This window comes from Talpa europaea, assembly GCF_964194135.1.
Source record: "Talpa europaea genome assembly, chromosome: 10".
Taxonomy (NCBI): Eukaryota; Metazoa; Chordata; class Mammalia; order Eulipotyphla; family Talpidae; genus Talpa; species Talpa europaea.
In genome coordinates, this window is record NC_140077.1 from 63632750 (window position 1) to 63702824 (window position 70075).

The 70075-nt window shown below is 46.4% G+C and overlaps 6 protein-coding genes across 7 annotated transcripts in view; all 6 read right to left on the reverse strand.

Annotated features, from left to right (window-relative positions):
- Positions 1 to 1556: 1556 nt before the first annotated feature.
- DDT (D-dopachrome tautomerase) lies at positions 1557 to 4333 on the reverse strand. Its single transcript, XM_084245689.1, has 3 exons — positions 4085 to 4333; positions 3395 to 3570; positions 1557 to 1771 (listed from the first exon to the last, which is right to left on the reverse strand). Exons 1-3 carry the CDS (start codon positions 4190 to 4192, stop codon positions 1699 to 1701), a joined length of 357 nt encoding a protein of 118 aa, XP_084101815.1. The 5' UTR covers positions 4193 to 4333; the 3' UTR covers positions 1557 to 1698.
- A 2218-nt stretch (positions 4334 to 6551) lies between these two features.
- LOC311179265 (glutathione S-transferase theta-3-like) lies at positions 6552 to 12687 on the reverse strand (the record flags this gene model as incomplete). 2 transcript variants are annotated; one of them, XM_084246381.1, is made up of 5 exons in its annotated part: positions 6552 to 6805; positions 7046 to 7222; positions 8697 to 8847; positions 11422 to 11509; positions 12576 to 12687. In XM_084246381.1, the coding sequence occupies 5 exons, from the start codon at positions 12685 to 12687 to the stop codon at positions 6611 to 6613; spliced, it is 723 nt and encodes a 240-aa protein (XP_084102507.1). In that variant the 3' UTR covers positions 6552 to 6610. The 2 variants fall into 2 exon arrangements, with proteins under 2 accessions (XP_084102507.1, XP_084102508.1); XM_084246382.1 differs by lacking the exons at positions 7046 to 7222; positions 8697 to 8847 and having other exon boundaries at positions 6661 to 6805.
- A 3859-nt stretch (positions 12688 to 16546) lies between these two features.
- LOC311178112 (glutathione S-transferase theta-1-like) lies at positions 16547 to 26753 on the reverse strand (the record flags this gene model as incomplete). The annotated part of the gene is given in 8 exon segments (XM_084244487.1): positions 16547 to 16632; positions 16635 to 16704; positions 16708 to 16740; positions 16950 to 17126; positions 21555 to 21705; positions 23914 to 24001; positions 26379 to 26523; positions 26610 to 26753. Coding segments are annotated over 8 exon segments (894 nt in total).
- Positions 26754 to 43269: 16516 nt separating this feature from the next.
- Positions 43270 to 49025, reverse strand: LOC311179268 (glutathione S-transferase theta-4; the record flags this gene model as incomplete). Its single annotated transcript, XM_084246385.1, has 5 exons — positions 43270 to 43467; positions 44634 to 44810; positions 45334 to 45484; positions 47780 to 47867; positions 48914 to 49025. 5 exons carry the CDS (start codon positions 49023 to 49025, stop codon positions 43270 to 43272), a joined length of 726 nt encoding a protein of 241 aa, XP_084102511.1.
- Positions 49026 to 49879: 854 nt separating this feature from the next.
- LOC311179267 (glutathione S-transferase theta-1-like) lies at positions 49880 to 51916 on the reverse strand (the record flags this gene model as incomplete). The annotated part of the gene is made up of 5 exons (XM_084246384.1): positions 49880 to 50080; positions 50171 to 50347; positions 50623 to 50773; positions 51646 to 51733; positions 51805 to 51916. The coding sequence occupies 5 exons, from the start codon at positions 51914 to 51916 to the stop codon at positions 49880 to 49882; spliced, it is 729 nt and encodes a 242-aa protein (XP_084102510.1).
- A 17431-nt stretch (positions 51917 to 69347) lies between these two features.
- The window catches only part of LOC311179266 (glutathione S-transferase theta-2B-like), a gene marked incomplete at both ends in the record, with an annotated part of 3124 nt that continues 2396 nt past the window's right edge, over positions 69348 to 70075 (reverse strand). The window contains 2 exons of the mRNA XM_084246383.1: positions 69348 to 69557; positions 69873 to 70046. Coding sequence (XP_084102509.1) covers positions 69348 to 69557; positions 69873 to 70046 — 384 coding nt within the window. The remainder of the gene's footprint in view (positions 69558 to 69872; positions 70047 to 70075) is intronic.

The following is a 70075-nucleotide window of genomic DNA, read 5'->3' on the forward strand; positions in this document are numbered from 1 at the left end:
TCACTGGCACACTAAAAACAACAATAATCAATCACTCAACTGTGCAAGGAAACACAGTGCCCACTATGGTGTCTAAAGGTCACAAAATATAAACTGAGCATCTAACATCTGGAAGGTAATTGTCAAGGATACTATCTTTAGGCTTCCCCCCCAGCCTATACTCTGAATGCATGATATTTCATTTAGATGGGGGTGGGGGAGGGAGAGTAGGCAGGGATTCCAATTATTCAGTTTCTGGTAGCAGACATTGCAATTCCAGGTTTGCCATTCTGGGAATGGGTTTTACAAAGTGCACAGCTACAGAGAATTCTCAGCAAGACTGAGGAGAAGACAGAATGTGGGAATGCCAATGCCATGAAGGGAAGTACAGCCAGCCCAGCTTCCCTGCCAGGCACAGCAGTGTTTGGGATCCCTAACTATCCAGGCCACTCCAAGCTGAGGGGAACATCTGGTCAGTTAAAATCTGCATGAAGTTCTCAAGCTGTACCAGATGCCAGCCCCTCCACAGCAGCCTGAACATCCACATTGTGATATTGTGATTTATAGGAAATATGTAACAGGTCACTCAGATAACCAGAACATGTTTCTCATACATGTTTGGTCTTTATCCCCAGTTCCAGGCCCATAATAAAACCCTTTGAATTTTTTAAGTGTCTAGATAGGAAGGTGTCTCTTGATATGTTAATGGGGTAACTTGGAAACACCACACCACACACACACACACACCCTGTCCCCCCGCCCCAGCAAGGATGGGGTGCTGGTTGTCAGAGAAACCCAAAGTGAATAGATTTCCAGAGAGGGCAGGAGGCTGAGTTCAACTGCCATTGGCAACTAATTTAATGAATCATGCCTATATAATAAAGCCTCCATAAAAATCCAAAGGAGGGCCTCAGAGAGTTTCTGGGTTGGTGGAGGTGGGGAGACCTGGGGATAGGGGCACACATGGAGTATGGAAGCCCTCACCCTTTCCCCATCCCTTACCCCTATGCATATCTCTTCCAACTGATTGTTCTGAGTTAGAGCCTTTTGTAATAAATCGGTGATCTAGTGAGAAACAGGTTTCCTGCATTCTGTGTGAGTCTAACAAATGATCAATAATCAAACCTGAATAGCAGGTCGTGGAAACCTCTGACTTATAACCAGTAGCCGAGAGCACTCTTGGGAGACGAGGCCCTTAACCTGTGGAATCTGATGCTATCTCTGTTAGTGTCAAAATTGAATTGAACACTTCTTTGAATTCTCACCTCAGTTGGTGTCTAAAAATTGTTTGTTGATGTGGGCAAGTCTCCACATACTCACATTTTGGAAATTGGGTCCAAGAATCCTACAAAGGTATAGAGAGCAAGGCCCTCCAAGCTGAGACTTCCACCTCAGATTTGACTAGCCTAAATACATTAAACAGCAGCAGGAAACATCCCACTCCCCTAAAACCCCCACATTATAAATAAACCCCATTGTGCAAGGTGGACTAGAATCTGGGGAGGCATAAAAAGAGGTGAAGCAGTCATGTTTGAAAGACAAAGTTCTCTTCCTTTATTTCTCATAAGGAAGGGGAAGAAGAGGAATGTGAGGTCACAGGTATGACTGCATGAGGGGGTGCCAGAAACTGGTTTCCACCAGGCAGGCCCTTACTCTGCCGGCAGGTCTCTCTGGAAGGGATGGCCAGTTCACAGATACCCTGGATGGCTGCTTTGCCCATCATAAAAATGTCATGACTGTCCCCTTCTTGCCAATCTGCCAGGGTTCCACAGGGTAAAAGCGGACAATTATCCTTCGGGAGATAGAGAAAAAGATGTCATCAGTTCCTTAACTAACAACTCATTTCCAAGACAACCCATTTCAGCCAGGTTCTCCCATCATGGATGGGCTCCCAGGACATCCTGCCTTATCTACTAGGCATTGTACAAGCCTGCTTGATCCCATTAATAATCTCCCTTAATCTCAGACAGGGTAAGGGGTATGGCAGGGGCAGGATGGTGGTGGTCCTGGACATTCAACACAGCATTCTCTGTGGTCATTGTTTACTTTGTCTATGAGCTCACAGGGGCAACCTTCCCTCTTCCAAACAAGCACAGTGCCCCAGGCATCTTTGTTTTATCAAAGCCTGGCTCAAACCAGTCACAGGGTGACCCCCAAATAATGTTGTGGAATGAATGACTGTCACCTCTCACAGACATGAGGGGAATTCCTGGAGAAGAGGACCAACATACTGGGAATAACCTCTGGGGTGAAGAGGAGGGGATGTGTATTTCAGTTTTACCATGTGTAAATAGGCCAAAAGAGGCATCTAGCTCAGCTCATGGGGACAGCATGCCTGCATGAGGGTGTGCAGACAAGGGGAAAGAACATGCAAGAATCAAATGGGATCATGCATGCAAGGTACCTATAGTGTAATCTGGCATATAGTAAACATTCACAAAAAAGTTACTTTCTGTTATTAGAATTATTATGTCTCCCTAGTGACAAGTCTAAGGCAACCATAAGCCATGCCCATTCCTCACAAGACTTCCTGGGCCATCCATGGTTCCATTCTAGAAGGTTCTTTCAAGCTTTGGATGACCTTAATTTCTCATAGGCTAGGACTTGGTTCAGGGATATTTTTCATGCAGAAAGAAACTTTAACCCTGCCACAGAATCCCAGGTTCTGGGTCTATAGAGACTTCTTAGGGGTCATTTTATACATGTCCCCCTAGTCAAAAAAGAGAAGACTACAAATCATTGATGTGCATTTCTAGGTTTGTCTGGACTCCATCAGCTGTGCTGTACCTAGAGCCCAGGTCTCCAGAGAGCCAGATCAATGTTCTTTCCACTATTCCATGACCATCCCAGGAGCTTCACCAGGGACCTGGGTTGGGTCACAGGCCCAAAGGTCACACAGCCTCAGGACTTAACTCAGAATTCCTCCTAACAATCTTGAAAAGTTCTAGAAAATTATTCTTTATAATATTTTACATTTATCTTTGCTTTATATCATATTTATTTATTTATCTTATACTTATATTTGTTATTATTTTTGATGTGGAGAAGCCTGACATAAGGTGATAAATGCTAGACTGCCAGTTACCAAGACACAAAGCACACCAATCTATATGACCCTTCCAGGTCCCCCAGGGAATGGTAAAAGGAGAGCCAACTGGATTCACAGAAACAATGAGGTAGTGAGCCATGTCTTCCCCAAGAGTGACAGGGACCACTGCAAGGGAGGAAGTCATTCATTTCGGTCACCACTCTGAAGGTGGACTCACCATCAGGGGGAGGGGTCAACAGGGCCCTCCTTGGACAGGGTGAGGAATGTATTGTTTCCCCTTCTCAATCTTGAGAAGGGACTGAGGTGGAAGCACTCTCTGAAGGGGCGGTGCAGTCCCAAGTGGGTGGTCTCCCTGCCCATACACACCTGTCCTGGCCCAGATTGAGCTCCTTGGTGAGGAACTCGAAGAAACGGGCGCTGTGGTTGCGGTTCTCCTCCGCGGTGCCCACCACACCTATAGAGGAGACGAGCAGCTGCGCGCAGGGGTCAGCAGAGCCATTCACCGACATGATCAGGCCTGGCCGCACCGTCGCGTTCACGCGCTGTGGGGGACACAAAAGTTTCGCCGAAGGCGCGCAGACCTCTCCTGCCGCCCGCTGCTCCCCTCAGCAGTGTACTTCGGTCCTTCTGCCTGCTCTGCTCCCCGCTCTGGCTCTGGTGAATTCTCTCACCCTCCCGCGCTTCTGACTGTGTCCAGTGCTTGTATAAATAAATAAATAAATCTTTAAATAAAAAAAAAAAGTTTCGCCTGAAGCGGGAGCAGGCAGTCCTCACGCCGAGGACCCGAGAGGGCGAGCGGGGAGCGGCGCGGGCCCCGCAGGGTCAGAGCCAGGGGCATGGGCACGGGCCCTTGGAGGTCATGCCGGGGTCATGGCTGGGAATTGACGCGGAGCAGACGTGGGTGTAAGGGGACGGGGCCGCGAGATCGCCGAGAGCGACAGGTCAGAGCTTGGTGGACGAGTGTGCGGGGGCCCCGGGAAGAAAAGTCAGGTCATGGGGAAACCCGGGCGTGGACAGGGCCCTCCCCCAACCCCGCGCCCCCTGGCCCAGGCTCACGTCCTCGGGTTTGCCCAGTATGGCAGCGGCGGCCCCGCAGAGCCGCTTCTCCAGCCCCGCCTGCAAGCGGCTGGCGGGCAAGTTCGTCTCCAGCTCTACAAACGGCATGTCGGCGGGAAACGCAGGCAGGGGCCGTGGCAGAGAAAGAACGCCCGGGGGAGGATGGGTGTCCCCTAGTGTGGGGGATAGGAAGCTGCGGCGGCGGCCTGGAAACCGGGCTCCTCATTGGCTGGACAAGCACGCAGAGCCCCCCGATTGGCTGTTTAGGCTACACCCCCTCGAGTTCACGGCCCTGATTTCCGGAAGTCCCTTCGCGGGGCCGGCTCCTGGTAACCCCACCCCAAACAAGACTGGACTCCCGGTAGTCCCGCCCAGCACGCCCAGGTCCCGCCCAGCACGCCCAGGTCCCGCCCCGCTCCAAACTGGCTAGGGTTCTTCTACGTTTTTTTTTTCCCCCCAAAGATTTATTTATTCATGCATACAAGAGCTGGGGTGCAGGCTAGAGGGGCGGGGGTGAGAGGATCCAACTGAGACAGAAATACACTGCTGACAGGAACAGCAGGTGAGACCGGAGAGGCCCGCTGCACCACCTGGGCTAGCTCCCCCGGGGGGTTGGGGAGTGGGGGGGTTGAAGGGGGGGGGGGAATCTAACCCGTGCTGCAGTGGCTGCTGACAGCCTCATAGTGCTGAGCCGCAACCCCTTGAGCCACCAGAGAAGCCCCTTCTTCTGCATCTTTGTGGCGCTGAAATCAGTTGGTTTCCTTTCAGAGTACTGAACACTCCCAAAATAGATACACCTACAGGGACTCCCCCAGGCGCGACCCTTATAACATTACATCCTCAAGAGGCTTAAAATATTTTTTGGGACCTGGGCATCATTTCAAAGTCAGGTGACTTCATCTTCAATATGCAAATCTCAGCTTCTCATCAGCATTAGACCTGGTGACAAGCTGTTGGCGCTGGTGGGGTTATGCAAAAAACACTGGGTTCACTGCATCCCTTCCTGGTCCCCACAGACCTGTCACTTGTGCTGATGGCAATCTTGCCTTAGAGTGAGGGGTTTTGCACCAGAGGGTAGAAGTCAGGTTCTAGCAGAATTCCCAGCAATATTTATGGTACCCCTGTATTTCTATAGGCAAAAAAAAAGTGTTATTTAAAATGTGGAAATCTGTTGGTGTGGCTAATCATGGTACATATTCTCATCAGTGTTGTGAGGTTGTTTGAATTGTAAATGAAAATAGAATTGAAGTTGTGTGGGTATATATGAACAATTCCAATTACACCTACAAAATTTTATGAGTGTATATATATATATATTTTTTAAAGATTTATTTATTTATTTATACAAGCACTGGGTACAGTCAGAAGCGACAGAGGATGAGAGAATTCACCAGAGCCAGAGCGGAGAGCAGAGCAGGCAGACTGACAGAGGTACACTGCTGAGGGGAGCAGCGGGCAGCAGGAGAGGTCTGCACATGTGGGACCCTCGCCCAGCATCCGGGGATCAAACCAGCGCTGCAGAGGCTGCAGGCAGCTTTACAACCCAGCGCTCAACCGCTGCGCCACCAGGGAGGCACTATGAGTATACATATTTACGGGAAGGCTAGTGGGCTGAGAGGCTCTATTGATGTCTCTGTTCATTAGCACTTTATGGCATGACTACAATTTCAGAGGTAGGTTGTCACAGAGCTGAAGGGAAAGGGCAGGGTCAGGTGGAAAGCCCGGGACCCAGAGCGTGGCATGGAGAACACAATGTGGTGGGTATGAACAGGCATAGAGAGGAAGGTCTCTCAGCAGTACCTGGAGGACCGGAAAATAACCTGGGATTTCCATCCCTGCAAAGGGATTCAAGTGGGAGGTAGAATTACACCCCAGAAAGAGGAGAGACAGCTAGGAGACTAAGGCCATTACTAATTCAGACATCTCTTCACGAGATCAGTAACAAGTGCTCAGTCCAGGGGATGTGGAACCAGTTCCCTGACAGGACAGAGAAAAAGAATTGCTGGGACTAGAGGGGTCATCTGACTGGGTCTAGGGCGGGGGCTATGGGGGAAGTCTCCCTGGAAAAGTATCACAGTAACAAATGCCAAAAGAGGTTCTGGAGGTAGCAGAAATGGAATGAGTCAAGGCTAGGAGGCCAAGGTGGAAGGTGGGGAAGGGAGCTAAAACATGATGGGCTACTCTGTAGAACCACAAGAGGGCAGCCTGGAGCCGTGGGAACAAGGCCTCGAATGCAAAGCTCACAGATTTGTACTTTTACCCCAGGACAGAGAGGAACCAAGGAAAGTTTCAGAGAAGGAAGAGGGTTAAATGTTTAGAAAGCTCTTTCCAGAGGCTACCTGGAAGTAGGAGTGGAAGGGACAACAGGGAGTGAGAGGAAAGAGGAAAGAACTGATACATGGAGGGAATGGTGGACCAGAAACTATGCAGGGGTTCTTACTCACAGTCAGATAGGGGAGGCCCCAGCTTTTTATTCTGAAAATGGTCTTTATTGTCATCAGTGATTCTACAGGCCCAGCCCCTCACTCAATGGAAAAAAAGCTGCACCAAGGGCCTCAGCCTCTCCTTCATGGCAGTGTCTGCTGGAGGCAGGTCTTTGGCCTTCATGATGGTTTCGTGGGCCTCCTGGAAGAGGTCCTCCCCCACTGCAGTCTCTACACGCTGGCGCCAAGCATCCAGCTTGGGTCTGCTTTTGAAGACTTGACAGCCAGCGCTGACGGGCTATGGGGAGAGGGAGCCAGGTGGAAGGGTTGGGCATAAACACAAGGCATCAAGACTTGGCTTAGCGATCCCCCTGGGTGGATTTTCCCCTTCAAAGACTCATTTTATAAATGAAGACTCTCATGAAGGGAAGTGACTCATTGAGGGTCCCATAGGTAGAGAGATCAAAATGAGCTAATACTTTGGCTCCCTCCCAGGACACTCCATTGCCTCGTGGGCCACCCATCCCATAGCACTTACATGCATCAGCTCTGTGATGGCAACCAAGTCAGCCACTGTGATATGGGACCCTGTAAGGAAGGCCTGGTCCTTCAGGAACTTGTCCTCAAGCAGTTGCAGGCACCTGTCCAACTCAGCCAGAGTAGATGCCAATATCTCAGGGGGCACTGTTTCGCCCAAGAACACAGGAATCAACATCTGGTAGGTGAGCAGGCAGAAAGAGGGCTCAGGATCTGTCTCAAACCCAGCTTGGTTCCTGCTCCCATTCAGTGTGTCACTAGTCCTCGAATTTCTCATCACCCACCCCCTTCCCACTAATGGTCACTATCAGCTCAGGCCTCATCTATGCACCTTTCATCTTTCCCTGGGTCCCCACACAGAACAATCAGGGAGATTTTTCTACAATCCCAGTCTGCCCGTATCTTCTCCCTGTATAAAGCCTTCCATGGTACCCCACTGCTCTCATCGTAAAGGCCTTAACACAAAGCCCATCCTCTCCCCATTCCCACATCCTACTACCCAGACATCTCAAATGATAACGTACATGCCTATTCCTCTGGGGCCTGATTAAAGTGGCATTTCCAAGAAGCGCCCAGGTGATGCTAATCCCCAGGTGTGTGGACCACACTTGGAGCAACAAAGGTCTACACTTGCTCTACTTGACTTCTCTTCATTCTGTCCTTAAATGCACCAGGCTCCAGCTCCAACTACCTCAAGGAAGTACTATCAAGGAAGATACTTTTAAGGTTACAGAAACCTACCAAATGGTCCTCCAGAATGGTGGTACCCCACCTGCAACAGGCATAAACATGCTCATCTCAGGTTCCCTAATACCTAGTCATCCACTGTATGGTAGGCACTGTGTACATGCTGTACAAATAATAACTCAGAGAAGTCATTCCAAAAACCTCTGCATGTTTCATAAGCAAAAATAGTGCGTGCTGTTTTCATATGCATTGACTTGATTTTTACTGAAGTTAAATGTGTTTTCATCCATTTACTGACTATTTCTCTCTGTTCTTCAATTAAATCTCTAGCTAGTTTTATTTGCCTGTTTTTCTCCTTTATCTTTGTCTGATGGGTTTATAAGAGCATCTTAAACATTAAAAACATTTCTTCTTTCTCACATATCTTTGCCAAAATCTTCCCATGTTTTTTGCTTATTTTAATGCTTTTTTCCTTACTCAAAACTTCATTGTACATACAAATGTTATTAGGCTTTTCCTTAAGTTCTTCCACTGTTCTTGGGCTTAGAAATCCTTGCATACTCAGAAATCAGATCAATATTTAATGAAATGCCTCCTCACTTCTTCCAGTTTGAATTTTTTCACTTAACACCATGTGGAAAGGGTGTGTATAGAAAGGTGAAGACTTTGTTTTGTTTCTCCCCCACAAAAGCAATATTCCTAGGAAGCTTGGAGAATTCAAGTGCACAGGATTAATTTCCAGCAGCTCAGGAATCAAGGCATTTCAGAGAAATCACTAACTGTACACCTCGGTTATTCCTTTGGGACACAAGTTGATTAGACTAGAGAGTAGCTGGCATTCTAGAATTTGGTGGCTGAAGGTCTCAGATCTGAAGGAAAGTTTTAAAACAGAAAGTACTATCTATCCCCTGAGTATCCTAGGAGGGGTTCCACCCCTTGTGCCACATGATCCAGGCTCAGCTTACCTTCTGCCACATGGCCCGCGTACAGCAGTTCCGAAGGCCTGTGTGCTGCCATGCCAGGTACTCATCTACACGGGCACGGGCCTGTAGGTCTTGGGGGTACCAGTGGTCAGGGGTCTTATACTTCCGACTCAGATAAAGCAGGATGGCCACACTGGGGAACATGCCAGAGCCAAAACATATTCTAGTCATGTTGCAGCCACTCCAGAGGGCCAGCCCTTCTCTCCCACCCCGTCCCTGCCGCACCCCCCAAGCCCCCACCACTGCTTGCATGTCTTTTCTTAGCTCCTGTCAGTGAAGCATGGTGCAGAGTAGGAATGTGAATCTCAGAGAAGTTAGGTGGATGCCCAGGGTCACACAGTTCTATTTGGGCTATTCGACCATGTACACTAAGGGCATGCACACACACACATATATTATACATATAAGGGGAGCCTGTGTGGGCCTTGAAGGACAAGAGCAACTCTGATATCACTCTCCAATATATCCTTGCTCCTGGCATGGACACACCATGTTCTCCTGGCCTGGGGCAGGCCCTCCCAGATGACATGGGGCACTGTTCCTTTTCCTCTCTACCTGCCCAAAGACTCCAGAGGCCCCTCTCCCAGGAATCTCTCCCAGTATCTTCCTCACCCCTCTCCCTACCTACATCAGGCCTGGCCCATGCAGACTGACTCCCAGAACACCATGCCTCCATGGGTACTGCACTGTTGAGCGACCTCAGACTCTGGAACTAAGTAAAGCATGAATCTGGCTCTACCATGGAGGTACTATGCGGGCCTGGTAAAGAATACCACCATTCAGCCAATAATCTGGACGCTGGCCTGGGCCCTTGTCTACCACCCACCTCCAACCCTTCAGAAAACCCTTCAGCTCAACCATCAGGAGCAGCCAGAATAGACCACTACCTCCCCTGCATCACCACCACCACCCTGGTCTGGGGCCCCAGCATCTCTCACCTCGATTAGCAAGTAGCCTCCCCACCCAGCTGGAAGGATTCTTGAAAACTTAAGCTGGATCACAGTTCTCCTCCACTTAAAGTCTATGTGCTACCCTCAGACCTCACCTCCTGCTCTCTCCCCTCACTCACCCAGCACACTGGCCCCTTGCTCTTCTGCCTATACCCCAAGCATTGTCCCACCTTTAACCTCACTGTTCCCACCAGTCAGAACACTCTTCCCCACACACCTTGCCCCTCTGCTCATATGCCATGTCCTCAAGGGAGCCTTCACTCAATATCCTACTCAAAACCATACACACCCCCATCTTACCCAATCCGTTTTCTGCAGGGGGCCTTGCTGCCCCAACCAGCTAAGATGCTGGTAAACAAAAGAAAGGGCCTCACACCCTGGGGCTGAAGATTTCCAAAGGGCCTCACACCTTGAGGCTGAAGATTGCCTGCACCCCACACCATGGGGCCAAAGATTAATCTGCAACCCACAAACATCCCCTTTTTTTTTTTGTTCTTGGTTATATAAGAAAAACTCAGAAAGTACATTGGGCAATAAATTATACATATAAGAATACTGTAAGTAAATGGCACAAAGAAATACCTGCTTAAAAGTTAAAACACTGTAAATTTGGCCTGCCTGACAATGGGAAACAATTTGTTATACATGAACATGCCTGACAAGCAATCCAGGACAACGACTATAGTAATTCCTTCTTTTGCCTTTTTTAGAAGTTTCTTAGGAAAGTTTTTTTTTAATGAGCTATGAAGTTAATTGTGTTAATAAGTTTCTAGGTAGAAAACCCTGTTAGCTGATAACCAGAAAGCAGCTGGTCTTCAGCTGAAGGCCATATGAATAGAAGAGTCTTTTGATGCTTAGGAGTGTACTGATGGCTATCGGCTGTCTTAGGTAATTGTCTAGCTGAAATAATGAGTTTTAGTGTAAGGTTTAGTTTTTTTATCTATTAACCTTGAAGGCTACCATCTTGCTGAGACCCGTAGGAGCCAGATGTTCATGGGAAAAGAATGCACTGATTGTTTCTGCTTTGCTTCCATGCCTATGTTGGTGTAATCTCACTGCTTGCCTAAATGTATAAATAAAGACCTGCTGAGACCCTCAGTAGGAGATACTAACACAAGACATTGTGTGTGTCTACCTCATTCCTCAATTGCGCCGGCGCCGTCCCATCCTTCAGGAACCCCTGACACCCAGTTTGCCGAGGCTGGCTCCCAGCAGTTTTCTCCATGACACTCATCACCACCTGATGTTACCCTTTTACATAGATTATTGTCAGAACCTCATTCTAGAATGTGAGTCCCATGTGGACAAAGGCTTAGTTAGAAATGTGCACTGATGAAACCTTGGGGCTTAGACAGTTCCGGTCCAGGTGAGTGCTCACCAAATAGCCACTGCAGGTCTCTGGGTGTTCCCTCAATTTAGAGAACCGCACTTGCCCCACAGTATTTTCAGGAGACACAGTGGCTCTACAGTACCTGGTATGGCTGCTGCTCCATACTTAGAACTCTCCTTCTGCCTAAGGATTGAGTTGGCAGTGAGGAGGCCCAGAAGCAAATGGAGCCCTGTGACCTGCGACAAGTCCCTCCCCTCTCCTGGCTTCATCTATGTGATGCAGGGGGAGCAGGACTTCACTAGCCCTTCCCAGCCCTAGGCACTTCCTGCTTCAGCCCACTCTCTGCCAGGGGCTGGCACAAGTGCTTGGGGCACATAAGCTGCAATCCAAGCCATCAACAGTGACTGGCCCCACAAGCCCAGGTTACCTCTCAGCCAACGTGAAGTCTTCATCCTTTAAAGCTGGTACCTTTTTCAGAGGGTTCACCTGGGCAAAGGAAGGGCTGTGGTGCTGGCCTGTGGGAGAGATCAGTGAGGTAGGGGGGCCGGGGAACTCTGGGCCCCCTGAGGCGTTTGCCACCCCTTCACCCCAACATCTAGGCACCAATGGTTCTGAGACCCCATCCAGGTAAGGCAAGAGGAAAGGGGAAGCCATTCACAGGTCATTGGATCACAGACCCTGACTCCACTAGAGTCCACTCTTCCTGGGCCCACCACCCTTGGACCCTGGGTCACGCAGTCTCATCATTGTGTGTGTGTGGGGGGTGCAGGCAAGAGAGGTGATTCAAGTCTCTCTCTCCAGAGGGGATTCCCAGGTCTAACTTCTGCATACCATCCCAATCAGGGCCATTGCTGGAGGGCATACCAAGCAAGCATGCAGCATCAGAAGGCTCCATGGAGCCAGGCCCCAGCCTGGTTAAGGGCACACCTTTACCTTTCTACTGAGTGAACAGAATAATCCCTATCTGTTCTTCCAGAAACTGCCCTTGTGCCCAGTCCCTGTCCCAAGGAGTGCTGGAATGATCAATTCATGTGGACCCGCAACAGTTCGTAGCCAGGCTGGGTGCACCACCAGCAGAAGACGGGCAGCCTCTTAGCCTGACTAACAGATTCTGGTTCCAGAACTTACCCCACAGTCCAATTACAGCCCGTCCCCCTCCACTGGATTCTGAAAACGTCAGGGGATCTAGACAGGGTCCAGAGTAGTAAAGAGGAGACCCAGGTGCAAGGGAAACAACCTTCTACTGATAACAGATGCAGAAACGCTGAAGATGGGAACTACCCCTACTAGGAAACAGTTTCACTGTTCTCTCCAAATCCTGCTGTTGAGGCATTCAGGTCTCTCCCCGCTTCCTTGCACAGCACCCTTACTCGACCATGCCCACCCCTTCCCCCATCTGCCCTGCTCCCTCTTAACCTGTATTTTGAAAAATGTTTCTGTTCCCTAGGCAAAGACGGAGGCGCTTTGGGGCGTCCGTCTCTCCCCGCTGTCTGCACACATAAGCTGACAGCGAGGCGCCGCGGACGCGGGGTTCTGGCTGCCACAGCCCACCCACACCGTCAGCCCAGCCGCGGGGCCCACCTTTAAGCAGATCTACTGTGCGCAGCTCGAAAGGGATGCGGTTCTTCTTGGCGAAGATGTAGACGGCGCGGCAGGGCTGGGACAGCAGGTCCAGGTAGAGCTCCAGGCCCATGGCGGGGACGGCGGGCAAACCCAGGGGCAGGAAAGGGTACCGGAACCGCCGGAAGGAACTGCCGGGCCACCGAACCTGCAGCCTCGCGCCCTCTGCAGCCAGAGCTCGGGGGTCCTCCTCCCCTCCCGGTGGACGGCGCCCGAGAACTTTGGGCCAATCAGCGATGCCCCTGCTCTCCCGCGTCCCTCTCGGGAAGTCTGGGATGCCCGGCTCGGGAACTCGAGAGAGGGGGCAGGGGGGAGGAGGGGCGGGGGCGGGGGGGGGGGGGGGGGGCGGGGAAAGGGGGGGCGGGGGAAGGGGGGGCGGGGGAAGGGGGGGCGGAGGGGGACGAGGGGCGGGGGAGGGGGAGGAGGGGCGGGGGGAGGGGCGGGGGGAGGGGCGGGGGGAGGGGCGGGGGGAGGGGCGGGGGGGAGGGGAGGGGGGAGGAGGGAAAGGCGGGGAAGACGGGGTAGGAGTGTCTGGAGAAACTGGGTTTCGCAGCCAAGCTACACCCCTTCCCTACCCTTCGTCAAATGCAGGGATTCAGGGATGCGGGGTAGAGGGGGAGTGGGGTAGGGCTCAGGGATGGTAATGGCAAATGGGACACCAGCGGTGTGATGCTCAGTGAATTTAAGGCGGTAAAGACTGGATTGCGATCTAGAACAGTCAGCCCAAACCACCTTCCCCACCTGCCCAGAGGACTTGAGAGAGGTGGGGCTTCGGAGTCCCTGGGAATGCAAAGGGAGGAGAAAGGAAGTGCCCAAACCTCCCCTGGGTCCAGTGACCAGAGAGGAGGCTAGAGAGGGTTTATGAACCCTGATACCTGCCGAGGCCAGGCCCACACTCTCTGGAAGGAATGAGCCGCCTCACCCTAATCCTGGAGTCATATTCTTAACAAATCTGGGCAGCTGAAGCCCTGTGGGGTTTACAGTTTATAGGGGCGCTTACAATGTCCCCATTTCTTTCCTATGCTCCCTTTTAAGGAAGACCTCTACCTGCCCACCCCACCCTCCCTCACCCTGACTCCCACCATAAAATGGCTTGCTGGCATAGTGCTAACAATCCTCTCCCAGCTGGAAGGGGCCATGCTCTCTGCTTACCTCGAGGCCTGTTCACAAATCACCTTTGACCGGATTACTGCAATATCCAGTTTCACTGCTTTCTCCCTGACTGCTATGCAGTCCAACCCCCACAGCAACTCAGAATGTTCTAAAACATAATCTGAGCATTCCATTCCTGTTTGTATGGGTTTTTTTTTTTAAAGATTTAATTTATTGGGGCATCCCTGGTGGCGCAAGGATTAAGACACAGCACAATGAAGCTATCTGCAGCCACTGCAACAGAGTTAGATCCCCAGCTAGGGAGCTACCCACATGGCACAGCAGACCTCTCCTGTCTCACCTGCTGCTCCCCTCAGCAGTGTATTTCTAACAATCCACCTCTTCTGTTCCCCATTCTGTCTCTGGTGAATCCTCTCATCCCTTACATCTTTGGCCTGTACCCCAGTTCTTGTATGCATAAATAATCTTTTTTAAAAAGATTTAGGCCAGAGATAGAGGGGATGAGAGGTTTCACCAGGGGCAAAATGGAGGGCAGAACAGGCAGATATACTGAAATACACTACGGAGGGAAGCAGTAGGGGAGACAGGAGAGGTCTGCTGTGCCATGTGGGTTAGCTCCCTAGCCAGGTATCGAACTGAACTTGTGCTGCAGATAGCTTCATAGTGCTGAGACTTAACCCCTTGTATCACCAGGGAGGCCCTCCTGTTGTGTTTTATAGATCCCAGGCACAGTATTTAAGGCCCTACATGACTGAGACCTGATCAGGAGAGCTGCCATTTAGATTGTCCCTTCTTGACCAATTGCTCAGAACAAATGCAGCAGTCATAGTCTATAGAACTTGGTGCCAAAGGGTCATGTCCTGGGAGGTTGGCCCAGACAACTAATGGATCGCCATTCCTATCGATAATGCTATGTGGGCTGCCTGCGGGCCCCTGTCTCTCTAACAAGTTATTCTCTCCAAGAACTCAACCTAAACATTAGTAGGCTACGCTGTGCGGGACTGAACTCATGCTGCAGATAGCTTCATCGTGCTGTGTTTAACCCCTTGCACCATCAGGGAGGTAGCAGACCTCCCCTGTTTTGCCTGCTGCTCCCCTCAATAGTGTATTTCAGTCAGTCTGCCTGTTCTGTTCCCCACTCTGTCCCTGGTGAATCCTCTCCCCCACTGCACCTCTGGCCTGCACCGCAGTTTTTGTATGCATAAATAAATCTTTAAAAAAAAATTAAAATTAGGGGGCAATTAAAACATACTCATGTATTTGGGATAAAAGAATTGCAATTAAGGGAGCACATTATCCCTAGGAGGAACAAAAGCTAGGGGGTTTTATGGAAAGAAAAGAGGAAGAAGCGATAGTTTTAAAAGAGTTCATCTCATGCTGTTGCCAGGAAAATACCAGATTCTTTCTGCCTGCCACAAATGTGGAAACCAAAGGACAAAGGACAGGGATTGACTCTTTAATATGTGCCTTAATTAGATCAGCAAGCTAATCTGAGAATGGTGGAGCATCATGTCCCAAAGAAAACTGTTCTAACACCTCATCTGGAACAGGCTACTTTACAGTTAGACAAAGACAGTTAATTATCAGTGAATGGCCTTCACTCTAAGCAGTTAACAACTTTTGAGAGTTTTATGGTGCCCGTCTACCTGGCAGCTCCTTCTCCACTGGCATCTGGATTTAAAGTACTTCACACCTAGGATAGCTCAGTCTTTAACGGAAATGGCTTCCATCACTCTTCCAGGCACCTCCTGGACTAGAAAGTGAACTCAGAGCAAACAGGTTACAGGTCGAATAGTATATGTACATGCAGATTCCTAAACTGTGCATGGTACACTTATCCCCTTCCCTAGCCCCTATCAATGCTGATAAGCTTAAGTTATTCTTGGCCATACATAACTGATTATTGATTCTCTCCTCAGGTCAAAAGTCCAAACAGTTGGGTTTGTTTGTGTTTTTTTTTTTTTTTAAGATTTATTTTTATTTATTCATGCAAACAAAAACTGGGGTACAGGCCAGAGGTGAAGGGGTGAGAGGATTCACCAGAGACAGAGTGTGGAACAGAACAAGCAGTCTGGCTGAAATACACTGCTGAGGGGAGCAGCAGGCGAGACAGGAGAGGTCTGCTGCGCCATGTGGGTCAGCTCCCTGGCCAGGGATCGAACTCTTATGAACTCATGCTGCAGTGGCTGGTGATAGCTTGACAGTGCTGAGACTCCCTGTGCCACCAGGGAGGCCCCAAACAGTTGTTTCCTTGATAGTTTCTCAAAGCATTTGCAATTTGACCCAGTCCAAAGGGATAGTCCAATCCAAAGATTCAAGGAACAAGAAAGCAAGGCATTTTCTCTGGAATGGGTGCACCAACTCCATTTTAAAATGGCTCTGTTTATTTCAGCTTTTACACACTTGAAAGCTAGAGGACATTTATTCATTCGCAACCATCACGGGGAAACTGACCCACGGGCCTAGGAAGGAGGATTGTCTTTTGGACAGAGACAAATAGCAGCACCTGGAGAGACAGAAGGTCAAATAACTCACATCTCAGGGTTAGAAGTATATGTTCAGGCTGAGCCCACGTTTATTTCCCAAACTGAAAAAGAAATACAGTGATTAAAGGAGGCAAGGTCTGGGCATGCCATCCTCACCATGGCTTTCAGGCAGCTATGGGAGGTGAGCTGGGGGTAGGGATCTGGCTTGGGGAGCAGAGGTGCAACGGCTGTGCGCAAGCCACTCGTGATTTCCAAACCTGCTTTCTATGGGGCTTTGGAAATAAGGGTGCTTTGTGAACTGCTAAGGACAGTGGCTGGGTGAGGCTTCATGGCTCACTGGATCATAGCCAGCACCCTAGACTGCAGTTTCTGCCTTACCATGGGGTCTGCTGGTAGAGCGTCCTTGGCTTTCAGGACGCCTCGTGGGCTTCCCTGAAGAGGTCCTCCCCCACTGCCACCTCCACACGCTGGCGCCATGCTGCCAGGTTGGGTCATTCTTCGAAGATTTGGTAGCCAGCACCCACGGGCTACAGGGAGAAAGGAGAGAAAGGGAGTGGATGGGTGAGGCTAAGGATGGCAACATCTTGTTTGGGGAGCCAGAGAGCTCTAAAAGAGGTTTTCACACATATGCACAGTGCCGTGGTTAAATAAGGGTGGCGTGAGAAGGACTTCAGCAACCACCCTGCCGCACCCTCCCACACACACCTAGCAGGTCCAACTTGTCCACAGAACTCACATGCATCAGCTCTGTGATGGCCACCAGATCAGCCAGAGAGACTTGGGGCCCTGCAAGAAAGGACTTGTTCTGGAGGAATTTGTCCTCAAGAAGCTGCAGGTTCACATCCAACTCTGCCAGTGTGGCTGCCAGCACCTCAGGAGTTACCTGCTCACCCAGGAAAGCAGGGAATATCACCTGGTGGGTGGGCAGGCAAAAAGGATGTTAGGAACCAGTACAGTCTTATTTTATTTTATTTTATTTATTTTTTTTTATAGAGGCATGCTTTATTTATTTGTTTGCTGGTTTGTTTGTTTGTTTTTGTTTTATACAAGCACTGGGTACACTCAGAAGCGTGGGAGGGCGAGAGAATTCACCAGAGCCAGAGCGGGGAGCAGAGCAGGCAGAAGGACCGAAGTACACTGCTGAGGGGAGCAGCGGGCGGCAGGAGAGGTCTGCGCGCCATGTGGGACCCTCCTCCTGTGGCCGGGGAGCAGCCGGGGATTGAACTGGCGCCGCAGAGGCCGCGGAGCAGCTTCGCAACCCAGCGCTCAACCGCTGCGCCACCGGGGAGGCCCAGGAACCAGTACAGTCTTAGAGGCAACCCAACCCCTCCTTGGAACTGCTTTCCAGTTACTTGTACTTTTCTCCCATAGACCTGCGGGGCAATTCCCAAAGGACCCCTTTCCTAGAATATTCCAGGTTCCATGATCTCTGACTGAGCCTTGGGGCCATCTGGCAGAATGATTCAAAGATACATGAACAACTGGTTTCACACTCAGGGGGCAGGGAGCAGCTCAGGAACCTCTATAACCACCATTCTGCTAACTATAAAACCAGAACCTCATATAGTATAATTAATTAGGAAGATGGGTTTTTAAGGTATCCACTCTATCATTTATAGCTGTGTAACCTAGAGGAAAGTACTCAAACTTGCCAAGCCTCAACTTCCTCATCCATAAAAAAGAAATAATAGTATATAATTCATCTTGTGAATAAGAAAGTGACGCCCAGAGATTACAGTCAATTCTTGGAGAATGCACAGTCAAGGAAAGACTAAGCCGAGCACAGAATAGATGTCTTCTGATCCAATGAGATATGAGGGACTAAGAAGAACCAGAAAGAGTGGTGTCCACTTTTCCAGGAGAAGGACATTTTAGGGGAAGACATTTACAGTCTTAGACTTGGCAGAGCTGTGAAGCAGGGAAGGGGGCATGATGCTCAGTGTAGGGTAGGTGAAAAAGCATCAGGCTTTTCTGCCCTCCCACCATAGGATTGATGATGGATCTGCAGTCCTGAATGCATGCCTGATGGCGGGCACCTGGAGTAGGGTGTGGTCATATGTAGATGGGATTCACCTGGACTAAGACTAGGCTTATAAGGGCAGCATTACGAGGACTCCAGAAGAGCAGAGAGCAGAGAAGCAGAGAGAACCAGAGAAAGCCAGAGAGCCCAGATAGAGTGAAGACTTGCTGGGGGGACCCGGAGGCTGGCCTGCCTGTTGTGTACCTGGTAAATCCCAATAAAAGCCTGCAAAAGCTACCTGAGGACTCTCTCTCCTCTTTCACCCGTCTGCTCAGATCATAGATAACCTGCACTGTGCTCATTCCTGCCGCTACACTCAGTCTGGAGTTTTGTTTGGTAAAATTGCTTGGGGGAGACTGGGATACAGGAAAGGCAAAGAGGCCTAAGATGGTACTCAGACCCTGGCTTCCTGCTTCAGTTCTCCAAACCCAGCCCTGATCAAGGTGTTGGCCAAGAAGCCAGTGATGGGGTAATGACATTCCTTTAACTGTATAAAACAGTTGCTGACATTTAAAAATGGGGCATTTCATGTAAAGTTGATTTCTGGCTTCATTTTAACTTAGAGGGTGCTAGTCACACAAGGCCAGTATTTCAACCTGGTATCCCAGGTAGGAGAAACTGCTTCTTCAGGAGAGACACAATGGTGTCTTATTCTGCTGGACACCACCCAGCACACCTCCCTCATTTAGTCCTTCCTTCATTTATTATCTGCCTGACCCCTGCAAAAAAAAACAAAACAACAACAAAAAAAAAAACCTGCCTACATTTCCCTTCTGTTTCAATTTGATAGTTCCAGAATGCTCAGGGATTTAAAATGCTTTTGTTCCCTGTTAAATGTAAAAGATCACAATAAATAAATTCTGATTCATTCATATCATGAAATGCTGTAACATAATAAAAATGAATAAAGTAGATCTACCCATAACTATATAGAAAAATGTAAGCTCAGAATGGTGTGAGAGCTTTTATATGAGATTTTAAACACTCAAAGCAAAACCTTATTCTGCTTTTGGCTATACCTAAATACAGTAGTAATGTATGAAACTGTGAACTGGAAGACTTGGCACCAGATTGGGATGGAAGGGGAGGTGCTTTCTCAGAAAATAGTGAGGGCAGCAAGGAAGTCTTTCCACTTTTGTTCTCTGTTTCTTTTTTACATGAAAAAAAATTATAGGAGAGAGATAATACAGTCCATGGCCCAGAATCAGTCTTCAAAACAGGAAATTCCATTTCCAAGTAGGATAGCAACAGTCATTTTTTAAAAAGTTGTTCTCATCATAACACTGAAAACTATTTTCTTTATATTCATCAGTTTTGAAACTTTAAAAAAAAAGTAAAGAAATATAAATTGTTCTTTTTTACATATATAAAAAACAGTAAAGAAATATATGTATATTTTATAGTTCCAAAACTCTTATATAGCCTGCACTGTCTGACATGATAGGCACTAGCCACAAGTGGCTACCCAGCTCTTAAAATGTGGCTGATCCTTGCTGAGATGACCTGCAAAGTAAAATACCAGATTCTGAGGACTAACTACAAAAAGAATGCAAAGTATCCATTAATAATTTTGTATTAATTACATAATAAAATGACAATTAACAAATTTTATTATGGTAAAAAAGCACACAACATAAAATATACCATCTTACCCATTTTTAAGTATACACTTCAGTGGATTAAGTACATTCACACTGTTGTGCAAACATCACCAACATCCATCTCTAGAACTCTTCATCTTGCAGAACTGAAACTATGTCCCTGCTAAGCATTAACACTCAAACTGCCCCCTTTCCCCAGCTCCTGGCAACCACCATTCTACCTTCTGTCTTTATAAAGTTGACTACTCTGGGGACTTCATACAAGTGGAACCATACAGTATTTATCTATTGTGACTTGCTGGTTTCACTCAACATAATGTCCTTAAAATTCATACATGTTATCATGTGCATTCACATGTTAGTCCTTTCTTTATGGCTGAATAAATTTCCATTTATTTATCCATTTATCAGTGGATGGATACTGGGGTTGCTTCCACCTTTTGGCTATTGTGAATAATGCTCTTATGAACACAAACAAATATTTCTTGGATGCCCTGCTTTCAATCATGTGAAGTACATATATCCAGAAGTGGAATTGCCGGAAATTTTAGTTTTAATTTTTCTTGAGGAAATATCACATTATTTTCTATAGCAGCTACACCCTTTTACATTCCTATCAACAGTACACAAAGGCTCCAATTTCTTCACACCCTTACCAATACTTGTTATTTTCTATTTTTTAAAAATATGTAATAGTCCTTCTCATAGGTGTGAAATGATGTATCTTTGTAGTTTTAATGTGTATTTCCCTAATGATTAGTGATGCTGAGCTTTCATATATACATTAACCAAAATGATAATGTTTTGGATATACTGGGTTAAGGAAAATATTGATATGTTCATTTCCCTTGTTTCTTTACATTTAAAAAAATTGGTCACTAGAAAATTTTAAACCACATATATGGCTCACTGTTTACTTCTATTGTGCAGCACTGGACTAAGTAAACTAAATTCCAAAGGAGAAAGAGCCCTTTCTAGGCAAGCCACTTTCATTTTAGGGTCTAAGCAGGCAAGGATGCAAGCTTGCCATAAACATAGGACTTTTCCGACTCACAGCAATGTAGGAGACTGAGGGCAATGCCAAAAAGCAGAAAACTCTCATAATTAAAGTTGTAGTTAGTGTCCACATCCAAATCCCTGCAGGAGAAAGAGAGGACCTTGATTCTACCCTCAAGATATCAGAAACCAGCGACAAACTGAAAGAAACTAAAGCCACACCCTGATTGTGGAAGAGTTGCCTGATGGAGGAAAATGCAAGCCCTTCTCGGGTTATTTATTATGGAATTCTACTCTTCTTTTATACATAATGTCTGGCACACAATAATAAATTACAAGACATGCAAAGAAAAAGGAAAATGTGACTCACAATCAAGAAGGTAAAAAATAACCAGTAGAAACTGACCTGCAGAAGACCAGGTATTAAAATTAGCTGACAGAGTTTTAAATAACTATTATAAGTACATTAAAGAATTTAGAGGAAAAGATGGACCAAACGAGTGAACAGGTGCTGAACTTTAGCAGAAACACAAACTCTAGAATAAAGAACCAAATGAAATTTCTAAAACTGCAATATATAAATCTCAAAGACTGTAATAGATGGGCTTAATCGCAATCTGGGCATAACAAAAGAAACCAGTCAGATCAAACTGAAAAGGAAGAAAGCAGGGGTGCCTTGACCCTTTGGGGTGATGTCCTCACTGACCCTCCTTTGAGGCCTCACCTTATGCCATAGGGCCCGAAGGCAGTTTCTTCGCAGGGTATGATGCTGCCAAGCTAGATATTCATCCACATGAGCATGAGCTTGCAGGTCGGGAGGATACCAGTGGTCAGGAACCTTATATTTGTGGGTTAAGTAGAGCAGGATAGCCACACTGCAGGGAAGGAGAGGACCTGATGAGTGGTGGAAGATCACTGTGTCAGAGGCTTCAGAGTTCCTTCTTTAATCCTCCTGGCAGTGTGCCAACCTATTTGCCTCCTTTGCCAGACAAGAAAGCGCAACTTTGAACAGTGAAGGGACTTGCCCAAGGCACATAGCCTTTGATGGTAGAGCTGAAAGCATTGCTGAGGCTAACACCCAAGCTCATCCTATCACCTGGCAAAATTCCATAGCAAAGTGTCCTGCTAAGAGCTCAGAAACTGTCTCTAATCAATGATAACTCCATGGAGGAGACAGTATCAAAGCAGAGCCATAAAGAAGCGTAATTTTTTTTTTTTTGTTAAAGATCTATTTATTAATGTGTTGGAGACCCCTAAGGCATAAAGTGCTGAGACAAGGAAAATACCAGGGTCGTGGCTGGAAGATTGGTCATGGCTAAAAGACTGGTCAGCACCAGTCGGCGGACTGGCCTGTGTACTGATCAGGATATTCTTTCTTGTGTCAGCAAAACTATGTCTGGGGGACAAACTAGATTAGAAAAGAAACAGAATAACCTGGTAACGCAGAATCTTGGCCGTGAATGTGTGCCTGGACAAGGCTAAATACTAAAAGAATGATTCATTGTCTAGTAACTAACAGGGGAGTGGGGCAGTTTGTATCAATAAAACGAGTTGCAGCGGGCACTTGGGACGCTTGAGCACTGAATGAGAGGCCTTGCGTGCCCTGGGTCCTGCTTCTCTTAAACTCTATTTTGTGTCTGTCATTTCTTTACTCCTCAGTTCATTTGGATTCCTCTCTCAACCCTGTTCACCAGAGCTGGACTCAGACATTTATGCATGCGAGTACTGGGGTACAGGCCAGAGGTGAGGGGAGTGAAAGGATTCACCAGAGACAAAGCAGGGAACAGAACAGGCAGATTGACTAAAATACACTGCTGAGGGGAGCAGCGGGCAAGAAAGGAGAGGTCTGTTGCACCGTGTGGGTTAGCTCCCAGGCCGGCCGGGGATGGAATTCATGCAATGCTGCAGTGGCTGCTGATAGAAAGAAGCTTAATTCTTTCCAGTCTGGATGCATTGCATCATCTAGCATTGAGATTAACCTTAGGTGGCCTGATTGTTCAAAAATGTTTTCCCGTTGGCTCTCTAAAGCATCCTGTAAGAAACACGGAGGTGATGCAGGATCATGGAACAGCAGAACAGACAAGGGTTCTGTAGCTTTCCTCCTGGGTTATGAAGGTTGCCATGATATTAGGACAGGGATAGATCTGGAAGGCCACAGAGGATGTATGAATTTAGGGATATAGGAAGGCTTTCAGGAATCTAGGGAAGCTCAGCCAAAAGGGCTAAAACCCTCTGTACCTGCCACTGGCCTGTGTTCCTTATTGGAAATTCTGCATCCTTGCCCCAGGCTAACAACTCACTTGTCTGTGCAAATACTATTGGCTCCTTTTGCTCTGGCTAATTGTTCTAGCCACAGATCTAAGGCTGCAGATCCCTGGGAGTCACAGAACTCCCAACCGGGAAAGAAGAGATGCAGAGACTGCCCAATGCTCCTGTGGGTGTTCAACACCTGATGGCACAAATTGACAGCAGAGACAGCAGGACAGTAGAGACAGCAGGAAGGAATAATAGTGCTGGCTGAATGTCAGAGGAATTCACTGTGGCGGATCCATCTTGAGATTTCAGAGATAGTTATGAAGCAACAGGTTTCCTTGTGGGAGGGGTGACTTAGGTGACAAAAGGGACAGAACTGGGGAAAGATCTGACCTTCCCCATAGAGGTTTCTACTTCTTAGGAACTGTTGTGATATAAAAGGTTTGGTGGTGGCCCCATGGGCAAGGCAACAGGGAAGCTGAGGCCCAGATTGGAGCCACTGGGTGTTGCCCAGTTACCCCTGTCCATCTCCACAAGTTTGGCCACAGGGTTCCTCCCTTTAGGGGGTGGGGGGTTGAAGCTGCCATACTGCGCATTCCTATTCTGGGGTACTCTCACCAACAACCACAGGACTGGTACAAAAGTAAAACAGATGCTTCCTTTTCCAACCATCCCTGTGAACTGGAACTGTCCAACATGGGCTCCAGTCCTGACTCTGTGGATGTTGGGCAAAGGGCCTTTCACCTCTTGAGGACTTCAATTGTCTATAAAATACAGTTAGGACAAGATAGTTCCAGAAACTCTGGTAGTAGCCATGGTGCCCCAGTTACCTCTCAGTCAAGGTGAAGTTCCCATCCTTCAAGGCAGGTACTTTCTTCAGGGGGTTCACCTGGGCAAAGGCATCGCTGAGGTGCTGGCCTGCAGAAAGTTCATCGTGGTAGGTAGCAGGAAGAAGACAGACCTGCCTGGCCTGTACCTACGCTGTGCTGGGCCCAGCTCCCAATTTCATGGCTCTTTTGCAGCCCCCAGCCACTCCCCTGCATGGCAGAAGTTGGTGAGGGAAAGCTGAGAGGGAAAGCTGCTCTGAGAGGGAAAGCTGCTCTGCCAGCTGGTACAAAATAGACCTTGCAAGTCCCTTCCTTCCCCAGTTCACTTCTCTGCAAAAGGCCTAGATGCTCCATCCAGGAAGTGGCGTGCCCTTGCCTGAGGCTCCACATGCAGCCTACCACTGCCCCTACACCATCATCAGTATTGCAAGCTCACACTGGGGGTGCTCCAAGCTGCAGAGGCAGAATGACTAGTCATCTATAGGGAGCTCTGCCCCTTTCCCTGGGACTCCAAGTTTGGGTCACCAATACAGGGAAGTGGACTTCTGTAGGTATCCATTTACTTGTGGGCAACTTCTACTGGCCCTTCTGTGTCCCCTTGTCATCCTGCCTTGAGTACTGGGGACAGAGCTAACCCTGCCTTTAGGTTTTGCTGGCTCTAGAAACTCTTGCTATCTTGTCCCACTCGCAATTCTTGAAAGGTGTTGTAAAGGCAGGACTGACATGGAGCAGGTTTTCTGATCCTATGCAGACCGGGTGAAGGAGGAGTCAGAGCGTCGAGGCAAGAATGGACACAGTGCAGGTTTTCTGATCTCATGCAGACCGGGTAAAGGAGGAGTCAGAGTCCTCAGTGGTTTTTGCAGGTCTTTTAATGGGGTTCACCCGATATACAGCAGGCAGGGGTGCTGGGGGGCCAGGAGGCTGGCAGGCCTCCCAGCCCCCAGCAAATCCTCACTCTATCTGGGCTCTCCGGTGATCTCTGCTTCTGCTTCTTTGCTTCTCTCTCAGCTTCTCTTCGGCTTCTGCTGCTGCCTTCTTGGCTTCTACTGGCATCCCCGTGACGCTGCCCTTAAAAGCCCCGTCTCAGCCCAGGTGAATCCCATCTACCTATGCCCACACCCTACTCCAGGTGCCCGCCATCAGGCATGCATTCAGGACCGCAGGATCCATCATCTCTCCTGATGGCGGGAGGGCAGAAAAGCCTGACATTTTTCCTTACTCTACAGTGTCCCCAAGGATCCTAGCCTTTGTTTGAGCTCACACGAGTGGTTTCTGCTCCTGCAGATGCAATCAGAGAGACTTTTGAAGGGCACTTAAGTTTCACCACTACTTTGCTCAAGAGCTTTCAGGAGCATCTCATTACCCCATGATCAGGTGGAGTACACTATCCCCTTAACCCACTAACCTCCCTTCAGATTGTCCTTCACCAGGAACACCCATCCCTCCTCTCCTGGTTAAACACACCTCCCACTGCACCCCTTGTTCCCATGGCCTCTCCCTTGCCCCGTACTCTGCAGAGTTAACCCCCGGGGAAGGACAACTCACAGGCCCCAGAGGAGGCTGAGAGCAGATTATGATTTAGGCAGAGAGACACACCAGTGCAAAGACACAAAGGCAAGCAAGGAAGCGAGGACTGACAGGGAAGGGGGTTATTTATGGACTTCAATCTCTACTTTTCTTTTACACATAATGTTATAGTGCTGCGCAGAAGGCTCAGTCTAGGAGAGTTGCCCTACCTGCCCACACAGCAATACATGGGTTCTACTGTTCCCTTATTCCACAGCTGCCAGGCCTTGATATGCCAGCTGTGTCCTTGGGCCTTGGGAGTTTCCAGAGAAACAAACCCTTCTGTGCAAGCAGGGTGCAAGACTCACCAAGCACTCAGTCCCACTCCTGCTCCCAGCATAACTCATTAGGTACCTGCCTCTGCAGGGAGAGAGGTAGAGGATGAGGTAAGTAAAGACAAGGTAGGAGGAGAAGGAAGAAAAAGGGACAGAGGGGAACTCCAGAGCAAAGTGGGCCAGTGCAGACAGCTGGACTGCAAAGTCAGAGCAGGGCCTGCTGTTGCAGAATTTCAGCAGTTGGGGGCCACAAAGGAGGAACTCCACCCAATCCCAGTCTCTAAAATGGTCCCCTTACTGCCTCTCCTCCCCCAAAAGTTCTTCCCCCACCCCCATGCATGGGCGCACCCTTTTGCCATCAGCAGGTCCCTCCACCAGGTCCCTCCTCCTTTCTTCATGTACCGTTTCCCGCCCCTTTATTGGACCTCAGTGGAGCCTCTCCACCTACTCTGTGGGACCAGCAGAGTTTGGGGGTCCCGGATTCTCGGATTCCCCTGATGGGTAATTAATTACATTTTCTGGCGATGGCCTTAAAAAAGGGGCGTCATGGGGAGGGATCACTATATGATGTTTGGTCTCCCAGTTCCTACCCTATCTCACAAGTCCCCAGGCCCTGCGCTGGCCCACCTTGAAGCAGATCTACTGTGCGCAGCTCGAAAGGGATGCCGTTCTTCTTGGCGAAGATGTAGACGGCGCGGCAGGGCTGGGACAGCAGGTCCAGGTAGAGCGGGGACGACGGGGACACACTCGCGACCCAAGGGACACAGCAAACCTGGGCGCAGGTTCGCGGTCCTTGACCAGGCGGCCACGCCCCCAGCGCCCCAGAGTGGCGGCTCAGGCGCGGGGCTTTCAGCCAACCGTGAACAGTTCCTGGGCGGATCTGAGGGGCTTAAAGACGCAGGGGGCCTCAGGGCTGAACTGGCTAGGGAAGACGTTGGAGTAGCCGCCCTTGCCCTCCACCCCAGCCCCAGGGTCGCCCGGAGGGCCTCCAGTTCCAGTCATTTTGTGACCGACTCTTTTCACTTGGCACGTCTTCAAGTTTCATCCCGGTCGGCCTGCATCGGATTTTCTGCTCTCCCTCTACCTATGAGGAAATTGAGGCTAGGAATGATTGTGACTTAGGCTGACTCCAGAGGTCCTGCTCTTAGCCCACACGCCAGATGCCAGCACTGGCAAAACCTCAGGGCTCACGTTCATCCTTTTGTGGTGACTCACTTCATACCACTTGGCACCAAGGAGTTTAACAGCCTTGGTCTGCCTGCTCCTGCCAGTCCACTCTCTCAGTCACATCCCCTGGGGCTGTTTCTTCCATTCTCTGGCCTTAGTTTTCTGTCTTCAAGATGATAGAAAGAGAATCATCTCACTTCTGGGAAAATATATAGGAAATGAAAACAGAATGTTGTAAAGATATTTGCATCCCATGTTCACTGCAGCATTGTTCACAACAGCTCAGGTACGGAAACAACCTAACTACCTCAACCAAAGAGTGGATAACAAAGTTGTGGTGTTTAATACAAAGGAAGTCCTGTCATTTGCAACACATAGATGCACCTTAAAGGCATTATGCTAATTGAGATGGAGCACAGAGAAAGACAAATATTGCATAGTACCACTTATTGGTGGAATCTAAAAAAGTCAAACTCATAGAAGCAGAGAGTAGAATGGTGGTTACCAGGGACTGGGAGTCGGAGAAAAAGGGACATGTAGTTTAAGGGTACAAATTTGCAACTAGTAGATAAATAAGTTCTGAAGTCTAATGCACAACAATAATGTATTATAACTTCAAACTTGCTAATCTTAATTGTTCTCACCACAAAAAAGAAATGATAATTACATGATATGATGGAGGTGTTAGCTAATTCTACAGTGGTAATTGTACTGCAATATAAGTGCATCAAGCCAACACACATACCTTAAATTCACAAAATGCTGTATACTAATTATATCTCAATTAAAAAAAATAATGGGGAGGCTAGACCCCTCCAGGGCCTTTGCAAGTTCTCATGTTGGACTCATCTTCTGAGTCTTAAACCTTAGCCTGTTCCTTACTATCCAGGTACCCCCAAAGCCTGCCACTTGGCTAGTCAAATGATATCAATGTCATACGTCATTTTAAAAATTAAGTCCATAAAAAAGATTTCAGTATGAAAATAATGTAAGGCGCACTTCTGCAAAAAAGTGAAGGTCGATAATAATGATTTTTTTTTTTTTTAATAGAGGCATGCTTTATTTACTTGTTTGCTGGTTTGTTTGCTTGTGTTGTTTATACATGCACTGGGTACAGTCAGAAGTGCGCGAGGGAGGGTGAGAGAATTCACCAGAGCCAGAGCGGGGAGCAGAGCAGGCAGAAGGACCGAAGTACACTGCTGAGGGGAGCAGCGGGCAGCAGGAGAGGTCTGTGCGCCATGTGGGACCCTCCTCCGTTGGCCGGGGAGCAGCCGGGGATTGAACCCGCGCCGCAGAGGCCGCGCGCAGTTTCGCAACCCAGCGCTCAACCGCTGCGCCACCGGGGAGGCCCGATAATAATGATTTTTAACTAAAAAATAACTTTAAGGAAAGATGAAGTTTTATTTATTTATTTTATAATTAAATTAATTTACTTATTATCTTATATCATTGTTCACTTTTGGGCAATATTTGATTTCTTCCCTCAGGGGCAGTCCTCATAGTTCTCCCACTACCACAACACCCGTGATCCATCGTCATAGTCTCTTGTGCTCTTTCCTTCCCTGTTTTGACCCCTCTCCTTCTCCCGCCCCTGCCATATGTCTCAGATCTTCGGTCAGCTTGCAAGTTTTGTCTTTTTCCTGACTGTTCGGATTTCCTATATTCCACCTATAAGTGAAACCATCCGATATTTATCTTTTTCTTTCTGACTTATTTCACTTAGCATAATCCCTTCCAGTCCTACCCATATTGCCACAAATGGCATGAGTTTATCTTTTTTTGATTGCTGAGTAGTATTCCATTGTGTGTATACCACATCTTCATGGTATACACATGATCCATTCAAAAGATGAAGTTTTCAGAGTGCTAGACATTCAGAGGCGGCAACATGTCTATGCCCACCCCGCTCTGACTCATTCAGCAGCCGCAGGGAGCTGGGCAGGATCCTGTTCTAAGAGTTGGCCTCAGCCTTAAAGGTTCAAAAATGAATTTAGTCCATATTCCAAGACTGTCCTTTCCTTAGGGCCTGACTCACATAACCCAACTCACAAGAGACTGATGGATTTATTAATTTATAAGGGAAAAAAGGTTTATTTAGACAACATGCTCCCAAAAAGAACTCTCCAAAGTGTAGTCTCCCAGAATGTCTGAGGGAGGGGGGAAAGCAGAGTCCAAAAAAGGGAGCCCGTCGACCTGCAAAGCAAGTGATATGATGGAGGTATTAGCTAGAGACCACTCTCAGCTCCTTGCCACATGGACCTCCTTCATCAAAACCAGCTAGAGCCAGTCAGCTAGCAAGAGGGAATCTTATGTAACAGTAGTATTAGAAGAGTAGTAACAGAAGTGACATTCCATCACCTTTGCTGTACTCTATTGCTTAGAATTCTTCTGTTGGGGCCTCCCCGGTGGCGCAGTGGTTGAGCGCTGGGTTGCGAAGCTGCCCGCAGCCTCTGCAGCGCCGGTTCGATCCCCGGCTGCTCCCCGGCCACTGGAGGAGGGTCCCATATGGCACGCAGACCTCTCCTGCCGCCCGCTGCTCCCCTCAGCAGTGTATTTCTGTCCTTCTGCCAGCTCTGCTCCCCGCTCTGGCTGTGGTGAATTCTCTCACCCTCCCGTGCTTCTGACTGTACCCAGTGCTTGTATAAATAAATAAATAAATCTTTAAAAAAAAAAAAATATGGCCAATAGAAGAAGAATTTTTTTTTTAAAGAGCCAGAGTTGGGAGCAGAACAGGCAGACTGGGATCGAAACGGTACTGCAGAGGTTACAGGCAGCTTGGCAACCCAGCGCTCAACCGCTGCGCCACCAGGGAGGCCCCATATTGGCCATATTTAAGGGGAGGAAGTTATACAAAGATGTGAATATCACAAAGGGGAGGCCACTGGGTTCACTGCTACACCTTCCAAGGGCAGGAGGGCTTCATAGGCCTTCAACCCACACTGAGGAGGGCCCTAACTGTTTTAAGGTTTTGCTGTCGCCATATGGAAACATTTCTGAACAAGGGACTCCTCATTTTATTTATAGCCAGTCCTGCTCATGGGGCCCAGAGAGCTCATAAGGCTGGATAGGGCACTGCCTGCTCTGAGCAGTAATGGGGTCACCTAATGCAGAGCTGCTCTTCACTCCCTCTCCTAGAGAATTTCATGCTCATGATGTTTAAACTCCTACCAACTTTGGCAAGAAACATGGGTGCACTCAAATTTCCTTGAGAAAAAAACATTTATACCTTTTGAAGAGATTATGTGACCTAGTTTCTTGTTACTCACATTGTAGTCCTTAAAGGAACAGCAGCAGCCTTGACGGTGAACTAATTAGAAATTTAGAAATCTCAGGCACCTACCCCAATCTCAAACCCTAGATCCACTGAATCAGAATCTGCATTTTCACAACATCTCCAGGTGATTGAAAGTTGGAGGAGCACTGGCTGAACTACTCTGTCCCTAGCAGAAATGGCAAAGCATTTTCTTTGTCTTCCTCTTCTTTTCCAATGTCTCCTCTCTCTGTGTGTCTGCCCCTGAGTTGCCTATGACATTTCTTGCCAGTTGAGTTTTTTTTTTTAATGAATATTTATTTATTTAAATTAAAAAAATTTATATATATTTTACATCATTCTTTTTTTTATTTCTTATTTTATTTTATTTTTTTTAATAATAAATTTTATTGTTATATTCCCCATACAGTTGCAGCCCCCCCATTCTGACCCCAATCCCTCCCCTCCCGCCCCCGCCCCCCTAAAAGTGTCTCTGGTTCATTGTTTTTTGTTGATTTTGATTTTCACTTTCTTATAGTTATTCATTTTCCTGGTCCCTTATTTAAGTTTTCTAGATTCCTGCTATGAGTGAGACCATCCGGTATTTTTCTTTTTCTTTTTGGCTTATTTCGCTGAGCATGATCCCTTCCAGCGCCATCCATGTTGCTGCAAATTGCATGTGTTTATCTTTTTTGAATGCTGAGTAATATTCCATGGTATATATGGACCACATCTTCTTGATCATCTATTTTTGGGTATTTGGGTTGTTTCCAAAGCTTAGCTATTGTAAACAGTGCTGCTATAAACATAGGGGTGCAGGTGTTCTTTGGAATTGATGTTTCTGTGTCCTTAGGGTAAATCCCTAGGAGTGGAATTGCTGGATCATATGGAAGCTCTATGTTTAGTAGGTCCAGAAATCTCCACACAGCTTTCCACAGTGGTTGGACCAGTTTGCACTCCCACCAACAGTGTAGAAGAGTTCCTTTTTCTCCACACCCTCACCAGCATTTGTTGTTGCTAGTTTTTTTAATATGTGCCATTCTCACTGGTGTAAGATGGTATCTCATGGTAGTTTTGATTTGCATTTCCCTGATGGCAAGTGATGTTGAACATTTTTTCATATGCCTGTTGGCCATTTGCATTTCCTCTTCAGAGAAGTTTCTTTTTAGCTCTTCTGCCCATTTTTTGACTGGATTATTTTCTTTGTTGTTGTTGAGTCTCATCAGCTCTTTGCAGATTTTTGTGATCAGTCCTTTATCATTAGTGTTGGGTGCAAAAATGTTCTCCCAGTTGGTGGGGTTTCTCTTTGTTTTTGTTATTGTCTCTTTTGCTGTGCAGAAGCTCTTTAATTTGATGTAGTCCCAGCTGTTTATCTTTGCCTTCACTATCACTGCTTTGGGAGATGTGTTTGTAAAGATGTCTTTGATGTGCAAATCACGTAGTGTTTCGCCTATATTTCCTTCTATATATTTTATGGTTTCAGGTCTTATGTCTAGTTCTTTAATCCATTTTGAGTTGATTTTTGTGTATGGTGTGAGGTAGTGGTCAAGCTTCATTCTTTTGCATGTAGCGACCCAGTTTTCCCAGCACCATTTATTGAACAAACTTTCTTTGCTCCAATGCATAGTCTTTACTCCTTTGTCAAAGATTAGTTAACCATAAATCTGTGGGTTTATTTCTGGATTTTCTATTCGATTCCATTGGTCTGTATGTCTGTTCTTGTTCCAATACCATGCAGTTTTGATGATTATGGCTTTGTAGTATAGTTTGAAGTCTGGGAGTGTAATGCCTCCATTCCCTTCTTTTTTTTTCAGGAGAGCTTTGGCTATTCGGGGTTTTTTGTGATTCCATATGAATTTCATCAATAATTGTTCTATTTCTTTGAAGAATGACATTGAAATTTTGATTGGAATAGCATTGAATCTGTATATTGCTTTTGGAAGGATGGCCATTTTAATAATGTTTATTCTTCCAATCCACGAGCAGGGGATGTCTCTCCATTTCTTTGTGTCTTCTTCTATTTCTTTTAACAGTGTTTTATGGTTTTCTTTGTATAGGTCCTTTACCTCTTTTGTTAGATTTATTCCCAAATATTTGATTTTTTTGTTTCAATAACAAAAGGAATGGTTTTTTTGATTTCTTCTTCTTCAGATTTATTGTTTGTGTATAGGAAGGCTACTGACTTTTGCGTGTTGATTTTGTATCCTGCCACTTTACTGAACTGATTGATGAGTTGAATTAGCTTTTCTGTGGAGTTTTTGGGGTTCTCTATGTATAATATCATATCATCTGCAAATAGTGATAGTTTGACTTCTTCTTTTCCTATTTGGATTCCTTGGATGTCTTTCTCTTGTCTTATTGCCCTGGCTAGGACTTCCAGTATTATATTGAAAAGCAGTGGTGAGAGTGGACATCCTTGTCTTGTTCCAGATCTTAATGGAATTGCTTTCAGCTTTTCACCATTGAGAATGATACTGGCTGTTGGCTTGTCATAGATGGCCTTTATGATGTTGAGGTATGTTCCTTGTATCCCAAGAATTTCAAGGGCTTTTATCATGAATGGGTGTTGCACTTTGTCGAAAGCTTTCTCAGCATCTATTGATATTATCATATGGTTTTTATATTTCTTTTTGTTGATGTGTTGGATAACGTTGATTGATTTTCGGATGTTAAACCATCCTTGTGCCCCTGGAATGAATCCTACTTGGTCGTGGTGAATTATCTTATGGATACATTGTTGGATTCTGATGGCTAAAATTTTATTGAGGATTTTTGCATCAGTGTTCATTAGGGAGATTGGCCTGTAGTTTTCCTTTTTTGTGTTGTCCTTGTTCGGTTTTGGTATTAGTGTAATGTTGGCTTCATAGAACGTGTTTGGTATTGTCCCTTCCTTCTCAATTTTTTGGAAGAGTTTGTGAAGGATAGGCACTAATTCGTCTCTGAATGTTTGGTAGAATTCATTTGTAAATCCATCAGGTCCTGGGCTTTTGTTTTTGGGGAGGTTTTTGATTACCATTTCAATTTCGCTAATTGTAATTGGTCTGTTTAGGTGGTCTATTTCTTCTTTATCTAGCTTTGGGTGATTGTAGAGTTGTAGGAATTTGTCCATCTCCTCTAGATTGTTAAACTTGTTTCCATATAACTGTTCATAGTAGTTACTGATTATTCTTTTGATTTCTGCTGTGTCCGTTGTGATTTCTCCTCTTTCATTGATGATCCTGTTTATTTGTGCTTTCTCCCTTTTTTCCTTTGTGAGCCTGGCTAGGGGTTTGTCTATTTTATTGATTTTTTCAAAGAACCAGCTCTTGGTTTCATTGATCTTTTGGATTTTTTTTTAGTTTCAATTTCATTTATTTCTGCTTTGGTTTTTATTATTTCTTTTCTTCTACTGGTTTTGGGGTTTTTTTGTTGTTCTTTTTCTAGATCTTTGAGCTTCGAGATTAGGTTGTTTCTTTGAGTTCTTTCTTGTTTCTTGATGTGAGCTTCTATTGCTATATATTTTCCTCTTATTACTGCTTTTGCTGCATCCCATACATTTAGGATATTGGTGTCCTCCTTGTCGTTCAATTCAAAAATTTTTTTAATTTCTTCTTTGATCTCCTCATTAGTCCAGTGGTCTTCCAGTAGTGTGGTTTTTAATCTCCATGAGGTAGGAAAGTTCCTTGCCTACTTTTTATGGTTTATTTCTAGTTTGATGCCTTCATGGTCAGAAAAGATGGTTGGTATGATTTCAATCTTGGTGTATCTGTTGATGTTTGTCTTGTGCCCCAGTATGTGATCGATCCTGGAGAATGATCCGTGTGCGCTTGAGAAAAATGTGTACTCCGTTTTTTTGGGGTTTAGTGTTCTATAGATGTCTGTTAAGCCCAATTGCTCTAGGTCCTTATTTAGAGCTTTGGTTTCTTTACTTATTTTTTGTCTTGTTGATCTATCCATTGTTGATAGTGGTATGTTGAAGTCTCCCACTACGTATGTGTTTTCTCTGATGTCTGTTTTCAGAGAGGACAACAGTTGTCCTCTGATATATTTTGGTGCTCCTTCGTTTGGTGAGTATATGTTAATGAGTGTTATTTCTTCTTGAAGTATTGTCCCCTTGATCATAATGTAGTGACCATTGGGGTCTCTTTTTATCTTTTTGAGTTTGAAATCTGTTTTATCTGATATTAGTATAGCTGTTCCTGCTTTCTTTTTTGGTCCATTTGCTTGTAGGATTGTTTTCCATCCTTTAACTTTGAGCCTATTTTTATCTTTTGTAGCTAAATGTGTTTCCTGGAGACAGCAAAAGGTTGGGTTTTGTTTCTTAATCCAGGCTGCAACTCTGTGTCTTTTTATTGAAGAGTTTAGCCCATTTACATTTAGAGTTAATATTGATATGTTAACATCTGTATTTGCCATTGTGTTTGTCTTTCCTTTGATTTTATTTATTTATTCTTTTAATAACTTTTTTTTTTTTTTGGCCTTCTTTCATTGTTATTCGTCCCTCTGAGGTTCTGGCTTTAGGACTCCTTGTAGTATTTTTTGGAGTGGGGGTTTAGTTGCAATGAAATTCCGGAGTTTCTGTTTGTCTGGGAAGGTCCATATTCTTTCTTCAAAGAGGAAGGAGAGCTTTGCGGGATAGAGTATTCTTGGTTGGCATCTGTTTTCTTGGAGTCTGTTGACTATGTCCCTCCACTCTCTCCTTGCCCGTAGTGTTTCTTCGGAGAAGTCTGATGTCAGCCTGATTGGCTTTCCTTTGAATGTTATCTGTTTCTTCCCTCTTGCCAGCTTCATTATTTTTTCCTTGTCCTGGATTCTTGGGAGCTTTACTATTATGTGTCTTGCTGTATTTTTTCTTTCGTCGTGGAAGTTTGGTGTTCTTCTTGCTTCTTGTATATCAATTTTCAGCTCCTTCTTCACATTTGGGAAGTTCTCTTCAATTATCTCTTTGAATATTTTCTCTGTTCCTACTTCTCTCTCCTCTCCTTCTGGTATTCCTATAACTCTTATATTTCCTTTCCTCATGGAGTCAGATAGTTCCCGAAGTCTTTCTTCATTCTTTTTCCTTCGTACTTCTCTTTCCTTTTCTGTTTTGGTTCTTTTTATTTCTGTGTCTTCAAGAGCACTTATTTGTTCTTCCATTTCATCAATTCTGCTTTCATTGCTTTTCCCAGAATTCTTTAGTTCTTCCACTAATTCTTTGATCTCCTGCATTTCTTTTACTTCCCTCTTTAGGGACTCAATTTCATTCTTCTGATCGTTGATTATTTTTCCCTTATCATTGTTTTCCTTTATGACTTCTGTCAGTTTTTTAATCACGGCAATTTTAAATTCTCTTTCTGGAAGGCTCAGAAGTTCTTCCAAGTTACTGTCGTTGCAATCTGGGGGCTGGTTTTCTTTTTGTGGTGTGCTTTTTCTCTGGAGAGTTGCTAGGTTGCGTGTGGTTCTTCTCCTCCCTACTGTCTGTTTTCTAATTTGCCGTATGCGTTGGGACACTGTGTAGTTGGGACTGGCCGGCATCTTGGGTGGGCTTCTCTGCTCCCCTCTGGTTCCTCCAGGAGTCATCTGTCAGTTTCAAGCAGTCTTTATTGGAGAAAGGTCCCTGTCCTAAAATGTCGATGTGGGGACACACTCCCCTGTGCGCCTGGTCTGCCCCGGCGGTGGGTTCCTGCTCCCCCTCTGGGCTTGGACTGCAGGCCAGAGGGGGTCTGGCGTGGGTGAACTTCCCCCGCTCACCTCTGGCTCCTGAGGAAGCCTTCTGCAGGTAGTCTTTACTGAAGAAATGTCCCTGTTCTAAAATGGTGATGTGGGACACACTCCCTGCGCGTCCGGTGTCAGGCACACTCTTCTGCGTGCCTGGTCTGCCCTGGCTGTGGGTGCTCGCTCTCCCTGTGGGCTCAGACTACTTGTTCGGAAGGGGCCGGGTGTGGGCTAACTCCCCAGCTGGCCACTAGCTCCTTCAGGAGCCTGTGCTGGCTTCAAGTCGCTAGGTGGCGCCAGAGATCTCTCCTAGAGCCCTTGGGGAGCTGATTTTCCACCCCGTGGGACAGGGAGCAGAGCGGGGATGGTAGGGTACACCTCAACGGCTTTGGGGTGCTGTGTCTGCCTTGTGCCCCACCGTCGTGGGGAACCCACGCCCCTAATTTCGTGCCCCGGGTCTCAGTTCCAAAGCCCTCAGTTCCAGGACGCGGGCTGTAGCCCAGTTCAGTGGCGCAGGAATGGCGCCTTTTGCACCGCTCCCGTGCCTGGGCGCCTGGTTCCTGCTTACTCAGGGAGGGACCTTCACCTCAGTGAGGACCTCCGAGCATCTCCCCGCAAGCCTAGGTCGTCTCCCAAGCCTAGGTCGCAGGCGCGGGGACCTGGGCAGCCGCGATCCTGGTCTGCACTTGCTTTTCAAGCGCGCTGAGCGCGCCACTTTCCGCGCAAGCTTACCGGCAGCCCGGGCTGTGTGCGCATCTCGCGGGGTCTTTGTTCTTCTCTAATGGCGCCCGGAGCAGTTCGCTCACCGCCGCGGCGAATCCTGCAGGGTTCGCCTCAGCTCCCGTTCACGGGGTGTGGTGGCTGCAATAGTTCCTTTCCACTCACAGTCCCGCTTGCTGCGTCGTTTGTTCTTGGTGGCCGTTTTGGTTTGTTGTTTCCCTCCTCTCTGCCGGTCAGAGAGTGCCGCCTCTGTGGGCGGGGGAGGGGAGCAGGGTTCTGCACTTCCCTCCCTTCTAGTCCTCTTTTATGGCCACTTTCTTCTTCGGGTAGTTTGCTGGAGTCACCCATTTATCTTCCGTGTCCCAGTTCTCACTGGGACCTGCCGCTTTTCCTCCCTATTAACTTTTTTTAATGGGAGATCTTACTCGCAGCGTCTCCTCGCCGCCATGTTGCTCCGCCCCCCAGTTGAGTTTTTATAGCCAAAATTGTGATTTCTCTCTGTTTTTACTCAGATTCTGGAAAAGAAAAGCCAATCTGAAAGTTCTGATTGGCTTATCCCTGTGTCAATCTCCAGATGAAATGTTCTTGAGACAAGTAGCCAATCAGCTTGGCAAAGTAACATCACATGATATAAAACATGGCTGTTTCCTAAGTCTTAGCTGTGGCCAAGTCTGTTCTGAATATTTCATATAAATGGAATCACACAATTTATAGCCTTTCGTGACTGGCTTCTTTTATTTAGCATGATGTTTTCAAGGGTTGTCCAAGTTGTAAGCATATAAGAGTGCTCCATCTCTTTATGGCTAAATAATATTTCATTATGTGGATATACTACCCTTTGTTAATCCATTCATCAGCTGACAGATTTTTGGACTGTTTCCACTTTTTGGCTGTTATGTTTCTGTGAACATTCATGTATAAGTTTTATCTGGACATATTTTCTACTCTCTTCAAGATATGCCAAGGGGTCAAATTGTTATAGGACAGGGAGAGGGTCAGCCCAAACCCCGCAAACCTGCCTATTCTAAATGGGTTCTGCCATCCGCCGCATCAACACAAAACATATAAGACTTTAATGGGAAGGAACTTTAATAAAACTAGGAAACAATACAGGTAAGGCAAAGAGTCTAGTTTCTAAATGAAGCACCCAAAGTTACCCGTCCCCTCGTGGGTAAAAGTCCATCCAAATGGCATTGGCCCAGAGCAAAGCCCCAAAGCCTGCCACAAGTCTAAAGCATCTTCCAGTGGGGACCCACAGCAAAGGGTCAGAAATAACCAGACAAGCCCGGAAGGAAAAGAGCAAAATCAACATCAAGATAAAAGCTGCCATTGTCACCTCCCCATGGGTCTCACCCACATCTGTGTCACCCAGTCTACGACCAAAAGACAAGCGCAGTTTCTTCACATGTCTCTAGGCTCCATGCGCCTCCTCCAGGTCTCCTTCTGGCTCCATCCTGCTTCCTTCCTCAGTCTCTTCTGCAGCTTCTCCTCTTCCTGCTCAGCTCCACCCTCCCTTGGGTGGGGCAGGGAACCTCCCCCTTTCCTGGGACCACCCTGTTACAATTCGCCCCTTTTAATTTTTATTCCACCATATCTATGGTGGCACAGATCTCATGGTGTAATGTTAGGAGACAGTCTTTTTTTCAGGGTTACAATGTGTGTAAGAGAAGCAACAATTAGTCAGCAGCATTGTCCATGAATGTCCAGTATGACAGTTTCATTACTTAAAAATAGTCCATTATCCAAGCCAAAAGGAAAAAAAAAATCTGGAGCATTGGCTAAAACAAGATAGCAAATATATCAAAATCACAGGGAAAAAATGTTAAAATGGTTCAACTGATGTAAAACACAAATGACTAGATAATGATAGCTACATTTCACTTTTTGAGGAACTGCTGTTTTCCAAAGTGACTGCACCATTTTGCATTCCCAACCATAATTTCTCCATATCTTTGCCAAGACTTGTCTTTCTTATAATAGTCATCTTAGTTTGTGTGAAGTGGTACATCAATGATTTGCAATGCTTTGATTACAGTAGCTTTGTACTGTTCTGAAATTTGGAAGTATGGGTCCTATAACTTTTTCTTTTACAAAATTCTTTCGGCCATTCTGTTTTCCTTGAATTTACAAATGAATTTTAAGGTCAACTTGGTGATTCCTACAAATAAGTAAACTAGAATTTTGATGGTGATTATGTTGAATTTGTAGATCAATTTGAAGATTTTATTTATTTATTTTTGCATAGAAGAGATGGGGTGTAGGCCACTGGTGCAGGAAGCAAGAGGATTCACCAGAGACTGAGTGGGGAGCAGCATAGACTGGTTTGCTAAAATACCTTGCTAAGTGGAGCAATGGGCAAGACAGGAGAGGTCTGCTGTGCCATGTGGTTTAGCTCCCTGGCCAAGGATGGAACTCAGGTCATTGTGTTGGGCTGTCATGGTGATAGTGCTGAGACTTAACCCCTAGGCCACCAGGGAGGCCCTGTAGATCAATTTGGATAGTATTACCAATTTAATATTAAGTCCTCCAATCCATGAACATAGGATATCTTTCCATTTATTCAGGTCCTTTTTAATTTCAGTTTTCCCTCAACTTTTCAGTTATCAAAATGTTTAAAACACACTGGGCCTCCCTGGTGGTGCAAGGGGTTATGATGCAACCTATGAAGCTATCCACAGCCACTGCAGCATGAGTTTGATCCCAGGTCAGGGAGCTACCCACATGGCCCAGCAGACCTCTCCTGTCTCACCCGCTGCCCCCCTCAGCAGTGTATTTCAGTCGCTCTGCCTGTTCTTTTCCCCACTCTGTCTCTTGTGAATCCTCTCAGCCCCTCACACCTCAGGCCTGTACCCCAGTTCTTGTATGTATAAATAAATCTTTTTTTAAAATGTTTAAACACCAAAAAATGGAAGGACTAGGGCAATAGCACTCATCTACACAATCCTCAACTACACAACTCATGTATTAAACACGTTAACCTTTTTTGAAAGTGAGAAAACCAAGAGAGTGCTATCTCATCTAAACACTGTAGCAAAATAACCTAACTTACTTCTTCAGTTAACATATTATCAGTCTTTCCTCACAAGAAGGGAAGCATTGTGAAGACAGAGATTTTTGTCTATTTTGCTTACTGAAGTTTCCTCAACTCCAAAATCATTGTCTACCAGGGTGGATATACTGGTACTTCTTTAGTTTTGAGAAGGAAAAGACAAGATGTACGTGCTGATTCTGGCACTACCTCTCATTTAATGCCAAATCATTCCCTGTCCCAGAATTTACTTCTTCATTGACAAAGTCAGGATAACAATACTAACTTCTCAGGGTTGTGAAGATCAAGCAAGGTAAGAAGTGTCAAACTAACATTAACAGTGCAAAGTTAGTATCTTGAAGAGACAGCTGCACTCATGTGTGTGTTTGTGTGTGTGTAAGTTTATTCATATATATGTGTATATATGAGATACATATATAGCTATGTGTCTCTTAACAGTAGGGATATGTTTTGAGAAATGTGTAATCAGGCAATTTCATTGTTGTATAATCTCAAAAAGTGTAATTACATAAACCTACATGGTAATTACACAAACCGAGGCTATGTGGCATAGCCTTCAGAGACCATCATCATGTATATGGTCCATCATTGACCAGAACATTGTTAAATCACACATGAATTAGCAATGAAATATTATCCAGTCTTAATAAAGACTGGGAAGTTTGTCATCTGCCACATGAATGAACCTGGAGGTTATTGTGCTAAGTCAAGTAAGTCAAACACAGATAGACAAATACTACATGATCTCACTATATGTGGAATCTAAACGTGTGGAATCCTTAGAAGCAGCAAGTAGAATGATGGTTACCAAAGTTTTAGATATGCAGAATGATAAATTATGGAGATCTAATGTACAGCCAAGTGAATGTAATTAACAATACTGTGATGTATACTTAAAATTTCATAACAGATTAAATATAAGTGTTCTCAATAACAAAAAAAAATGATAACTGAGGTGATGGTTACTTGAATTGCAGTAAACGTTCACCATACACATACACACACACACACACAAAAATGCATTTTTTGCTAATTTTTACTCAATAAGGATGGAGAAATAAACAAACCTGGTAGTAGGGGGAAATCATAGTTAGCAGTTTAAATTTCCCATAAAGCTCCATGAGAGAGGATGCTCGGTCTAGTCTGTGCCTCTGAATATCCTTTTTTTCCCAAAAGATTTATTTTATTTATTTATGCATACAAGAACTGGGGTATAGGACAGAGGTGTGGGTAGTGAGCGGATTCACCAGAGACAAAGTGGGGAGCAGAACAGGGGGGATATTTACTGAAACACACTGCTAAGGGGACCGGCAGGTTGAGACAGGAGAGGTCTGCTGTGCCATGTGGGTTAGTTCCCTGGCTGGGGATAGAACTCATGCTGCAGTGGCTACCAATAGTTTCATAGTGCTGAGACTTAATCCCTTGCACCACCAGGGAGGCCACCATTCTTCTGTTCTTTTTTTTTTTTCAGGTGCTCAAATACATCTCAGTTTTAATTAGAGCCCCCCCCCACACATATTTATTTGCTACTGAAAATTGAAATAGTAGATAAAATTTCTACTACAATTCAAAATTTTGAAAATCTGCTTAAAGCGACCTGCCCTAATTATACACTAGCCAAACCACCCAATGTCTTCTTTACATAAGATATTTTGATTCAGATTCCCATATTGGATTTCATCTTACTGACTTCAGGCTTCTAAAACACATTGGCAGTACTTGAAACCTATTAGTGTTTTTTTGAGTTCAGTCAAATCAAACTAAAGTATGTTGAATTCATTCAGGTGCATGCTACATAGATTCCTTGTAAGTTACCGGTATCAGGTTAGAAAAGAAAGACATCACAGAATGTATAGATTATCAAAATATTGGTATATAATCTCTTGTAGTATAGAGTTGCTTGCCCAAACTGCTACATAATGATCCTAAAGTTACTACGACATAATGATCCTAAAGTTACTATCAAGAAAAAACAGTATAAGAAGAAGGCTTACAGTTAAATTCATTCCATGCATGATCATTCTCCATTTCTACAGTCTCTTCAGGAAAATATCTATTACACAGGCAATAATGACAGCTATATTGAAATCTTTTTATTCTTGTTTCAATCTAAATTTCCTTCCACTGTATTTCTTCTCAAAGCAGGAGAAATACCTGAAGCAATGGTATTTAATTTTTACTATCTTTTCCATCAATTCTTTGCTATAGTTATCAATGTCATTACTCCACAGATCCTATGTGTGTCATTACTCCACAGAATATGTGTGCCATCACCAGTACTCTGTAAATTCTTTTTTCTCTTCTGATGTTGGGATGGGAGAGGGGTGTCAAGGTGTCTTGTAGAGGGGAAGAGTGTTTGGTACTAGAGTTGAGAGCCAAGTTACTTAGATACTTTATTGATCCTTCTTAGGTTAAGAACTGAATCTTCCTAGGAATTTTCTTCAGTGATCATCTAAGAAGACTGACTCTGGGGTCAGGGTTAGTTTAAGCTTCTTGATAAGTCCTTTGGAAGTCTAATCACAACTTAAATCTCCTATCTTGGGCTTGGGAGGAAGATGAATCTCAAGACCCTCAAAATGCTATAAAGTAGTTTGGAAAAAAGCTAGTTTTCTTCAATTTAATGTATGCATTTACAGCTCTAAGTTTCCCTCTTAGCACTGCTTCCGCGGCAGCTGATAAGGTTTAGTATGTTGTATTTTCATTTTCATTCAAGGTACTTTCTATTTTCCCTTGTGATTTATTCTTTGACTAATTTTCAGATATTTGTGAATTTTTTAAGTTTCCTTATATTGTTGATTTCTAATTTTATTTCATTGTGCTTAGAAAACATACACAGTATGATTTCAAATTATTTAAATTGATTGAGATTTATTTTATAGTCTAACATATGGTTTGTTCTTGAGAATATTCCAATGTTCCTTGAGAAGAATGTTTATTCTAGTGTTGTTGGATGGAATGTTCTGTATGAATCTGGTAGGTCCAGTTGATTCATCATGTTACTCAAGTGCTCTATTTCCTTGAAGATCTTCTATATCATTATTCTATCCATTATTGAAAGTGGGCTTTTGAAGTCATCAAGTATCATTAAAATTAGCAATTTAATCATATGTCAGTGTTAATTTTTAAAAATTATTCCTTTATTGCAAGATTGTTATTTATTTTATTTATTTTGCATAGAAGAACGGGATGTAGACCAGAGGTGCAGGGGGTGGGGGTGAGAGGAATCACCAAAGACAGAGCAGGGAGCAGAACAGGCGGATCTACTGCAATACACTGTTGAGGGGATCAGTGGGCGAGACAGGAGAGGTCTGCTGTGCCATATGGGTCAGCACCTTGACTGGGGATCAAACTCTAACTGCAATGGCTGGTGATAGCTTGATAGCACTGTGTCTTTAATGCCTGTGCCACCAGGGAGGGCCCCCCAATGTTAATTTTTTAAATTCCTTTGGGAAGTTGGCAGGACCTACAATCACCACCCTCTCCCTTTCCCACACTAGACCCCCTCCTACATCAGACCTTATGCTCACACCTAGCTCAGCAGGCATGGTGGTTATTCCAGTTCTTTATTAGGCAAATAAGTGGTGTTGCTTCAGCATCTTCCCTAAGGTAGGAGACCCAAAGAGCTAATCAACAAGGGCCTACGGGACGGGTTGTTTCTACTTGAACGTCTGCAGCAACTCACAGATCCTGTCTTTGACTGTTGGATCCAATGTTGAACAGTCCCAGTCTACTAAATTCATCAATCTGTCATGGGCCTCCCAGAAAAGGGCAGAGCCAATGGCCAGCTCCACTCTCATGCGCCATTCAGCCAGCTTGGGACTGTTGAGGAAGACATTATGGTTGCTCCCTATGGGCTGTGGAAAAACAAAGAGGAGGGAGTGATTAGCCTGGAACCAGCCTCAGCTGGGTCTCTTCCTAAAGCTTCAAGGGCTCTCTCCATCTGCTTTCACAAAGAGTTATTTTGCTGACCCCCAAGACCTGGACATGAGATCAAGGGAATATAATAGATATGGGGTGGGGATGGAAGATCCAGAAGTACCCAGGACTTTTCATCACTAGTCTTGCTCAGTGCTCCCAAATACCTCTCTGAGATGACCCCTGGCCCAGATGGTTTCCACTATTCCAACCCGAAACCTCCCATGGGTCCTGCTTTCTTTTAGGGTAACCCCTATCCTCAAATGAGAATTGTGTTTACACACACACACACACACATTAAACCTCCCTCTGTTTTCAGATACAGGGCTGAAATGGGATACCCAGCATGCCACCTAAGAAACAGCAACAAGGATGTTCAAGAGGTCCAAAAGGGGGTGGGGTGGGTGAAATGTAAGGGGTGAGGGAAGGAAAACATGAAACATAGGGTGCTGAAAAACCAGAACAGCTTTTTCTGGTGCTGGTCTACACTGCATACTGACCAGGGACAAAAGTGGACAGTTTGCATATTGGCCAGAAATTATGCTGGCCTCTTAGACACTGGCCAGAGTCTAAACTGGCTATTCTGCACACAAGCTGGATCGGAACTGACCATCCGCCCCCTGCATGTGGAAGTCACATAATTGCCCCACACCCAAATATGCTCAAAAGCACGTGGATGCCCCTCAGACCCAGAGCCTGGGGACCTGCACTGCAGTTATCCATCTAGGACTCTTGAGAGAGGAATTTGAGCAGGAAGGACACTTGGGAAGCCTCTGGACATTTCCTGAAGAGTCCAATGGGAGGTGGAGGCATCAGGATCCTGGCTAACAGACCAAGAAATGCTAGATTCTTCTCCCTCTCTCAGGCTTTCCCTCAGTGCCTCTGCATATGGAGGAATCTTAGTAAAGGGTGAACAATCACCATTTCCCCCTGTTCAAAATCATCTGTGATTCCTGTCACTCCCAGATCAAGTCCAAGCACCCAGACATGGCTCCCACACCTCCTCATTCGTCAGCCTATCTTTAAGCTATGTCCCATCACAGGGGAGTCCCACCTCTGCCCAGACTCTGTCCCCCACCTCACCCCACCCCACCCCACTCCGCACCTGCATCATCTCCACAAGGGCCACCAGGTCAGCCAGTGAGATGTGGTCCCCAGTAATGAACAGCCTGTCCTGCAGAAACTTCTCCTCAAATTGCTGCAGGCTATTGTTTGCCTCTGCTAGCGTCTGCTCTACCTTCTCAGCTGGAACCTCTTCACCTGTGATCATTGGGATCAAAAGCTGACAAGGATAGAGAAGAAGAAGGAAGAAAGTCATACCCCAGTCCCATCTGACCCTCCAGCCTCAGTACCCTTGTCTGCTAAGGAGGTGTAAGACACTACCAAGGATGTTCTGGTTGTAGAATTTGCCTCGGACAAATTGTTCAGAAGGATTTTGAGATTTCAGCAGAAAAGAATTCTATTAATCATTAGTGATATCTGTCACAGACATTGGATAAGGAGTAAAAGCTGTATGAGTTGATTATTTGTCAATTTCAAATTTGGTGGTATCTCAAGGCCCTTCAATTATTTTCTAGTTCAGAAAAAATTTACTGACTCTTATCCTGACTTGATAAATATCAGGCCCTCCTGGAGGCCCTTCCTTTTTGCCATTATGAGGTTCATCCATACCCAATGGTTCATTCCATACTTCCAACAGTTCTGTAAGGCAGGCAGAAAGAGGAGCCAAGAAAATGAGGTGCAGGAAAAAAGGGACACTTACTTGAGCTAACCAGTGGACAGCTGCAATTGTAGCCCCCACTCACCTTAATCCAGAGTAACTTGCTCATGGGCAGCTGAATGGCTGTGTGCTGCCAGGCCATGAACTCATCTACACGGGCACGCATATGCAGGTCTGGTGGGTACCAGTGCGAGGGTGCACTATACTTGCGGCACAGGTAACAGAGGATGGCCACACTGCAGAAAGGCAGATGAGGAGCTGTGTTCTTGCAATCCCCAATGCTGCTACCCAGACCATCCCCGTGTGGCCTGGACTCAGAATGTGGCTTCCAGACACAGGCAGTCTCTGGACACTGACATTCTCTTGGGGGAAGTATGAATCCAAAGGGCCCTGGGAAAGGCAATCAGTTTGTCAGCCAATGAGAGTTGGGAGCAGGACCTATAGGATGGTGGAAGTTGGCAATCCCATTAGGAAAGGCAGTCCAGATGTGGGAACAACATGAATAGACATATGAGTGTTAAAGAATGTGCAGTAAATTTTGAGAAAGGAAAATAAGTGCGTTTGTTGGAAGAAGGGCGGGGGTCAACCAGGGAGTGGTGAGAGGCAGTCAGAAACATTACAGAGATCGCAGATCAGGTGGGGAGTCTCTCAGAGATGCAGGGAGAATACAGACTTAATCCTCATGGTAATGGGTTAAGTAAGCAGGGGGATGAGAAGATCCACCTTGAATTTTAGAAAGATCCCTCTTATGGTGGATGGAAGATGAACCAGGGGGGCAGAAGCAACAATAAATAGGGAGATAAGGGCAGCAGCTGCTGTGATGCCCAAACATAGGGTGTTAGGGTTTGGAAAGGTCAATGTGAAGAGGGAGAAGACCATTCAAGGAACACTTTAGAGTCTCACAATCTAGCAGAGAGGCCTATAACAGATCCTTTCCAACTCCTTCAAAGGGAGCATTGCGCGACTGACCCCTCGATTTTGACTTAAGCTCCCAGAACTGGGTGACAATATGTATTTTCCAACAGTGAGCGGTTCTATGTTACATCAGCTCTAAGAAAGTAATTCAGGCCTTCAGAAAATATATTCTCAAGTTAATTAGAGCTCCTTTGAGGCAATCTGAGAAACAACCCTGGATCTGATCAACCTCTAGATACAATTTCAAATTTATAGGAAATGAAGAGACAGAAAATCAAGTTACACAAGACCAGAGAATGCAATCAAAGAAATGCAAACTGTGGGAAATTCCTTAAGACAAAGGATCCAGTATCTTGGACCATGACAAAGGTAAAGGTGTAGGGAGTGGGTTCTAGATTAAGAGACTTAAGAAACAGATCAATCAACCATAATACTATAAGCTTGTTTGAAATTTGATTCAAATGCACACATTGCAAAGAAAGCATTTATGAGCTCCTCAATTCATAAATATGAATATGAACGCATTTTGAATATGAATTAGACATTTGATGAACTCTAGAAATAATTTTATTAGGTGTTCTTGTGATATTGTGATGATGCCTTTCTTGTTTGTTTTTAAAAGGGCTCTTATCACTTAGAAACACATTCTAAACATTTATGGATGAAATGGAGTGTCTGGGAAACAAGAGTGGGGTATAGCTGTTATATAGCAGGTCCCTCCCAAGTGGACAGCTATTGGAGCCAGGTGATATGTGTATGTGGGTTCTTTATACTCCTCATTAGTTAGTGTTCATTCTACTTTTGTGTGTGTGTGTGATATTATGATTTACAAGAAATATATAATTTGGTTATTTGGGTGATCAAAATATATCTCTCATAGGGATTTGATCTTCATCCACAGGTTTTGACTCACAACTCCCAAGAGCCTTGGAATTTCCTAAGTGTTGAGAGTTTTAAAGGTGTCCCATGTTATGGCAATGAAGGTAATTTTTTTGGAAAACACCTGAGAATGGTGGGGAGAGGAGCTAGAGATTGAACACAATTGCCAATGGCCAATGATCTCATCAGCCATGCCTATGTAACAAACCTCCCTAAAAGCCCAAGAGAGAGGGGTTTGGAGAGCTTCTGGGTTGGTGAATAGGTGAGTGTGGCATGCTAGGAGAAAGCATGAAGCTCTGCACCTTTTCCTCATACCTTAACCCTACACATCTCCTGAATTACTTCATTTGTAAGAAATCAGTGGTCTAGTGAGGAATGGGTGTCCTGAGTTCTATGAGCTATTTTAGCAAAGTAAATTGAACCTGAAGAGGGAGTACTGAGAATCTCTTCAGTTGGTCAGAATCACAGGTAACAGCCTGGACTTTGGCTGGTGTCTAAAATTGGGGGAGGTCTTGTTCAGTGGGTAGTGTCAGAACTTAACTGAATTCTTGGGCATGTAGCTGGCATCTGAGAATAGCTTATTGGTGTGGGAAGCCCACAAATATACTAAACGGTGTGAAATTCTCCATAGTTAAAAAAATAAATGCTGGCATATCAACCCCAAGAATCTGGAGGTCCTTAATCTCCCAGGAGGAGCAGAGGCAGATGTCAGGAGGGCCCTGAGGAGGATAACTTACCTTTCAGATAAGATAAATTTTCCATCTTTCATGCTGGGCACCTTTCTCAAGGGATTGATCTCAATGTATTCCTTGCTGTGGTGGTGACCTGAGTGGGGCAGGGAGAGTTTGACATTGATGGGACCCCAGAAAAGAGAGAAGCAGGTTTCCCAAAGACAGAAATGTCTTCTTCTCCATTTTCTCATGAAGGGGAAACTGAGGCCCAGAGGAACACCATGGCTCACCCCAGTCAGAGTACAAGTCAGTGGCAGAAGAGGGACCCAGATTAGGACTCCTGCTCCCACCCCAGGTTCAGTAACCAGAACAATCCTTTGGTTCACAGAAGATGGACTGGTCTAGCCTCCACCCTTCAATTCAACTGGTGAATTCACAAGTCACAAGCTGTGAATCAACAGAAATCCTGGGGACCTGCCTCCCAATGCCTCACTAGGTCTCCCCCTCTAAGGCGAGCAGGGTAGCCGGCAGCCCCAGGATCAGCACACAGTTGAAATCCAAAAAGGTCCAATCATTTGGTATGATCTGAAAAGGAAACTCAGTGTGGGGGGCAGGAATTTTAACTTTTCCTTGACCAGCAGTCTCTAGCTGGAAACATTTCCAGGAGCTCTACTCATACCCCACTGATTTCCACATCTCCTGTATCTCCTACTCTATGTTCTAGAGGCTTCTGCCTCTGTGAGAGCTTTTAGAGTCTCCTTCATGCTTGGGGCAGTGGAGATGGGTGCCCCGAACCTTACCCTGGGTCGGTCAGTCAGAGGAAGTATGAGCGTGGGGGAGAATGGGTGTGGACCAAAGCAGCATCTCCGCTCTCTGATGTGAAATGGCCTATTTTTTCTGTGATCTTTGCCAACCTAATCAGTAGGTGTTGCAGTTAACAAGATGCTAGGCACCTGCAAGAAGGCAAGGTGCTGAGTAGGTGCCTGGGGACGCCCTCCACAGTTCTTCCTTCCTCTTTACCCTCTAGAGCTCTTCCTCAAAGGAGGGCAGAATTAGTGGGGACTGGGGCAGGATTCACTTGGAAACTTTTTCTTCCCCTGTGAACCTTGGAAGCAGGGTCTCCTCAGTCTTTGTCCACTTCTCAAGAATGCCCTGCCTCCCCCCAGGGCCTGGCCAGCCTAGGCAGCAGTGGGTGTCAACCTTTCAGCAGATCCACAAATTGGAAGTCAAAGGGGATGCTGTTCTTCCTGGCAAAGATGTAAACGGCACGACAGGACGCGGATAGCAGGTCCATGTAGAGTTCCAGAACCATGCTGACGCATGTCAGGCCTCCTAGCCTCAGCCAGTAGGCCACGAATCTGAGCCAATCTCCAGCCTGAGCCCTAGGCCGGGCGTCTCCAGGACTTTCCTAACCAGGCCTGGGGCCCCACATTCTGGAACTTCTTTTACTTGATGTTGTCATGAGATCAAGGAAGCATGGAATTCTCACAGCAGCAAGGATTCTGAGGAGACCCAAGAATAGACTGGGGAGAGCTCCCTGGCTGGGGTGGGATGGAGACGTGGCTGCCATCCTGCCCTGCCCTTCCCTGGAGGTTCTAGGCTGTGTCTGAGAAGTGTTTCTGCATAAGAAATCCTAGGCCTTCAAGGCAGAACAGGACCAAAGGGCCTCTGCAAGTTCAAGAATGAAGATAAAGTGATGAGAACTAATCTTGGAGTATTCCAGAAGCAGGGATGGGGAGTACCCACAGGTTGGTTTGGCCTTAATCATGGTTTAAAAAAGACTAAGCGAAAAAGAAACAGGAGACTGGGATCTATCAGAACATTGGGGACAGCACCCCAGGGAGTCCAGGGCTGGCCAGCCAGGCTATGCTATGCAAAGAAACCCAGAAAGTTCTGGCCTGAGTGGGGACTGCCAGTGGTTAGGCCATGAACCTAGAAGCCAGCACCTTGGAGAGAGGACGATAACTAGATCCCTTAGTTAGGGAAGACCCAAGTTCTCCTCACTATGATATGTGATCTTAGGAGATACCCTTTTTGTTGGGGCCTGTGCTCAGATAAGTGGGGGGGACTCTCCTTACTGGGACAGAGAGAGGCTGAAGACAAGTGCAAGGTACACAGCATGTTTATTGAGAATAAAAGAACAATGGGGAGCAGACTGTACCCCTCTCAGCGGAGCCGCTCCTGCAGTCGCTTCACCAGCTGCTGGACCACTTGGGGATCCCGTGGGGCATCTTGGGGGTCACGAAGCTGTAGCACACTCTTGTGGGCCTCCTGGACAAGCTCAGGGCCCAGGGCAGCCTCCACACGGGCCCGCCACGCTGCCAGCCGGGGCCAGTCTCGGAAGAGGTCGCAGCCAACTGCAGTGGGCTGGGAAGACCGGCAGCTGGGATGGGACTAGACCTGGGGCCCAGAGCAACCCCCAACCCCCCAGAAGGTGAGCAGGCAGGAGAACCTCACCTGCATCAGATCCACAAGCGTGATCAGATCTGCCAGGGAGATTTGCTCCGTTGCCAGGAAGGGCTTGGCCATCAGGACCACTCTATCCAGGTGCTGCAGTGAGGGTGTCAGCTTCCCCATCAGCCGCTCCAGCTTCGCAGCATCCACAGGCTGCCCAGAGAAGTAGGGCAAGAGACACTGGGGCAGAGGGAGAGGGGGCAGCTTATCCTAGGTTCCTTTAAGCACTCATCCTACTCCTTCCCTGAACTCATCCTCTAGTGATTCCGCCCAGGGGCTATGTGTAAGGAAGGACTCAGACTTTCAGGCTCAAGGGAAAGAGTGTTATGATGGGTTATTGATGTCTTTTCCGGGGTAGTGGAGGGGAGTCTGTATACAGGTTAACATGTGGTCCTTTCTGCTCTGAGGGTCTTGGCTCCTGCCCAAGCCTGCATCATCCATCCAGGGAGATTCACCTTGCATAAGAAGACATTGGCGGCAGGCTGTTGGATCGCCGTGTGCTGCCACGCCAGGTATTCATCAACGCGGGCGCAGGCCTGAGGCTCAGTTGGGTACCAGTGTGCTGCCGTCTGAAACTTGCGACTCAAGTATAGAAGGATGGCCACACTGTAGGCAGGAGGGGGTCAGAGGTCTCTTCCTACCCATCCAGGCTGGGCAGCTTCATCTCTCAACCATCTCACATGATGATCTGACTGGCTTTCTCTGCAATGCCACCTGTACAGGAGGGCCTCCCCAGTCCTGCCTCTACCTGCAAGCAGAATCCTTTCCCCACTAAACCGCTCCATTCCTACATTTCTAAACTCTGCTCCTCCCAGGCCCACTTCCCAGCGACTACCCCAGCCTGCCCTTCTCCTCCAGACCCAGTTCTCTGGCATCTGGGTCCCTATTCACCATGAGGGAGGCAAAATTGCCAGGGACACCCTGCCCAAGGGATCTTCACGCTCTCTTCTTGGACCATTCATCCCTAGTGATGGGGTCTGAGCTGGGACTCGGAGGAGAATCTCCATTTCTTGATCTCCTTGGGCTTCTGGCTCTTGCTGCCTATTTTTCATCCCTCAGGCAGCCACTGGGAGGTGGTCATAGTATCGCTCCCACTTTACGGAAGAGAAACCTGGGGTTCCAAGTTCTGTGATCGGCCCAGGGTCACAGAGTGAGGAATTCAGACTCCAGCCTGATGGGACTGCTCCACTTCTGTGACTCTGAGAGGACGAGTTCAGAACATCTAGGGAAGGGACTCACCTCAAGCCTGAATCATGCAGGCCTGGCTCAGTGCCCTTGCCCCTGCCCACACTGGCATTCCCAACTTTATCTCCTTGAAAGGAGGAAGAGGTCAGGCAGTTTGGAAAGATCTCCAAGCATGGGTTGTTATTCCTCTGCCTACTTCCTCCAGCATCCCTGCTTCACCCCAACCCACCCTACCCCAGCAAATTCTTGCATCCTGGCTGGGAGCCAGACTCTGAGCCTGCTGGGTCCATTACCTCTCAGCGAGCAGGAAGTCCCCATCCCTGAGGGCAGGCACCTTCCCCAGGGGGTTCACCTTCAGGAACTCAGGCTTCAGGTGCTCTCCTGGGAAGCAGAGAAAGGAGGCTCAGCACATGGTCTGGCCTCTGGGCACCCTCCCATGAGACCTGGCATACCCAGCGTCAGCACCACAGGTCGCAGCTCAAAGGGGATGCCATTCTTCCTGGCAAAAATGTAGACGGCACGGCAGGGGGGTGAGTACAGGTCCAAAAACAGCTCTACTGCCATCACTGTGCCCACCCACACATCTACCTTCACCTGCCTCCACTCTACTCAGGCCTGCCTGACTGGTTGCTCAGCCCCTCAGAAACCACCTGAGCTCTGTGTCCCTCCCTGAAGCCTACTTCCCTCGTTGACTGGTGAGGCACCTTGCCAAGCCACCACCCCTCCTGGCCTCTGTGTAGGGGAACGGGGGTGCAGGAGGGGGCTGTGCCCCTCCTGGGGTTGGTCACTGGTTTTTCAAAAACAGTGTGTAGCACTGACCCTTCTTCAGAGTGTTGCAAGCCAGTGGCCACGCCCACCTCTGCTCTTTCCTTTGACCCGGCCCCCCATTCCCTGCCCCCATCTCTGCTTCCTGGAAGCCACTCTGCCTTTCGCAATCTTTCAAGTAGGCGTAACAGGCAGGCTGGATGGCCAGCTGGCAGCACACACTTCTAGATTTTCTGTGTTTTCCCTCCCACTGCGTCTGCACCCCCCTCCCCCCAACACACACTATAACTATAAGCAATGGCTCCATTTTCTTGGTGGGTGTCTTGGCCAAATGAAAGACTCTGCCTAGATAAAGTGTACAAAAGACAAATATTTATTTCCTGTGACAAGAAAAGGAGTCCTGAAACTAATGTTTCTAAAGAAACTGTCTGCTGGGGGCCACAGTGAGGCGAAATGATACAGTATTATTTAGTGTGTGTTGGATTCAGAGAAGTCTTTTTTTCCCATGCTGGAGTCTCCTGGTCCTTATCTTTAGCCCAGGGTCTGTGGGAAATGAGGAAGTTTGTCTCATCCATGATTGCTATCCCATATAGGTTTTCTTTATGGTTAAGAAGTTTGAGTACAAGGTGACAATGCCTGGTGGCCTGCACCAAGAAAGAGAATTCCTTTACCATGTGCTCACATCACCAGTTCCAGCCCAGACCTCTCCTCTTTCCAGCCCCAGGACAGAAACTATCCTGATGTCTTAAAAGCACATGGCACAGCAGACCTCTCCTGACTCTCCCACTGCTCCCCTCAGGAGAATATTCAGTCAGTCTCCTCTCACTTCCCACACCTCGGGCCTGTACCCCATTTCTTATATGCATAAATAGATCAATCATTTTTTTTTAAAAAAAAAAAAAAGCACCTCTCTCTACTGCCCTTCTCCATGCCCCCACCTCAGGGGCAGCACTCTCCCCGCTGGGACTCAGCTCAGCCCCCTGGGAGTCTCTCCTCCTCTTGACCATCATCCCTCCATTACCAAGTGCTCTTGCTCCCCCTCCTGAACTTCTTTTCCACCCACCAAATTTCTTATCCAGCCAACCTCACCAGCTTCCAGACCCACTCCCCTGCCTTTCCTCTGGCCCTCTGTCCTGGTGCACGCAGCGCCAGAGGGGATTTCTAAAGTCCAAGTCTCATGCCATGCTCCCTGTGCAATGCCATCCCTTACTGGAGCGCCTCCATCCCTGCCAGGTTGCACTCCCTGCCCCTGTCCATTGGCTTCTTGCTATGTGGGCTTCCCTCTTGACCTGCCCTGTAGTTGTCTTTTCCATTCAGATGCAGGTCTTGGGATGCCAAGGACTGGGTTGTGGGCAGGTCTGTGGACCTGGAGGATAGGACCAATGGGTGGTCCACGACCCAAGCCTGGCATCCACACTGACCGCTACTGGTTGGGTCAGTTGTGGAGTGGGAAGCAAGTTAGATCAGTCCTGGCCCTCCTGGGCACTCAGCAAAGCCTCCCAGAAGCCATTCTCTGGTCTCAGCTTCTGGACTCATGCAAGGGGACTAAAATGCCTCTCCCACTCTTTACATGGCAACTAAAATCTGCTAGTAGATGGAACTTCAGGTGTCATACTCCCTCATGAACACACGTACATACTTGGAGGCCATGCGGCTTGGTCAGGTCTGACCCACCATTGATTCAGAGACAGCCCATATCTGGGCTGGCTAGTAAAGTACCTGCACCCTTGGCCATTCTGATTGGATCAGACTGGACCTTGGAATGGTGGCAGACACTCCTAGGAAGGAGGGGCTGGGGAAGAGGCACAAGGTTGGCCCTTGGCAAGGCCATCAGCCTTTTCAATGTGAGACCCTGGGAATCACCAGTTTGCAGGGAAAATACAGCTAGCTCAGATTCTTCTCCAGTGGCGAGAAAGGGCCAGTACCAGACAGCCCCCAAGAATCAGGATATCCAAAGCTATCCATCCTGGATTTCAGGCTGACAGGGAGTAGAGCCAGACAGATCCAGTGGGACCAGCTGCCACACAACAGGGCTGTAGATGGGAAGTTGGACCCAGGCCTCCCATGCCCAGAGCCCTCAGAGAGCCCTTGGCTCACTGCCCTAGGCCCACATTCCCACCAGTATAAGAAGCCCCCTTCTAGGTTTATTGCCTTGGAGCCTTACACCTGGGGGCACAGCCCTACAATGAAGGTTAGGATGCTAGAGTCAAAGGATAGAAGGATGGGGAGTAACAGGAAAGAAGAAGGGGAAACACAAGGAGGAGGGCAGTGAGACACTTGCTCATTCATTCATTCAACTGAGTGAGTCAACTCAGAGACTATAATGAAGAGGGTCAGACAAAGACAGATGACCAGAGAGGACTCTTCACTGTTTCCCAGTTCTCCAAGCAGGATCTATGTTGTAACACTGGCAGGGGGACCAGGAGGGTATTCTTTTCTCTTTTTTTTTTCCCTTGTTGTTAATTATTCCCATTTATTTATTTTTTATAAATATTTTATTTAATATAATTCTTAGAACATTTTTCATTTTTGCACAATGTATGCATTTTCATTTTGGTTATATTCCCCATACAATTGCACATACCCCCTTATTCTGACCCTAGTCCTCAGGAGGGTATTCTTGACCCCCTGCCCCAGGAACCACTCGCCCATACCAGGCCAGCAACCATAGATGTCCCTCCCAAAACATTTTCAGGCTTCAGGGCCACAGATGGGTCAATGATTCAGGAACACCAGCAGATGAAGAAGGGACAGTCACATCACTGACCCAGCACATGAAACCCTGGGCAGGGCAGCAGCCATAGGAACCAAGGAGGGATCCTACCTCCCCTTCCAGGGACAGTCAAGAGGCAGAGGTTGTCCCAATCTGCCAAAGAGAGGTAGCACCCCTACTGCCCCCAGGCAGGGTCAGTGAAGAGGGGCTACCCAATTGTTCCAGGTCTATACCGGCAACAGCACCACCTCCTTCAACACAAGGTCAACTTGTCAGCTGGAGAGGAAAACCCTGTCCTTCAGGAACTTGTCTGTCCGTGTTCCCTGCCTGTCCTTGGGAACCTATATGTGGATGAGTAGGACTAACACCTGTTGGGTGGGCAGGGGTGGACTCAGTTTTTGGCCCCCCATCCCAGCATCTTAACCCTGCCCACACCCCATTACATCTTCTCCAACATCACCCTTCCTGCGTCCATACAGCACACTCGAAGTGCCCTAGACTCGGTCATGTTCCAGCTCAGACACTCATTTGCCTATTGGTGGAATGATACTAGTAGACCACTGTCTGGTATTTGTGGCTTAGGGTGGGCAGGGCAGAGGCAGTGACCTGGCGGACACTGGCAGCCAGCCATCCCATTTCTCTCAGAAGTCTGCAGAAGAGGTCTCTGACACGGGACAGACTCCACCTCATCCTCTCCACCACCCAGCAACCTATCACCACTCAACATTACAGTGGTCAGGCCATGTCCCTCCTACCGGCCACAGACCTGGGCAGCTCTCCATTGCCTTGATCTAATGTTCACTCCTTTGCGCAGCCCATTCTTATCTTGCTGTGACTGCTTTCCCAGGTTACCTATGACTTAGCCTCCCAGCATCCCCTCTGCCATGGCTGGCTGTGGGGGATTCCCAAACACATGCATTTTCACACTTCCAGCATTAGCTCATGGTAACGTCCAAGGTTTCTTTCTGCACCTCCCCTGGCTACGTGACATAGGGATCCAATGCCCCCCTCTTTTTGTGATGCAGAGCATGGCTAGTCAGCTGTGGTCACCCTCTAGGACTCGCCTGGCACCTCCACTGCACTCAGAGTGGCCATTGAGCTTTTTATTGTTTACTTCTTTAACTTTATTGGAATGTCTGTTAAAAGCAAAACCATCAAATTGCGAAAAACAAAAACAGCTGGTATGGATCAAGAAAGCACAGGCTGTGCCTGCCCATCCCTAGAGGAAAGGCCCAGGAAAGCAAGCACAGATGAGAAACTTCTGAAGGGGAAGTTACTGAAACAGAACCTATGAGAAACAACACCCATGGGGACCCTCAGTGAAGGACAACTGCAGCCAGTGGCTGGGAGTGTTCCAAGTTGGGAATGGCAGAGGGGGCCGGCTCCAGGAGAGGACTCTGAGCATAACACTGAGGACCTCATTTATTCATTGGTGGTGACATCTACTGCTGAGTCCCAGAACTGTGGCATGTGAGCCACATGGCTGCCCGTGGTGGAGCCCTGGGACAGACGGTGGCCCCACCTCCTGTAAGAGAAAGAAATTACTCAATTGCAGATAGAAATTTTGGTAAGTGGAATTGTGAGATACTGGAAAGCTGATGTACTTTGACCTGTACTGTTTCTGTTGCTTACATGCAATTTTTTTTTTTTGTATTCAGACACACAGTTGGTAGTAAGGCGCTCTTGAGTATAAACAGGGTATAGTCTTGGCAGTGACTGAAGGATGGTGCGTGTTTTCTCCAGAGACTGACTAGCCAAGTAATGAAAAGGTCTGTACTCAGGAGGAAAACAGAACTGGAGGGTGCCTTTGGAGGACAAGATTCAAGGACTTTCTGTAAGACAAAGAGTGGAGCAAGGAGAGAGGAAGGAGTCCTGGTCTCCGGCCCCTCAGGGCAGAGATGGGGGTTAAAACAGAGTGGGTGCAAAAGAGTTAAAGTTTCAAGACTTTAGCCTGGCACAGACCCCTAGTGCTCAGACCTCAGGGAAGCCAGAGGCAACCAGGTGAACTCGGGGGCTGCTGTAAATACAGGGACTGCAAATAGGACTGCAAAAAGATGCTTGTCTATCCATATCCCAAGACTGAAGAACATCCCCCTGCCCCCTTACCCCTGCCAGATTCATATGTTGAAGCCGTGACCCCTAGCACTTCAGAAAGTGACAGCTTTGGGGGATTAAGGAGATGAGTAAATTAAAATGAGATCCTGGCGGGGAGGGGGTGGGGGGCTTCCTGGTGGCAGGGGGGTTATAATCTCAGGGCTATCATGCTGTCACCAGCCACTGAGGCATGAGTTCAATTCTGGCCAGGGAGCTAACCCACATGGCACAGCAGACCTCTCCTGCCTCTCCTGCTGCTCCCCACAGCAGTGTATTTCAGTACATCTGTGCTGCAGGGGGTCTTGTTGCTCCAGCCAGATAGGATACTGACAAACAGCTAAGAGAAAGGGCCTCACACCATGGGGCTGAAGATCTGACATCCCTTTGCTTTTTGTTCTTGGTCATAGAGAGAGAAAAATTTATCAAAAAATATATTAGGCAGTAAATTATATGTATCAGCATACTGTAAGTAAATGGCACGGAAAATTGTCTGCTTAGAAATTAGTTGTTGGGCAGTTTGGCCCACTTGACGATGGGAGACGGTTTGTTGTGCATGCCTGACATGCAATCCAGCACAACAATTGTAGTGGGTCCTTCTTTTGCCTTCTTTTGAAGTTTCTTGGGAAAGTTTTTAAATGAAGCTATTTGAGTTAGGAGTTTCTAGGTAGAAAAAGTTCTGATAGCTGAGTAGCAGCCGGTCCCCGGCTGAAGGCCATGCGAATAAAAAAAAAGTCTTTTCTTGCTTAGGCTTTGGCTGCTAGGGATGTATTGGTGGCTATCTACTGTCTTAGGTTATTGTTTAGCTGAAACAATGAGTTTTAGTAAAAGGCTTAGTTTTTTATTAACCTTGAAGGTTGCCTTCTTACTGAGGCACCTAGTGGCCAAAAGCCCATGGAAAGAGATGCACTGATGGTTTCTGCTTTGTTTCTATGCACATGATAATGTAATCTCACTGCTTGCTAAAACTGTATAAATAAAGAAGCTGCTGAGCCTCTGGGCAGAAGATACTAGACCTCACCTAGTGTCGGTGTCTCCTCATTCTACCTCATCCCCTTCCCCTCAGTCCTTTCATTTTCTCCGTCTCATCCTTTCAGGAACCCCTGACACGACATTTTGCCGGAGGCTGGTCCCCGGCAGATCTGCCTGTTCTGCTTCCCATTCTGTCTCTGGGTGAATCCTCTCACTCCCTGCACATGTAGACTACACCCCTGTTCTTGTATGCATAAATAAATAAAATAAATATTTTTTAATAAATAAATGAGGTCCTAGGGTAGGCCCTAATCCAATTTGATTGGGGTCCCTGTAAAAGGAAATTCAGACACAGAGAGACAGCATAAAGGAGCGTCCACATGGAGGCACAGGAAGGCGACCATCTGCAAGCTAAGAAGAGAGGACTCAAGAGAAAAAAAACACCTCTTCTGACACTTTGATCTTGGACTTCCAGCCTGCAGAACAGTGAGAAATACATTTCTGTTGTTTATGGCACCTGATCTGTGGTATTTTTTATGGCCGCCTTAGCATACCAACATAAGCACCAAAGGACAGCCTCCACAGATAGCAATGTGGCAATATCTGTCCCCAAATGGACTGGAATGGCTTTACCCAGCAATGCCATTTGTTGGAGTTTTCCAGGGCACCACACAGCAGAACAAGTAGCAGTAATAGTCACAGATGCAGGAACCAGGCGGCCACAATGTGATCTATATATGCAGTGGCAGCTGCGTACTCTGGTAAAGGACGGGCATGATTGCCACGCTTGGCTCTCCAGATGACTCGCGCTCATACACGCAGTGCACTCAGAGCAGGACCTGGCATGTCAGAAATGTGCTATACTACTTTGACCAGTTCTTCAAAACACATGTTGTCTAGATAAATGACCATGTGCAGAGTACTTCCAAAACATGAGGCGTCCCCAGCCGACCATCTCAGCATCTTGATGGGTCATGATTTCACTGATATTTTGTAATTTAAAAACAGTAGCAAATCTTTCAAAAGGCATGGGATTTCACAAGATAATGGGAGGGATGCTCCTGAGGGACTGGGCAGGTCAAGTCACTGCTAGGCTAGAACCTGCCAGGAGAGGAGCTTTTGAGATGAGTGATTGCTCATACCCAGGATTGCCAGAATCGCGGGGGCCAGGAGCATGAAAAGTCCAGGGTGGAGGCTGGGGAGCAGAAAGAGTGACTTTCAACCAAAGTCAAGTCTCTGTCTTTCAGGACAGGCTCCTCTTCAATTTGTCATTTGAGCGAAATTCTTGTTCAGATTATGCCCTGGGGCAAGGGTTTAGAACATAGGTGGCCATGTGGGATCAGGATCAGGAAGTCACCACCCCTCCATGTCTGCCCAAGCAGATCTGTCAGCTGCCAAAATCGTACCTGGCAAGGCTCGAGACCTGTCTGTTATGGACTGGTTGTGGGCCCTACCCTCCCTCTCCAAATTCGTATGTTGAGATCCTAATCCCCAAGTTGGTGGCCTTTGGGAGATGATTTGGTCACATGGGTGGAGCCCTCATGAGTGGAATTGTTGTAGAGCAACCCCGATACAAAACGGGGTGCCTGACTGTGGGTCCTCACCCGCGCGCTTAAAAGGACTTATCAATGCTCTACTGCAGGCACACGTGAAAGGTTAATAAAAGGTTTATTTACAAGGGAAGGGGAAATGAGGAAATATACAGCTCTGGGAGAAAAGCGGGAGACAAAGTTTTAAATGAGTCCTACCCGATCCGCTGATCAGGAACCCCAAAATGGCGCTCTGAGAGCTGGCCGCCAGCCAGGAGCGGTGAAGCCGGGAGGCGAGCGATCGCGAGCCAGAGAGAGCCCTAGGCCCACGTGTTTGGTTTTTTATATCCAACCTGGCTGCCCAACTCCACCCTCAGGTCCCAGCCACCCTCCCCTTGGTGGTGATGGGATTTGTCTTCCCCAATGTCCTGATGGTTTTAGTCTGGAGTGGGGGTGGAGTCCACAAAGCCTGTATGGGATTAACTCAGGACATCACTTCCCCCTAACAATTCTCCCCTTTCACTTTTTGCCACCATTTCCATGGTGATGAAGATCAAACATATGGATGCTGGGATACAGTCTCAGATGAAAGTTTTCCAGGGTTCCAGTCTGAAAGAAAACGAATCCCTCCAGGTATTGTCCATTGTGGAAAGCAAAAGTCCTCCATTCCTGGAAAAACAGTTCATCAGTCCCAGCCGAAAGAAAACATGTGGAGGCATTAGCCAGAACAAGACAGCAGATATGTCAAGATCACAGGAAAAAAAATGTTAAAATGGTTCAACTTATGCAAAAATGAATTATCTCAACCTTGATCCCAAACTTTAACAGCATAGCAAAAGTTTGCAATTAAGTCTACTTTTAAACCATTTTGCCTATTTTTGCATAAAATCACAGGGCAGAATAACTAAGCAGCAATTTTAGCTGGCTTTGTTGAAATACTCCATATAGGATCAGAGCGAACCATTGGCATCCGGTCGATGTAGGCTTCAGGTACAAAGTTAGTCTCATCAGACTCCACCTGGGCTTTCCTCTTCTCGAGGGTACCAGGGCATTTTCGTTGGCCGGGTTGTCCAGTCCTGCCAATGGAGGCAAGCTTCCTCACCTTCTTTGGAGGTCTCTGGAACCCTACAAACAAGGCAAACAGGTTTTCCTCTTCTTGGTTCAGCTCTGTTTCAACTTTCTGGAAGAACTCCACACAAAGCCACACAATGAAACTTATGTCCAATTTTTTTCAGTTTAAACAAAATGCCTATGGAAGTTATACAAAAACAGACTCTGAGATAAGTAGTAAAAGATTACTACCACTATTTTTATGCTGTGTTGGTATCAAGGGGAGAGAAAATGCAAATACAAGTTAGCTTTGTTGGAAAAAAAAAATTAGTCTGTAAAGGGATGGCTTGTAAACCACCCATGTATGTATACAATAGTAAAATCACGTGCCATACACCAGGCTTCATCAAATTATTTATATTAATGAAACTGGTGGTGATATTTAATGGAAGAAGGCTGCTCAAATTCAAGGCCGGAAGGAAACTGAAAGAACTCAGGCTAGGGATGAAACTGTATAGGCTCATGGTTGAGGCCATATTTGAGTCAAAACACACCCACAAGGGCTGTACGCACAGGGAAAAAAAAAAAACAGACTTTTCAGGACTAGAGACAAATATTATACTGCTAGTCCTGCAGAACTAGTGCGCTTATGGTGACCAACGCAAGGAATGTTACTTTGGGCTGGTCAACCGCGGGTGTAACTTGGAAACCACGCTGGGCGCCAAACTGTTGTAGAGCAACCCCGATACAAAACGGGGTGCCTGACTGTGGGTCCTCACCCGCGCGCTTAAAAGGACTTATCAATGCTCTACTGCAGGCACACGTGAAAGGTTAATAAAAGGTTTATTTACAAGGGAAGGGGAAATGAGGAAATATACAGCTCTGGGAGAAAAGCGGGAGACAAAGTTTTAAATGAGTCCTACCCGATCCGCTGATCAGGAACCCCAAAATGGCGCTCTGAGAGCTGGCCGCCAGCCAGGAGCGGTGAAGCCGGGAGGCGAGCGATCGCGAGCCAGAGAGAGCCCTAGGCCCACGTGTTTGGTTTTTTATATCCAACCTGGCTGCCCAACTCCACCCTCAGGTCCCAGCCACCCTCCCCTTGGTGGTGATGGGATTTGTCTTCCCCAATGTCCTGATGGTTTTAGTCTGGAGTGGGGGTGGAGTCCACAAAGCCTGTATGGGATTAACTCAGGACATCACTTCCCCCTAACAGAATTAGTGCTCTTGTAAAAGAGACCCACAGAGCTCTATGCCCTTCTGCCATGTGAGGATACGTAGTGCTGTATCCTAACCCCTTGCATCACCAGGAAGGCCCCATTTGGGGACATTTTATAAGAAAAGAAAATAAGGCCTCCCTGGTGGCTCAAGGAGTTAAGCACTGCACTATGAAGCAATTTGCAGCCTCTGCAGCATGAGTTCAATCCCCGCTGGCCAGGGAACAACTCACATGGTGCAGCAGACCTCTCCTGATTCGCCCGCTGCTCCCCTCAGCAGTGTACTGTGGTCAATCTGCCTGTTCTGTTCCCCACTCTGTCTCTGGTGAATCCTCTCAACCCCGCATCCTTGACCTGTACCCCAGCTCTTTTGTGCATAAATAAATAAATCTTAAAAAAAAAAAAAAAAGAACTGGTGCGTAGGCTATGGGGGGGGGGCTGAGGGGAGGGAGAGGATTCGCCAGAGATAGAGTGGGGAGCAGAATAGGCAGATCTACTGAAATACACTGCTGAGGGGAGCAGCGGCAAGACAGGAGAGGTCTACAGCGCCATGTGGGTTAGCTCTCTGGCTGGGGATTGAACTCATGCCTCAGTGGCTGGTGATAGCTTGATAGTGCTGAGACTTTAACCCCTGCCCCACCAGGGAGACCTGGTTGCATTTCTGTGTTGATGCTCTAGTTTTATTTTTTTTCTTCTCTCTTTGTTCAACCATTTTTGTTTTTGTTTTTACTTTCAGAGAGATTTCTTCGTGTATTTATTTGGATAATTTCCTTGAAATTTTCATTTCTGCAGTCATATTTTTCATTTCCAGTTTTCCTCATTCTAGATACACTCTATCTAGCTTCTTGCTATAACATGGATTCAACATCTCCTCTCTTATCTCTGACAGTGGTGGGGCCCATTGGTGAAGTTTCCTTCTGTCCCCTCCAATGATCTGTTTTTCTTGGCTATCCTCTCCCCAGAACAGGAGCTGCCTGTTCTGCACAGTTGCTGGTTCCTCCTTTCTCTGTCAAGTGTATAATTGTATTTTTCTACTTCTTCAGCCCTTACCTATGGTGCAGCAATAACCCTGGGATTAGAGGCTAGCCCATCAGTTTATCATGTTTGCTGAGGCCTCAGCTAGTTGTCAGCCTCCTATCCATGGCCTGGTTCCCTGGTGTCTACAGTTTTACAGGCACCTGTTCAGCAGGGGCGAGGAGGCGTGTGTACTCTTAGAGACACTCAAGGTGGCAGGTTGCCCTTTTAAGCCGCAGTTGGAGAGCCAGACTCCCCTTGTTCTGCCCTGGCTCTAAGCCAATGATGCCTAGGCTGGGCCCAGTCAGGGTACTCAGAGTTCTGCACTATTCCCTACATTTATATTCCAGCCAAGCCAAAACTTAGTCTTTGTCCTATCTGCCCAGCCAGTTCATAGCTCTGCCGTGGTCAGTTTAAGAGGAGGTAGATAGTAGTGGTCATTGGGTAGAGGTGCTTATGGAAGCAGGGGGCAGAAATGGCCACAGGGATGCAACTGGCCACCAGTTTCCATAGCAGTCTAAATTCTTAGACTATTAAGTAGGTATAAGGAACTCTAGCAGGACTGAAGATATCAGGAATTCAGAGGAATTTACTGGAGTTGCCATACACCATAGAGGGTTAGCCCTGCCTGGAAAACAGCAGACACCATAAACTGAGTGGGAGGTTGGAGGAGGTCAGTTTCCTGACAGTGTCAACATCACCCCAGCAATGAATCTTTGCTCAGGTAGCGGTAATTTTCCAGTAACTACAGTTGAACTTGCTTTGCTCCCTGGACCAGTTTTTTCATTTGCCCTGAGAGATAGTGTTAGGCAGAGAGGATAACCTGAATAAACTCCACAAACTCAGGTTTTATGGACCCCACTAGCACCCTCTGAGCAGCACCCTCCTCAGAGCTGAGTCCCATTGACACCCTCATCCAGGATCTAGTTTTCAATAATTCTAATTTCCTCCCTGATCCATTTCAGCTCTGGGGATAGTGACTGCTTCTGTAATAATCTGAGTTCTCTCTGCTTTCAGAGCTTTTAATGCCTGGTTACCAATTCTCTGTTAAAATAACTGGTATGGGCTTCATGACACCAACAGACTCTGACTGATCAAGATGGAAGTTTGTGTGATAATCTTAACCCTCTATGTGCTCTTATTCTGAAACTATATTGGAAGACAGAAGTGGTTATTAATAGGAGTCTTTTAAGATTTCCCAGGTTTCCTTGTGGTGGGAGAGCTGTGGTGACCACACCTGAGAAAAGAAATCCTGGGAGCTGCTCTCATGCCCACTTGTGACTATGCAGGTGTTTCTCTTCACCAACTTCTCTTTTTGCAAAGCAGCAGAGGCAGCCCCTCCTCCCAAGGCTGCCTGCCTGGTGACTATGCAGGCCTCTCTTTTAACAAACCTGCCACTTTCAGGAGCAACTCTTTCTTCCTGCTGTGTCTGCAAGCATCCTTTACTTCCCTTTCCCTTTTGAAATAAACCTGCCCTTTTAAATATGGTGTGAAACAATTGATCAAGCATGTAAAATAATGGTAGCTCAATAAAAAGATATATTTTTAAAAATTTCTTATATCTAAGATCATTGCTGTTTCCCACGAAACATCATTTATATATCCTTTGTTAGTTTGCAATTATAATTAGTGTTTTACTTAATATTTTGTTGTCCTGGTAAAGATATTATATTGACTTGTTATGTGTGAGATTACTTTGGTTCCCTGTGATGAGGATAACTGAGACATACTTTAGTTCCATGTACATATACAATATAGCAATATCATATAGCCAACGCTTCTTGGTTCCCTATGCAAAGTGTTCAGAGTCTTCACTCTTTTTTTTTTAAGCAAGTGTACATTTCTAAAATCAGGTTGCAGTTATTTTTAGTACAATAAGTCCCTGATCACATCTTCCAAGGGTAAGTTTTATTTATTTCATTTTATTTCATACTGTTTATTATAGTAAAAGCTCTCATGTACAACATTTGCATTTTTGTCCATATCTTATTTTCCATTTGGTTTTGGAACATTTTAAATTATTTACAAGGTAAGTTGTAATTTTTATGATTGTTCATAATTTTTTTCCTGACCCTTGGAACATGTTTTAAGAGACTAAAATATGAAATCATGGCAGACTGAAAGTCCTATTCTTTGCTAAGATTAAAATTAACTCAAGAATCTCCGGGATTTCTCTATTATCCACAGTGAGAGTATGAATGATCTCTTCTTTCCGCTTCGCACTACTAACTGCCGCAGACCAGCACAGCAGTAGACAATGAGGCCGTCTCAGGGTTGAGAGAAGCGTGCAGGGTGGTCAGGGAGTCGGCGAAAGAAATGACAAACAGACACACTTCAAGAGAGAGTGTAAATCTGAGTGTAATTTTCTTTGAGTTTGTGACCAGTATATATATGTTTTCTAAAAGCATAGAAACAATGAAATCAGCTTGCTCATGGGTTTAGCTTATCACTGACAGGGCAGTGATTTACATCTGGACCTAGCCTCATTCCTAAGTAGATAGACCATTAGTTTTGTTTTTAAACTATATAATCGCACTTTTTGTTTTACTAACTACTTTTTTACCTAAACTATATTTTAATTATTACAGGGTTTAGTAATGTTTCATTTGAGTCAGCCTTGTGTTAAGGATTTCATATGATTTTTTAATTAACAACCAATGACCTTTATAGAAGAAAGAAGGAAGTTTAGAAAGACAATAAGGGAATAAAGTTTGTAGTTCTAGAAAGACAAGATAAGGTTTTTTGTAGTAGCATTCTTATAGTGGTTCCTGGTGGTCGTTATCTTTTGATAAGCATCTGTCTTATCTATATTTTCAGGGAACTTTGCTGTACTCCCCTGTGCGCTGGTTCCTTGCCCAGCCAGACCTAGGGACCATGACGAAAGCCATTAGCCCTAAAGGTCACTGCAGGGGGAGGTGCAGCAACTAACAGCCTCTATGTAACAGTCATGGCTGCCAATATTAAAGAAAGTTTCAGTCCCATCATCTACAAACTCACTTGCTGTCTCCATTTGTTTACCATTGCACAAAATATCCATTGTGTCTTTTTCCAACACAGCTCTAATATCCTCACCATCCAACATAGTATCTAAGTATTGGCAATTTTTGATCCGTTCTCCTTATACTTCTTGAGACTTTACCCATTAATTTCCAGAGTATATTCATAAGCAAAACAACTGACAGCATCTATTTTTATGGTAGTTTTTGTCTTTGCAGATGGTTTCTTTGCCTACTAATTTGAGCATACATTCTCTTATCTCTTGCTTCCCATATCAATACCACTTTTTTGCCTGATGTGGTTCTGTTAGAGGGAAGTGATGTCCTGAGTTAATCCTATACAGGCTTTGTGGACTCTACCCCCACTCCAGACTAAAGCCATCAAGACTCTGGGAAAGACAAATCCCATCACCACCAAGGGAGGGTGGCTGGGACCTGAGGGTGGAGTTGGGCAGCCAGGTTGGATATAAAAAACCAAACACGTGGGCCTTGGGCTCGCTCTCTGGCTCGTGATCGCTCGCCTCCTGGCTTCACCGCTCCTGGCTGGCGGCCAACTCTGAGAGCGCCATTTTGGGATTCCTGGTCGGCGGATCGGGTAGGACTCATTTAAAACTTTGTCTCCCACTTTTCTCCCAGAGCTGTACATTTCCTCATTTCCCCTTCCCTTGTAAATAAACCTTTTATTAACCTTTCGCGTGTGCCTGCAGTAGAGCATTGATAAGTCCTTTTAAGCGCGCGGGTGAGGACCCACAGTCAGGCACCCCGTTTTGTATCGGGGTTGCTCTACAACAGTTCCATGTTTGCTGCAGACAGGACAGCCAATGAAGTTCTCTGCTATTAATGAAGACTCGTAGTCTAAATGAATTTGCAATAGGATAGGGGGAGGCTGGGGAGAGCGCCATCAAGAGCGGCTCTGCCTTTCACTCTCCCAGCCCAAGCTTTTATGAAAGGTATGAACAAAGGAACAAGAAAATAGCAAGCAATTGTGTTTTTGCTTATACAGATTAATAAGTTACTGCTGAAAACAAGTTTTTCTGGTTAGTAGGGAACATGCACACAAGCCTTCATGTCCTTAGAGAACAGGAGACAATTTTGGGAAGAAGCTCTGTTTGCAGAACTTTTAAGATCCTGGAACTCCATTGCAGAGTAAACAGGTATTCTCAGCAGATTCCAGCTCTCCTTCAAGGTTACAGGCTGCCAAGACGCGTTCAAATTCAAGCTTAGGTACTCCATCACTTAAAGCAACATCCCATATGGCTACAAGATCTATCATTTTTTCCAAGTTATAAGGAGGGCGCAGGGTCTCACGGTCTGTGTAGATATTGTTATAGGACAGGGAGAGGGGCAGCCCAAACCCCGCAAACCTGCCTATGCTACATGGGTTCTGCCATCCGCCGCATCAACACAAAACATAGGAGACTTTAATGGGAAGGATCTTTAATAAAACTAGGAAACAATACAGGTAAGGCAAAGAATTTAGTTTCTAAATGAAGCACCCAAAGTTACCCATCCCCTTGTGGGTAAAAGTCCATCCATATGGGATCGGCCCAGAGCAAGGCCCCAAAGCCTGCCACAAGTCTAAAGCATCTTCCAGTGGGGACCCACAGAAAAGGGTCAGAAACAATGAGACAAGCCCGGAAGGAAAAGAGCAAAATCAACATCAAGAAAAAAGCTGCCATTGTCACCTCCCCACGGGTCTCACCCACATCTGTGTCACCCCGTCCACAACCAAAGGCAAGCGCAGTTTCTTCGCGTGTCTCTAGGCTCCATGCGCCTCCTCCAGGTCTCCTGGCTCCATCCTGCTTCCTTCCTCAGTCTCTTCTGCAGCTTCTCCTCTTCCTGCTCAGCTCCACTCTCCCTTGGGTGGGGCAGGGAACCTCCCCCTTTCCTGGGGACCACCCTGTTACAATATCACCCACCACTAGGGAGCCCAGCTGTGATGGCCACTAACTGCTCTGGAGCTGGGGTTCCTGAGGCTCCTCCAAGTGATTGTTTTCACAAGTTTTCAACTTGTAAATAGAAAGTCAAAACACAAAAGAAGAGGAGTGGGCATTAATTACCATCAGGGAGTCTATCATCAGATTATACTTTGAGGAAATACTAGGAGTTAAATTCTAAATGCTCTGTATAATCGACAATAAAATGTAACATATCTGAGTAACAATTTTGTCATTAACCAATTTATAATCCTTTATTTCAGGGAAGCCTAAAGGACATAATAAGAACTAGTTACAAATAAATGACAACTTTATGGAAGGGAATATTTTTTTTTAGAATTTATAGCAAAAAAATAGGTCAAATATCCTTATAAATTACGTTGGTAAACTAGATTGCTGCTTTTGATGGAAGCTGTGTACTCTCTCTTTTACAGATTTGCCTGTTAGTAAGCCTAAACAATGTTTCTGTTCATGGAAGAAGAATCTGAAATTATGTTAAATTATCTGTTTGACATTGCCTGGCTGGTGTCTGGAAAATGTGGTATTACTCAGTGTCATTAATCCTTACAGAGAATTGAAAGGTGAATTTTTATGTGTATTATGGGACTCAGCACAGGGAATAGAGTGTAGTGAAATGATGCTGCAAAGGATAAAACAAAACATTCATTTTAGACTTTAATTATTTACTCTTTGTATGCTCACTTTAGAGACATGTGCTATTTAAATATATGGGGGATAATGAAAAAAATTACTACCTAAAATCACAGCTTTGCATTGCATCAATGGCTTATAAGTTATATAGTTGAAAAATGAGATACCAGGGATCTTGGGCAAAAAAGGCAAACGTTAAATACTTTGGAACTTATTTAATAATAAGATATTTTAGAAAATTTACAAAATCTTCCTTGTTTTTATTTATTTATTTTTAAAATATTTATTTATTTATACAAGAACCAGGGTACAGGCCAGATGCGCAGGAGGGTGAGAGAATTCACCAAAGACAGAGTGGGGAACAGAACAGGCAGACTGACAAAATACACTGCTGAGGGGTGAGACAGGAGAGGTTTGCTCTCCATGTGGGACACTCCCTGGCTGTCGGGGATCGCTGCTGCAGAGGCTGCAGACAGCTTCACAGCAGGGCGCTCACCGCCTGTGCCACCAGGGGAGGCACTCTTCCTTGTTTTTAAAAGATTGATGGCACTTAGTGATTTTTGTAAAGATTTATTTATTTATGCATACAAGAACAGGGTACAGGCCAGAGGTGTGGGGCATGAGAGGATTCATGAGAGACAGAGTGGGGAACAGATTAGGCAGATTGACTGAAATACACTGCTGAGGGGAGTAATGGGAGAGTCAGGAGAGGTCTGCTCGCCATGTGGGTAGATCCCTGGCCAGGGATCGAACTTGTGCTGCAGAGGCTGTGGATAGCTTCATAGGTTGCGTCTTAACCCCTTGCGTCACCAGGGAGGCCCATTTACTGATTTTTAATAAGGTTGTTTTTCTTCATGCTTTTGAATTTTAGGAGCTCTTTGTATAGGGTGAATTTTAGTTTTCTATTGATTGGCTCTTCTACACCTGAGGTGTAGTGCAGAATTCCTCCTGGACCCAGACAAGAGACAAGACTGAGCAAGATGAAAAGGGGCAAGTAAGAAACAGAATGAATCTTTATTGCTAATTTCCTGGTTCCTAACCTTCAGCCTCCATCACATTTCCCTCAGGGAATCTTGGAAATACGAAGCAGTATATTTGGATAGAATTCTGGAGGGGGCACTGGGAATGTTTTGTTGGCCACCTGTTCCATGATATTCAAGATGAGACCATGGGCCTCCTGGCACAGTTCAGCACCCAGGAAAGTCTCCACTCGTTTATGCCATGCTGCCAGTCTTGGCCGTTCCTCAAACAGTTTGTAGCCAAGAGCCATGGGCTGCAGGGGACAAGGATGGGAAGGTTATGGTGATACTGAGGTCCCAACAACTGGGAATCACAGCACAGTTGTCAGACCCCTTCCTCCAACCCCATGTGAAGCCCAGATCATTGTGACCAGCCTCAGGATCTAACAGCACCAGATGAAACCCCACATCTAGGAGAGAAGTAGAAAGTTAGGGCTTCAGCACAGTTCAGGCAGAAACTTGCTCTGTGATTCTGGGCAAAATTCTGGCTTTCTCTAGGCTTCAGTGTTTCTGTCTATCTAAAGGGGGTGGCAATAGGATGGATACTGCTTCGCTAGCCAAGTTCATACCTGCATTAGCTCCTCAAATGCCATGAGATCAGCCAGTGTCACTTTCTGGCTGATGAGGAAGGCCTTGCACCCCAGGAACTTGTCCTCCAGCTTCTGCAGTGTCTGGTCCATGGCGGTCCTGTTGCGCGCTACCTTCTCCTCAGGCACCTTTACTCCAATGAGTGGTGCCACCACCTAATGAGGGCAAAAGGTAGGCGGAGGCT

Bases quoted from the DNA above. Each gene is read 5' to 3' on its own strand.
- DDT (XM_084245689.1), bottom strand. From the start codon at position 4,192: ATGCCGTTTGTAGAGCTGGAGACGAACTTGCCCGCCAGCCGCTTGCAG. The intron at 3,571-4,084 runs GTGAGCCTGGGC...TGTCCCCCACAG, and splicing joins TACTGGGCAAACCCGAGGAC to CGCGTGAACGCGACGGTGCG. The intron at 1,772-3,394 runs GTGTGTATGGGC...TATCTCCCGAAG, and splicing joins CTCAATCTGGGCCAGGACAG to GATAATTGTCCGCTTTTACC.